The following is a 71,359-nucleotide window of genomic DNA, read 5'->3' on the forward strand; positions in this document are numbered from 1 at the left end:
ATAATTCAATAGATAAGGCAGTCAAAACGTGAGATAAAGTTAGTGGCAAAAACTGCCTCCTCTGTTTATTTGGTAAAACAGTCCTTGTGGTTCATGCAATATTTAACAATCCAAATGATCCTCAATTCATATAAGCTATATATCACTAAAAATATAATTCAAAGAGATTTCCAACAAGATATAATAGCACTCATAAATCCTTATATAAGACAGTCAAAACGTGAGATGAAAGCAGTGGCAAAACTGCCTCTTCTGTTTATTTGGTAAAGCAGTCCTTTTGGTTCATATAATATTTAACAATTCAAATGATCTCTAATTCATACAAGCGATATATCGTTGGAAAGAGGATTCAAAGAGCTTTTCAACAAGATATAATAGCACTCATAATTCATCAAATAAGGCAGCCAAAACATGGGACGAACTCAGTGGCAAAAATTGTAAATATTATGCAACTTTCTGCCATGAACAAAATCACATACATAGACATCTCAAATGGCAAAACAACATTCTTCGACATCAAAATCATCATTTATAACATAGATCCAAAGAACCAAAAGCCTAAAATATGCCATATATCCAGGATGATACCCTTTACCTTGTTTCAAGTCAAATCTTTGCAAGTTGGCTTCATTCTCTTTGTTTTGTTTTCTTTATCACCAAGATCACTTTAAATCAATACCAAAACACACTAACATATTCACATAACATGCATATAAACATAGATAAAAGGGAAATGAAGGAGATCTTTGGTTACCAAAGCTTCCAAGTGCTTCCTTTTCTTTTCTTTTTTTTCTTGTCTTTCAAACTCCTTCAAATTTTTCCTTTTTCTTCAAGAAAACAAAGAAAAAGCATGAAGAATGGTGGCTGCTGGAATATGGACGGAAATGATGGAAAAGTCTTCTCTTTCTCTTTATATATAAAGCCTTTATCTCTTTCTCTTTTTCTTTTTCCTTTTCTTTTCTTTTCTTTTTTTGTCTTTATATATATATATATATATATATATATATATATATATATATATATATATATATATATATATATATATATATATATAAACACACATATACATGTAAAACAAATATATGTACTTAAAATGGAAAATATCTCTAAATAGGATCAAAAGACATAAATACCTCTAGAATATACCTGAGGGTATTACACCAAAGATTTCAAATTACTCATAAAACCGATGATTCATGTTTTACACAAACCCAAAACATTATACAATTATACAACTTAAAAACCCTAATGCTCAATTCAACCTAAGAAGAAGAGATTCTACTTACTTTTGATGAGATTCTTGAAATTGATATGTGAAAATATTTGATCTAGTCTTCAGTATTACCCAATTATCACCCAATTACACCAATGCCAATGAGAAAGATAACACAAACACTAAGACCTAACTAAGCTTGGAGACCTATACAAAACTATCATCTTCTTCTCTTGAAGACTTATCAAAGTTTTTGTTATGCTAGAATTCAAAAGGGAAAATATACAAACTGAATACCCTACCTTCACACCTAAAGGTGCAAACCATCCATGGATGGAAGCTATACAAAACAACGCATCAATCAAGGCAGTGTACGTTGTCCCAATGAACAAAACTCATGAGCCCACATTTTATTTTACAGAACCAAACTCCTCTCCTTGTGTAATCATTAAAAGCCCTAATTATTAAAAACGTAAATTATTTACATTGGAAAAATATTGTGTCGAATTTTTAAATTCAAAATATATTAAATATATATTTTATATATTAAATGATTATTTTTGTTTTTTCATTTTTTTTATGAATTTTTTTAAAATATAAAAATATTTCTTATATTTTAAATTAATTATCATAATATCATAAATATATAAAATAAAAACTCAATTTTTTATCATCTAAATATTAACCTTTTTTGATAATTTTTTTTACTTATTAAATTTTGATGATATATTATATTCTATTAGGTTTAATAGTTAATTAGATATTTTATATTTAAATTATTATCCAGAGATTTATAAAAAGTGTTAAAATTATTATTGATATTATCGTTTTTTCAAAAATACATTATTGATGATATATTGTATTAAATTCGTATATACACGTTTCGTATTTTTTCTGTATTCGAATTTTATGATTTTTTTATAAACGTATTTTTATCATTTATCATATTATATTTATATAATTTTCATATTTTATTTTTTCTATTGCCGTATTTATTAATTAGGTTTAAAACTCAATTTTTTTAAAATTATCTGAACCCGAAGCAAGCCGGCATCAGTTACTGAACCGGTTTAAGCAAAGATTTTAGAGGCCTTCATTTGGTTGGCGAAGAAGATAAACTGGCAGTCTAGAAAAGGAACCCACCTTGCTTTGCTCTCTTTGGTTTTTGTCTCGCATAAAATGTCTTACGCCCTCCGACTCTCAATCCCTGCAAGAGCTTTGGAGTCTTCGAAAAATAGTAATAGAAAGAGAGCAAGAGCATGCCATCTTCAAATTCTTTCTTCTTTCTCTCAGCCCAATATTCCAGAACAAGAAGAGGCTGACTTGGGGAGGTATCACTTCCTTTTTAATCATCCTGTTTTCAGTTTCTGATGATTGAATTGTTGATAGTGATTTCATTTTTCTTAAAGCGTTGATTAATTACAGAATTCAAGACCAATCGCACATGATTTTGGTGGAGAGATATGGCAATGGGACTGCCAAAAGGTGGGTACTTTATTCAAACCTTACTTATTTGTACTTCCCCATCTTCATCAAAAATTGAAATACTCTTTGATATGTAACTTTCTACGTTGCTTTTAAATGTAGTGTTATAAGTGTATGATTTTATTTTATTTTTTAATTTACGCCGGGATTTCGGGCTAGAAGAATTTTCTAAATTTTATAGAGAGAGTTTATGGGAGTTTAAAAAATTTTAGTTTAGTGGATTCCTTCAGCGGGAGTTGGAGTTGGCTTTTTTAAAATAATTGCGGAATGCTGGATATAAAGAATCGTCAATAGGGTATGTTAATTGGCCAGATTTTAATTCATCTCCTGTAATAATCAAGGTAAGTTTAAACCTCAGTTTAGGAACCTCCCCTTTACTGGACCTCTAAGGGTGGGCAAAGTTAGAGAACTACATGAACCGGAAAAGAGTTTTTTTTTTTTAATTTATACCCTCACCCAACTAAATTCCTAACTGATGTGGGATTCCTAACAATTACTCAGGGAATTTGTGATTTATAGTTTGTAAACTTATTGAATGAACCAGGGATAGGATTTGAGACGTTTCTTGATCATTTATGAACAGGTTCATCTTAGACGATGAATGTAAAGTGCAAACCTTGCTTGTGAAACATGATTCTGTTGATAATCGATTGCAAGGCTCACATTTCTCTGACACAACTTTGTCCTTCCTTCCGAATGTTGTTAAGGATTTCATTTTACCTGCAGGCTTCCCAGGTGACTAACATCGATTTTCAATTTTTCTCTTCTGTTCTTGGCTTTGCACATTAATATTTTAAACCACTTTTTTCGTTTTTCAGATAATGATATTGTCTATAACTGCAAAATTGTGTATACTTTTTATAGGCTGGAACCAGGTCTAGGGTTCGGTTTGTAGTAATCAAGGTGCCAAATAATTTGATTATTTTATGAGAGCACAAAATAACAGTCTTGATAGTTGATATGGTTAGTTTAGCTCTATGCAGCTCTACTTTCTGACCTTCTTCCCTTCCAATGCAGAAACAGTTTCACATGATTACCTTCAGTACATGCTGCTACAGTTTCCTACCAATGTTACTGCTTGGATCTGTCAAGCATTAGTCACATCAAGTCTCCTAAAGGCATGTTGATTTAACCTCATGCCATTGACCTTGTTTCGGTATGCGCATTAGAAATCTAGATACTTTATACTGTTAATTTGGTCAATTCGTTGAGAAGTGAGAACTGTGGAAGATCTTCTTGCTCTTTTGTTTTGATGAAATTATTTTTATACAGCTCAGGATCAGGATATTATTTAGTACTGGTTATTGATTAGGTGTACATAATTGTAGGGAGGAGGTATTACTGTTACTGTTTTATGTAGGTCATGTTTTGCCTGCTTTATCTTGTTGACATAGTTGATTTATCTATCTGAGCTAGTGTAACACCCATCGCATTGCAAATTTCCCTTTTATGAGTTGTTCTGCGGGTCCTTCTAAATTTTTAGGTGCATTCCACTTAATGGTTCTGAAAAGAATTGTCGTGATGATAATTACTACTATGCTTCAGGCTGTAGGCATTGATTCTTTCTCTGGAACTACTACTGCGATTTCTGCTGCCACTATCAAGTAGCTTCCAATTTCTTTAATGTATAAAATCATGTTGGATATCTAGTTTTATATTGGATTAACCCGTAAGTTTTTAGTTTTATGATTGACTCTGTAGATGGGTCTCCAAGGATGGCATTGGAGCTGTTGGCCGCTTATTCATTGGTACGGTCATTGTGAAATGAGCTAAAAGAATGAGAAGTTGTGTTGAATCTTATTACTAATTGTTGCCATTTTTCAGGTGGGCGCTTTGGAAATCTTTTTGATGACGACCCAAAACAATGGCGTATGTATGCAGATTTCATTGGCAGTGCAGGAAGGTCTGTGTGACAAGCTTTCCTTATTCCAACCAAGAGAAGTTGCTTTAATTTGAAACAATCTGAAATGAAATTTTTATCCATCATGCAGCATATTTGATCTAACTACTCAAGTTTATCCTGCATATTTCCTGCCTTTGGCATCTCTTGGGAATCTTGCCAAGGTATTCTGCCAAGAATGGCTTTATTTGTACTGTTTATATTGATGTGTTAAAATTTACAACTATTGTCATGTGCCCTGTTATCTACATACTACATACGCTTTACTCCATCATGCACTAATAAATTATGAGGATCTTTCCCTCAAGAACATACGGTTCCACTACTGCAATATGCGTTGGGCAGAAATATACCATTCCTATATCCTCAACATTCTTATCAGGGACATGGAATAGTGTATGTGCCAACATTTTAGAATCTTCCTTTTTCTAGCTGTCTCCAGTTCTCATCTTTGGTTTTGTCCAAGACCAAATCAAGGTTTCAATTACCAATTTCTGAGATGTTTGCATATTCTATTACTTTGATCATGATTGAAAATTTAAACAGGCTGTAGCGAGAGGACTGAAAGATCCTTCATTCCGTGTGATTCAAAACCATTTTGCAATTGCAGGAAATCTGGGGGAGGTAGCAGCAAAGGTATTACTTTGTTATATGTATCTACTTCACACTTCTTGTGTTTCTTACTAATTAATCTAATTTAAATTTTTATTTAATGAACTATTTCTCATTCTCATATATTTTGGCATAAATATGTAGCAAAATTTCTTTTCAATTTTAATAAAATCTGGATGCATATTGGGCATGTTTCAGGAGGAAGTTTGGGAAGTATCTGCTCAGCTGCTTGGCCTTGCTTTGGGCATACTGATCCTGGTATGTCATATAGCCTCCCAGTCACAGAGATGGTTTTCCTGTATTTCTCATGCTCGATTTCATTTAATAGAGACTGTACTCTTGGTTTACATATGAAATTTTAAATGTAAAATCATCAATGCAGGATACACCCGAGCTTGTAAGATCATATCCAGTTTTGGCATTGACATGGTTGAGCATGCGACTTCTGCACCTTTGGTTACGTTATCAGTCACTTTCAGTTCTACAATTTAACTCTGTAAGAATGTTATATGTTAAGTTCCCTTTTCCTGAAATACGAATTGATGCTTAAGTTGGAGAACCACTCTGTCAAGACAGCTGACAGATTTTTTTTTCCCGTTTCCTACCTCAAAATATTGTTCTACAAATTGTTTTATTTTTTTATTGTTTTACAATCTGACAGATAAATCTTAAGCGCGCTCGTATACTGGTAAAATCGCATGTTTCATACTCGACTGTTCCAGGTGAAATTGATATTCTTGTTCATTTTGAAATTTGTTGTGACAGAGTGTGACAGATGTTGAATATTTCATTTCAGGTTTTGATGATTGTAACAAGGAAGAAAATATATTATTATGGGAAAAGTTCATGAAGCCACGAATTATTTTTGGTGTGCCCTTGGAGGAGATGATTAGTGGTGAGAAATCTGTTTTTAAGGTATTTTCTCAAAACTTCACTTAATCACATAATGATATATCAGTTTGTTTATATATATAGTATTGCTCTTAATTCTTGTACTCAATACCTGTAACATTCACAGAATCAAATCTTAATCTCTTGTTAACTTGAAGTAGTCACAATTGTTTGTTTCTTTTCTATGTAACAGTTGAAGACACTTTTGAGAATATATTCAAAGGAGAAATATATTTTAATTGTGAACCAACTGGCAAGAGATTTCGAGGTCTTTATATCATTCAAGGTACAAACATGCTTGAACTGGAACTTGTTGCTGCACTTAACACGGTTATTTATTCTTAAGTAAATTTAGAATTTTCCCTGCAGGTGGAGGCTACTAGCATGTCAGTTTTGCGAAGTGTGTGGCAGACATATTGGCTATATGAAAAGTTTGAAAGCTCAGATAATCTCTTTGACCAGCTTTCACAGAGCTTATCGGAGATGGAAGAAAGGTTTGACAATTTTATACATCGGTTGGAGAAAGCCGGATGGGATACTCGTCAAATAAATCTGAAAGTCCCCACAGAAATCTCCATTGATGAGTCAAGTTAATGATCGAAATAATCAGAGAATCGGATTTGTATTTATCCTGAGTGCATGCCTGCCTGCAGGTTTCCTGCTGCCAACCAAACTATACTTCCTAGTTTCGCCCCTATACAATGAAGCTAAGTCTTCTGACGAATGAAACGAAACTTCGACTGAAATTCCATCTCATTGTTTTGGATCGAGTAACACCTCTAATCGAGCTTCAGATGATGAGATTCAGTGAACATGAATGCATCAAAATTTCGGGTTGTTAAATTTGTTCTTTTTCATAGTATAGAAATCATATGCTTAAAAAGCCACCTGAAATGTAAGTTGAACTGGCGTTTCAACTTTCATTATTGAGTTTTGTGTCCAACTTACCAAAATTATGAACGATTTATGGAACAAGGCCGTTTAATGTTGAACACAACTGATGAAACGAGCGTTCTTTCTTGGCTAGTTATCAGTCTTTTATAATATATAATATGTATTTTATAATATGATATAATATAAGTGTAAAATGAAATGTACTATAAGGTGTATTTAACTACAATGAAACTATGTGTATCCACTTTGGATACATAAATGTGTACATATTTATATGTGTCATTATGTGATTGATGATTTTGAATTAAGAATAAAACAATAACCAATCATATAATGACACATATGAGTATATATACATTTGTGTACCCAAAATGGGTACATATAGTATTGCTCATTTAACTAATACGATAAAATGAATATATTTTAGGATATGATATATGTTATTGATATAAATCGATATATTTTTTAGATAAAATGAAGATGTGATAAAGTGTATGTGAAAAATTTTAAAATTTTAAGGGTATTTATAATAATTTTCAAATTGATAACGTTAATCCATATCAATATTGTAATGATATGATCATCATCGCTATCTATACTAATATCATTTTATAATATTCAATAAAAGTGTTTGATATGACTACTATATAATATAATTTTCTAAGTTAATGTCATCTTATAACATTTAATAGTATTTGTATGAATTAACAGTATAATATTATATGTATTCTATAGTACAATACGATACATATTTTATGATATAATACATATTATCGATACAAATTGATATATTCTTTAAATAAAATGATAATTTGATAGAGGTATGTATGAAAAATTTTAAATTTTTAAAGTCTATTTGATTGAGAGATTTAAAGATTATCGTATTAATCTATTTTTTATTACTTTCATTATGTTGTTTGGTTTATAAAGTAATGAAAAATTCTAGTAATTTTTCATTATCAATAATAATGTGACAGATAATATAAAACTTAATCTGATTATTACCTTCCTCTAAAATATTAAAATATTATTATAATAATTTTAATTATTATTACTTTTTTATCCTCACGTGTTAAATTATTATAACAAAATTATCTTTAATTTTTAATTAAAAAATTAAATAATATAAAAAATATCTTTTATTTCCAATAACCTTTTATATAATAAATATAATAATATATAATATTATCTCCTAATATCAAATATAATAATTATTAATATATATAAATTTTATTAAAATAATAAATTTATATCCAATCATTCTTATAAATAACCTATTTTCAAATTAATATTTTAATTTTTGATAATAAAATATTATTTAAATCAAATATCTTTTCACGAGTGTATATGATATTATTTAAATTGATAATATATTAACTAAATCTTTTTATTATTTTATATTTTAAAAATTATAATATGAATAATTGAATTTTTTATATATCATACCATACATAATTTCAACTAGCAAGAGTCAAGCAACATTTGAAAATGCAGTTAAGTAGAACTCTAACCATGGTTTTATGTTTTCTCCTCTCTGCATTTCTCGTCTTTCTCTCTTCCTCCACTCCGGCACCTGCAAAACCTAGAGATGAGATCGACTTCACAACAACAGCATCAATACTTACTCGTCCCCGAGGAAGAAGAAGTGAAATCTATTAATGAATATGAACCTCCGTTAAAGAATGATTTTGTTGCCTCCGGACCTACGGAGAGAATGTAGGCCGAGACACGTGGCAGTGATCATGGATGGAACCGACCCGCATGGGGAACCCACCTGTGGGGTCCCTTAAAACGCTTATTGAACTATGTTGCGAATGGGGAATTCGTGATCTTAATGTTTTTGCTTTCTCGACTGATAATTGGTTTCGTCCCAATGGCAGTTTTTTTTCTTAACACTTTTGACCCATTTGTTAATCTTTGTTTCTTTTTTCAATTTTAAATTAATATCTCTTTTGAAATAAAATTCATTTAATTTTATATTCTCTGCATCTTTTACAGGTGGAAGTTGAAGTTTTGATGAGCTTGAGGGGAAGTGAAGGACGAAATGGAGAGCTTTTTGAGGTAAACTTTATGAAATTAATGTCATGATTATTTATATTCAAATCCTTCGATATGAAATTAAATGCCAAGATCTGTCTGCTAGAAATATTGGGAATTTGGGTGGCATTAGGCTAGAATTTGTAATTAATTTGCTCCTTTCACAAGAAGCTTAAATTTATGCAAATGAAGATTCTGCCGGTAGATTTTACATTATAATTTGGCCATCTTCTTTGATTCATATCACTATATTAACTATGTTACTGAATCATCTGTCAGAAGTATGGTATGATTGATTTTTATTTGAAAATATGCTGCAGATTTGGCAAAGAGTCAACTGGATGTTGCAGACAATTTGGGAAAGGTTGGTGGTGTGGCGTTTTTGTTTTTTTTAGGGTTTTCGGGAATATGACTTTCCTGCCCTTCCATGTAATGGTTTACACTATCAGAATTGACGAACAAGTGGAGAAATGGACTTTTCAAACTTAAAGGGTGGGATATATCATTTGGTGGGACATAGTCATTCGGCCACGTGAGTATTGTTTTAAGATTTAAAAGTGAGTAAATGGTGTTTGTTATGGTGTTGCAATAAAGTTGGTTTAGATTATAATATGGGCCATCAGCTTTGATTCATATCATTATTTTAACCATGTTACTAAATCATCTGTCAATGTATGGTATACTTGGAATTCTTAGTGCAAACTATGTAAATCCTTAAATTTTATTGCTATTTTTTATTGGTCTTGAGTTGAAATATGGAATAGCTGTGAGCTTATTTTTTATCAAGAGGGAAAAGAAATCTCCTGGTGTGTTTCTCAGGCTTAGGCTTTCTCTTTAATGGGAGATCACTTGGTACTGTGCTCTGGGGCTGTCACTTTACTGGAGATGGGAGGCTTCTGCATGAATGTTTCAAAATTCATGATTGTTCCTTATGATTATTTTATAATTTTTGGCAGCAGCACCACCTTTCAATTATTTTGTCCTAAAAAAGGTGCTAGCGAAGGTATCTTCCATTATTGAGTTTTTGGCTGCCTTTAAGATAAGGGTTATAGGGAGAATACATGATTCTAAATGTTTTTGTTGGCTTCTGTGAAGGAGAACATTCAAATATCTTTGATTGGAGATATCTCTAAGCCCAAAAGTCCTTGGAAGAAATTAATAATCAATATGGATAAGAGTACTAAGAACAATACCCAATTCCAACTTATTGTTGCAGTTAGCTATAGTGGGCGGTTTGAACATTAATTGAACAATGATGTTATCATTGAACCTAATGATGTTAAATGAGTCATTAATTGAACAGGAACTGGAACTAGACTGTACTGAATTTCCCCATCCTGATCTACTTGTATGGACCAGTGGTGAGCCTGGAATTTGTAATTTCATGTTATGGCATTTAGCCTATATTGAATTAATCTTTGCAGAATCACTGTAGCCTGATTTTGGAGAAGCTGACTCTTTAGAGGCACTGCAATATTTCCAATGAAGGCAGAGACGCAATGGTGAATGAAACTTTGACAATATATATCTGTCAAAGTCTTTTATCATTTGATTGAAAAGAAGTCCAAGAACCTACCAACTTCAGGAAGCAACTTGGAAGGAAAACTTGCTAGGAGCTTATTGTTGAAGTGAATTTGATATCTGGAAGGGTTTAATTAGCATTTAGATTTCTGAAGGTTAATGTTGCAGTAGTCTTCAAGGAAGACACATCTGAGTTGTGGGTAGCAGTTTTAGACATTTACCTAAAGAATTTATCTACAGAACTTTATCAGCACCAAGACCATTTACAACAGAGTATAAAAAATCCAGGTAAAAGCAATGATGAATTTCTGGGAAAACAAGGAGTTATTGGAGATGCAGCTCTGTTATATACTTGGGAAAAATTTTCTTGTCATGATTTTCAAGGTCTCTTACTATACTTGTACATGGAACCAATTCACAAATCTGTTTCTACTGTTGGCATCAAATTCAACTGTGCAAGAAAGAAGATGAGGAAGGCTGAATCTCTAGTGGCAATGGGCACAATCAGGTATTAAATTGCAGTGTTGTGTTGTGTGTGGCTTTAGCTTTTATAAGTAGAAGTGAAATCCTGTAAGCAAATGGTTGCTTCTCCCACTACTAGTATTGTAGTTGGTTAGGAGGATACTTCATTTTCTGGAATCCTTAATTAGAGGTTCATATGTCATTGTCTAATCATTTTCAATTAGTATGAGTTTTACCTTCTCAACCTGACTTTCCAATTAATTATTTGTCTAAATATTTGTCACACTGTTGGAATTTCTTCGCCAAAGGTATTAAACTATGAGCAATACTATGTGTATTCAAGTTTTAAATACTTAATTAAGTATTTTGATTATGTGTTATCATATGATTAGATGTTAATTTATTTTTAATTTAAAATCATATAATCATATAATAATATATCATCTGAAATCCAATTAAGTTATGAAAATTGGATGTACATAGTTTCATTATTATACTATTGTCTTTTTTAATTGAAGAGATATAATTTTCAAATTTTTTAATGAATAATTAATTTTTATGATTTTCTATTTAAAGTAATGAACTATCATCTATCTCTTTATGACATTAACTAGAACTCATGTGATGGTTTTTTCGTTTGGATTTGCAAATAATGTTTTTTGTCTAGATTTTCAAACGATTTTTATTAATCCATGGTTGGAGAGGAAAGGGAGAGAGACTGAGAGAAAGAGATAAGACAAGAGGGAGGATGGCAAAGGCCGAAGACGGTTGATCGTCGTAGGAGAAAAAGGAAAAAAAAAAACCTTAGAGAAAAATTATCACTTTTTAAACTTTGAAGAAAATTTTAGAAAAAAAATTACGAGATTTTCAAATTGAGAGGGAAAATGTGATAAAAGTTTAGTTTTTAAATTTTTTGTTAAATAATAATTTTATCCTTAATCTTAACTAATATTTTTAACAAAAATTGTCTTTATGAATAAGTATTTAGATTTTTCAAATTTAAAAAATAAAACTTTGAGATTTTACTATACTTTATTTGAAACAAGTCTTTTTTTTTTTAATTGAAATTTGGTTTTTCTAATTATAATTAGATACTTAATTACAAGGTTCTGCTGTCTGAATTTATATAATGCCATCTGGCTCCCACTTGTGGGGTCCGATATTCCTACCAATTAAAACATGTCGCGCTCGAAGCTTCATAAACAATCTACAAGAATCGGACGGCCGACGTGAGATCAAAACCAGGCATGTGTGCCACGTGTCCTCATGATCAACAAATTTTAAATAATAATATCTATAATTTAATCTCATTGGCTGGGGCACCGAATCTCCGTACAACGAACCGGTGGGCCAATGAGCATGAAAGAAGGGCTTTCAAGTAATTGAATGCAAGAAAAGTTAGTTGCCATTGTTGTACTTGTAGGGTTCAAGTGGACGTTTTCTTTATCCAGAGAAGAGTAGATTGTATTTTCCACCCAAGGTTTGGCCTAAGAGCTGTCCACCCTTAGTTGACATAATAACCTTTTTTTTTTTTTAATTGATGACATAACTCGTAAGGGCAAAATAGTATTTTCGTCATCCATTATTTAAAAAAAAATAGCAACTTCCGTCATACCTAAACATTTTAAATATAATAATTTAACATTTAAAAATTTTAAAAACTCACAAATTAATTTCTGAAAGCTTTTCAAAACCCTATTATTTTGAAAATATTATAGGTTTGTAACATTCATTTGCACCTATAATTAATCATATTATGTTCGATTCTTTTAGGAGTGTAATTGCCATTTTTTAAACTACTAGGAGTAGGCATATTTCAAAAATTTCTAAAAGACCTCAAACTTTCTTTGAATTTTGAGTAACCTCTAAAATTTTAACAAGATGTTAATATTTTTAAAAATTATAATTTATACTTGATATACAATTAAATAACAAAAGCACTCTTATCTATAAAAAGAAAGAAAGAAGAGTTGAAGGTGAAGAGAAATAAAAATAAGGTGTATCTCATATATAATTTAGATATTTAAAATGTTATTTTTAATTTTTGTTAATATATAGTTATATGATAATTTTGAAAATAAAATAGTATGAATAAAATGATAAATTTAATTCCTAATATTTTTATTTTATTAACAAAATTTAATTTTAAGTGGAAAAATGTTATTTATGCTTAATTTTGGGTTGGAAAGTGTTATTATGCCAACTAGGAGTGTAAAAATGTTTTAAGGCCAAACTTTGGGTGAACAAATTATTTACGCTTGATTTTGGGTGGAAAAGTGTGATTATGTCAATTGGGGGTGTAAAAAGTTTTAAGGCCAAACCTTGGATGGGACAATGTTATTTACTGAACAGAGAAAGATACTACTAGACTAGTACTATACTACTATAACGTGTGCTCTAAGTGAAAACCCAAGAAGCTCTTCTTCATGTAACCACTTTTTTATTTTATTTTTATTTTTTCCGAAGTGGGAACAGAAAGTATTTCATAAGCATAAGATTCTGGCTTTGAGAGAATATGAATTGAAGAGTTGGGTTTTTTTTTTTTGTTTGTTTGAGGTGGAATTGTAATGGATTTTTATTGTTGAAATTGGTTTTTGGTTTGATGGGAATTTGTCAGGGGAAAGAGATGAGGAAGTCGTTTAAGGACTCACTCAAGGCTCTTGAAGCTGATATTCAATTTGCCAATACCCTGTAAAGATCTCTCTCTTTATTTTTGGAGTGATTTATTTTCGGCAGAATATGCTGGTATTACACAATTCTGTGTTTTTCTTCATCTGAAATTACCAGAATTCTACTGCGTTGTGAGGGAAATACTGATTTTGTTTCTAGATTAAAGTTTTTCCCGGGTGGGGTTTGATCGGATATGTGGGGTTTTTCTTTTCTTTTTTAATTTTTCCTTTTTTTTAGTTTCTTCATTATTTTGCTTTTTAAGCATCCGGGTATTCACCTGTGCTGTAGAATTATATTCACTGGCCAGTTCAATCATATTTTTAGCTGCTTTTGATTGATTTGTTTATTTTCCTCTTTTTTAGACTGTTTGCTTTTTCTTTTCATGCGCATTCACATCTACAGAACTGGCTCTGTTGGTTGTAGTGTGGAGTGGTAGAAGCTTGTTTTTGTTTCAGGGAATTGATCAGATCAACATATTCTATTTGGCTTAAATGTTACTTTGTGATTTCCATATTTTTTTTTTGACCCTGTAGCTGTACAAGTACTTTTTGAAGCTCGAATTTTATGATTTTGTTGACTATTCCTCGAAGCATCTATTTGAGAAAATGCATATTTTTTTTCAATATTTTTCAATCAGGTTGATGGTAATTGCTAAAAAGGATGTAGAGAAACCTTCCAACAACAAGATTACTGCAGTTTGTCTTGTGGTTATGTCTGTTAGTCTGTTAGTTCCTATTTTGGAAGTTAAAATTGATTTAAGGCTAGATAGACAGAAGAATGCTTGTCTACTTATGCTCATGTAGCTCCAGCTGCAGTTTGATTTTATGAGCCCGCCCTGTTCTGAGTGCCAATCAGTTGGCATTCATATTTGGCACATTTGGTATGTTGTAAGCTGCCCAACTTCCCTGATCCCAGGCAATAATATCAGGAATTGCTTTCCCCTTGCACCTGTTCAATATTTTTGAACGCCAGATACCATTTCAGTGCATTAATTTTCACTTTGTTCCAATTATTTGTTCATATCCCGAACGATAAGGGTGAGAGTTGCATTGACAAGATTCATCATAGATAAAATAGAGATTAATTTGGGTGATGAAAAGCTGAGAGTAACTAAATCTCTGATGAACCTGATTAACTAGTACAAAATTTGTCGTGATACAGGGCTTCTGACTACCCAAGAGAATATGATGGAGCCTGCCTTCAAATGAGATTATCCTACAGTTCGGCAGCTCATGCTTTTCTTTTTCTTGTCCAGTGGACTGATTGTCGCCTGGCTGGGGCACTTGGTTTGCTTAGAATACTTATATATAAGGTGATATCAGTATCTTCAATGTGAATGTAACATTCTAAAGTTCCCTGTCAGACCTCTAGGATATGTAATTGTTGAAGTTAACATTAATCCTTTTTCTCAAGGGAGTGATGAATAATGGTCTTATGCAGGCATATGTGGATGGGAAGACTACCATTTCTATTCATGAAAGGAAAGCTAGTATTAGAGAATTCTATGGTGAGTAAACTTCGGGGGATGTCAAATAACTATTTCAGCCAAATTCTTGCTTATGATTTTATCCGGACTCTCATTCTGGGGCAAAATTTCTTATTGTTTAGCAATCTGTTTGAATTTTATGGACAGGGGTGATATTTCCCTCTTTATTACAACTTCAAAGAGGAATTACTGATGTCGAAGACCAGAAACAGAAAGAGATTTGTGCAGCCAAGTACAGAAAGAAAGATGAGATGTATAAGGGAAAGTTCTCTGAAATTGATATAGAGAGAGAAGAAGAATGTGGTATTTGCATGGAGATACAAACTAAAATCGTTTTGCCCGCTTGCAATCATTCAATGTGTATGAAGTGTTACCGCAATTGGTAAGTCGTTTGATATCTATGCTTGCTTGCCGCTTTCCCTTGCGCGATACTGAAATTCACTATATTTTTCACTGGTTGTCTAGGCGGGCTCGGTCTCATTCATGCCCTTTCTGCCGCGACAGTCTCAGGAGAGTGGATTCAGGTGACCTGTGGATCTACACAAGCAAGAATGAGATTGTTGATTTGGCCTCCATCTCTAGGCAGAATTTGAAGCGACTTTTTATGTACATCGATAAGTTGCCGCTCATTACTCCGGATCCAATTCTTGTTTCTTATGATCCTTGCTACCGGTAAGGGCTTATTCTTCAAAGGAAAAATTGTATATAACATCTGGTTGGTTGTACGCAATTCATGATTCCATTTCCTTTTATCAGGTGATTTAGAAAGTGCCAACATTTGTTGATTGCTGTTGGCTTGCTTCAATTTGATGCCTCTGGATCATGCTTATTCATTGGATTTTTTATATAATAGTCAAATTTTAACGTGGGAGCATTTCTTGTCTCACCTAGATCTTCTCTTTTGGTATGCTTCAATTCTTTTCTGGTGCCATGTAATGGACATATGGGTGGACTGAGCCAGCTCTGGGTCGAAGTTTGGTTCAAACAAACCCAAATTCGAGTTAAGATAACCCTAACTTAAATTTGAATCAAACCATCTCGAATTGATCGAGCAATCAAAAAGTTGTCAATTGATCCATCTTTTTTTAGCAATTTTTTATCTTCTTTTGGTGTTTTTAATTTTTCTTCATATCCAACAACCTTATTCTTTCTATCTAACGATTATTCAACAATTCATTGCCAACTCAAACTGAACTTTTTAGATTCGAATTGAGTTCAAGTAGGTCCCTTTTCAAGCTTTGTTTGACTCAATGTACCCCTCCACCTAGGGTTGGATTCGAGCTGAGCCGAATTGAGTTCGAGCTCGGTTCGGTTCATATATAGCTAGCTCGAGTTCGGGCTCGAGCTCGGTTAAGGTCGGCTCGTTTTAAGCTCAAATTCAGTTTGGTTTGGCTCGTTTTTCATTATCAAAACGATATCGTTTTAATATATATTGGTCAAAACGACGTCGTTTTGTATCAAAAATTTTAATTTGAAAATCTGACGAGTAGCTCAAGCTCGGCTAAGGCCAGCTTGTTTCGGGCTCGACCTAGAGCTCGGTTCGAATCCAGCCCTACCTCCACCCCTAAATGGAGCTACTAGATCTCTTATTTAGGACATCTAATCCCACAACTAAATGGTATTGAACTCTATATAAGTAGATACGTAAATCAGGTCGAGCCTCCCTTTTCAAGCTTTGTTTGACTCAATGCACACCTTCACCCCTAAGTGGAGGTACTAGATCTCCTATTTACGACAGTTGAACCCACAACTAAATGTTATTAAATTTTATATAAGTAGACACGTTAATTGAGTCAGGCCAAATGGAGACCCAATCAGATATTATAGCATGTTGGGTTCAATTCATAGACTTTTCAAAGTGGGCTATAGCGGACCCATTACTATTGAATATATTAAAAAATAAAAAAAAATTATATGATAGTTGCTTCTGCTTATGGCTGAAGCTAGACCCAATTCTTTTTTTAAATTATTTTTTTCTATATAAACAATCTAAATCTTTTTAATTTTTCAATTTTATTTATAAATTTCTCAATCTCAATTTTTTTATTATATTCTTAATCTCATTTTCTTTCGTCAACTCACTTTTAGAAAATGTTTGAATTCGTAAATAATAATTCTTTGTATTTATAATTTTATTTTTATATTATTTTTATCATTACAAAATATTATAAATAGATCTAAGGTCAAATGAATTTAATCTATTTAAATATTATTTATGTAAATAATTGCTATAATATATATTTTTTATTTATATTTATAATTATATAGTATATAAATTAATTTTTTTTGTACTATATTATAATATTTTTATCATGTAATTATGGTATTTCTCTATCACAAACAAGAAAATATAAATAAAATATTTGAAGTACTGTCCTCAATTTTAATAATTAAAAAACAATTTTTATTGAAAATTTTGAATTAATTTTTTACTTTGTTTAAATAGGATGTCTGATTAACACTCAAGCCTCTATATATATAAAGTCAAGTTTTGAGCCTTAAAATTTTCATAAGCCAGCCCGCCCCGAAAAACCATTATTGTGCAAACGTAAGGCTCAATCCTGATTTGATCTGACCCATGGGCCCCATAGACTGAACCAAAGCCGGGCTGACCCAGCCCATAGACACCTCTAAATGTAAGTGATGATTTGAGATCGATTTTCCAATTTCTCCATGAGATACATAGTATAAAATGCAACGACACCTCGAAGGTGGACACTCTGCAAATGTTGAATCGAATATAAAAACGGGCAGGCAATCAAGAACTGATATGTATAAAAGCGGGTAACTTATGCTGAATTTTCATAAAAGTTACAAAAACCATATTGCAGCACCATAAAGCTAACGTTTTCCTCTATCTAAATAAAGCCAACAGGTCTAGCCTAAGAGAATGTTAACACGACAAAAAATTAACCATGATGTCCAAGTCATTATCATCCCATTTCAATCATCATCTTCCTCTTCCTCTTCCTCTTCCTCTTCTTCTTCCCCCTCTTCCTCTTCTTGCTCTTCCTGCATGAAAAACACAATGACAGCAATTTATAGAATGACAACTTCTACATTTTGATCTTACAATCATGAACATATAATTCGCCTAAAGATATTAGCCAAATCCAATGATTGAATCAATTTCCCAGAAGAAAGCAGCCACGCCTATCTTTCGAATTGATACTACCCATTCAACAACCTCAAGGACATAAAACAACATCTAAACCCAAAACTATGACAATGAAACAGTAAAATACAACTATTGTTAAATCAATCCATTGACCAGAACTTCAAAAAATGTGCTACCTCTCCATTGGCCTCATCCTCCTCTTCATCGTTCACTTCAGACTTTGACTTTTCAGATGCCTCATCACTATCATCAGTTATGTTTTCCTGTTAACATTAAAAACAAAGAAAAGTCAATCACATAATGACCGCCCAAAAGCAGCACAAAGTGGAAAAGGATCACTGCAAGTCATTCACCTGCTTCTTATTGTAAGCATTCATAAGCTTTCCATACTCTACCTTCCCTTTTGCTGCTTTGGCTTCATATGGAGCTTTTTCCTTCCAATTAGGTGAATATATACATCAGTTAAATGCAGTTCAAATACCTTTTCTTCACAGAGGCAAGTTAATTTCAAAGATCGAAATAAACTCTTCAATGTTTAAGAATCAAATTCAACCAAGCAATCCTTGTATTCATGTCATATGACAATGCTCAATGATAAATACTTACATCAGGAGACATTGATTTCCACTTCTCTCCTGCAGCTTTCCCAACCTTCAACCACATTATTCAAGCACATGAATCAACTCTTTAATCCATAAAGATTGCCTCACCACAAACTAAAATTTAATCTCATTTCGTTTTTATCAAATATAACTGAATGCTTACAGCTGACACAGCAGTTACATGAGGGTTGTCCTTCTTGAAAGTTTTCCTGAACTCCTCACTGTATCATCAGAATGGCATCAATTAAAAAATTTTTAAAATTACCACACATGCTATTTCTGCCTCTCAAAGCAGCAGCAAAATGAGAGACATACAGGAACAGAAAGAAAGCACTAGTGGGCCTCTTTGGTTTGTTTGGGTCCTTCTTCGCATTCTTTGCCTTCTTAGCTTTCCTTGTACTACTTTTATCAACCTTTGCAGCTGCCTTCCTCTTTCCAACCTTTCTGAAAACAATGGAAATATATTAGATCCATCACAATGGCATTTATGTAATTTCTATATCCACCATCAAGCATATGAAACCAGAAATCATCAGATATTTATGTACTCAGCACGAGACTACAACCAGAATGTGGGTTTTTGGTTGGCCATCTTAAAAGACCAAAAATCTTATGTAACCGTAAGAAACTAGGACAAAAAGTACATAAGAAGAACTTATTTCTCCTCCCTTGGAAAACCTAAGAATCCTCTAGGTTCTAACTAGACTTGCGAATTTGAGTTCAAACTTGGCCTCGGGCAGACCTATAATATTTGTACAACACAAAAGAAAAATGTAAATTAAAGTAAAGTCAACTAACCGGTCATCAACAGGCTTCAAAGCTTCCTTTGAGGTCGCACCCTTACCCTTGCCCTTGCCCCCCTTCATTGTTCTGTACAACCAAAAGCTTAAATCAAAATGAGTCACACAATACAGTCCATTGCTCACTTTGCCATATATCCACCCAACACCTTTAAGAGAAAAGATTAGCTAAAGCAGTTAAAGCTGTAAGTCCAACAATATTTTTTCACCAAAACGGCTGGCTGTGAGGACAGTCTAACTACACAAAAATTCACTTCACACACTATTATTCAAAAAAAAATTTTAAAAAATCAACTTTAACTATCCAAAATCAACAGCATAAACCTCCAAAATCATGCATAATAAAAAATTTCTAGCAATCTTTATCTAAAATTGATCAAAAACTAGTGATTATTATAATCAACTAATAAATAATAAAGTAACACAAAAATTCAGCATAATCCAAAATGAACTATAATATAACTATTAATTAACTGTATTAAATTGTATGTAAAAGTGAGAGTACGTGGTTTGTACTGCAGGCACAACTTGCTGTGGATATATGACCAACGAGTACACATATCAAGTATTTTTCAGTCAGGGTTTGTAAGTAAAAGTTGTATTGAAGTCTAAGCAAACGTGAGTGTGTACTGCAAAACAGAGCGAGCTAAGACTAAGAGCTCGGACAAAGAGGAAAAAATAAGTGAAAAATTTCTCCATCAACTGCCCATGGTTTTTCCCATATTGGGTTTTTCAAGTAAATATTTTGTTCTTGTGTTAAATGTTTGTGCATTTTGCTGTTTGTTTTCTCTGTGTTTCAGAAGAATAATCAACAACAAATAATAAACAAACACCAAAATTCCACAATGAACTATAATCCAATTAGAAAAATATCAGTAAACAAAGATAGTTCGGATGATAAAATCCAAACTTAATTACAATTCCACTAAAAAAAAAAACAGAGCATCGCAATTTCTATGCAGCAAAATTAAAAAAAAATGATAATAACAATTAAAAAAATAGAAAACAGAACGAAGAAACGATAGAAGTAGATCTAGAAAATAAATTGACCTCAGAACAAAGCAACCGAGCTGTGATCGTCTGGATAGAAACAGAGAACCAAAGCGAGTGAAAAATCAAGGTCAGAGGAAAAATAAAGAGCCAGAAAAATCACCGGATCAGCCAGTAAAAATAAGGTGTTTGCCGCCACAGGAGTCAATGCGGTTACCGGCTACCACAGGTCGCTGCATTGAATATGTAATAATAATAATAATAATAATTAATTACAATTTAATTGCATTTAATTAGGGTAAACAAAAAATTTAATGAGCCAACAGGGACTTGCTGATTGACCGAACCAACGGTGGCGATGATTTTACTGCTGAGTGAAAGAATTTTCTCACCGTAGATTTGGCAAGAAAAAAAAACCAGTTTTTGAAAGCTAAATCACATTTTGTTACCTGCAACTGAACTCTTTTTAAGGAAAAACAACTTTGACACAAATATCAAGACAATATTTTTTATATTACCCAAAATATCCCTCCTTGTCATTCACCACGTCATTTCTCTTTCCGTCCTCTCCTTTTCTTTTTTCTTGTTTTTTATTTATTCCTCCGCAATCACCTCACAAAATAAGTTAAATTTTTATAAATATAATAAAAATTCAAAATTTTTAATATTTTACTAATTTTATTAATCCTTATTTTTTTAATGGTACCTTCTTCCTCTTTTGTTTTAATAGACATACTTAGACATTTATTATTATTTTCTTCGTAAGACTATCAATTAAATCAGATAAGTTCCAGATCCAATCATTCGATCTAACAATTTTAGTTTCTAATAAAATAGAATTTGAGTTTTTGACAGGTTTGAATAAAAAAATTGTGGGTTGATAGGGTCAAAAATTTATTATAAACAGAAATGTATTTGTTAGAGTTTCAAACCCTATGAAGAATTTTAAAAGTGTTTTTATATGTTTTTAAACGTATAAAATGGGTTTGAAATAGGCCCAAAACAAACTCAAAGCAGTAAAAATTCTACTGAATTGGGCTTGAATAAAAAATCTTAGGCCCAAAACCAAGTTCAAAACACTTTTAAGGCCTACGCTGGACCAAACCAGCCTGATGACAATCCGATCTTCATTTTCATTTGTATACATAACACTGTTATTAGTATTTTACAAATTATGATACACATTATATCATATGATATAGATAAAAACGATATATATTCTAAAGGATATCAAAATTTGATAAAATACGGTGAATATATTATATAATACAATATATATTATTGATACAAATCAATATATTTTTTAAAGGAATGATGAAGTGTTAATAATGTATTTAAAAAAATTTAAAATTTAATAGTGTTGGAAATTTTATTTAAGATAATAATATAATAATTAAAATTTTTATTATTTTATTTTTTAAGATATATCTTATATCACAATACAATATTTAATATTTAATAAAATCGTCATTTAATCAGTAATATATTAAAAATAATAAAACTTTATCTTATTTTTTCTTTGGTTTAGAAAACTAATACTTTCACCTCATGATCAAAATTTGAAACGTTATATTTTCTCTTTACTTGGTTTTCATTTGTCCAACAAAATTCCTTAGGCATTCTCTCTCTTCAACGACGAAATCTCCCTTCTTTGGACAAAGACGACCTCTTTTTTTGCTAGCGTCTTCGTCTTCTATATGTGAGAATTTGGGTTTTTAATATTTAATAAATAGTAATTTAAGGATTCAACAAACCTTCGGTCGGAATAAGTGCCTCAACTATTGTGGCTCAGTCATTACTAATAAAATTTCTTAGCATGGGAATGTTAAATGAATCAAATTTTAAGTATCTAATTGATTTTTCATATGATATATCATTATGTGATTATATAATTTATACACGACAAATGAATGAAAAAGTATCTTACCAAACCTCGACGGAAGAGGCAACTTACCCTTTACACAATGCAACAATAAGATAGATATTTGTGCCATGTTTTAAAAGAAGATTTGTCAATTCGTTTTTAGCGATGAACTGTTGAAACTCGACCGAGTCTTCTATCTACCCTTAGGGTGGCCCATTGGGCTTGAGTATCTGTTAGGCCCATTTCGGTCTGGCTTTTGGGCCTTCAGTTCAGATTTTTTTTGTAACTTGAAAAAATCTTCCGTTACAAAGATTTTCTTCCCCTGGCAACAACAGCCACAACCTTGCAGCCGGACAAATCCTCTTCAAAACTACAAACAGATAAGGAAAGATAAGGCAGATTCTTTACAAGCCGTCAGATGGATACGCACTTCAATCCAACGGCCACCAACTCACCAACAAGGATAAAGTATCAAAACTTTATAACTCAAACAATCATCCCAGCCTACCCTTATAAGCCTCAAATCTTGTTGTCTGAACTCTAGGTGTACGTTTGCGACGAGCCATGGCCACCACCACAGCAGCAGCAGCAGCTACATATTTTATTGGAACCCGCCTCCCTGACGTGTCCTCTAATTCGGGCCGGGTCCTAGCCCGGTTTGGGTTTGGCACCAAGAAGGCCAGCCCGAAGAAGATTCCGAAACGCAATTCTGATCGTCCACTGTGGTACCCTGGAGCCAAGGCCCCGGCATGGCTAGACGGGAGCTTGGTTGGTGACTATGGGTTTGACCCCTTCGGGCTCGGGAAGCCAGCGGAGTACTTGCAGTTTGATTTGGATTCATTGGACCAGAACTTGGCGAAGAATATGGCTGGTGATATTATTGGGACCCGGTTTGAGACCTCTGATGTGAGTTCAACTCCGTTTCAGCCGTACAGTGAAGTGTTTGGGCTTCAGAGGTTCCGTGAGTGCGAGCTCATTCATGGCCGATGGGCTATGCTGGCCACTCTTGGTGCCCTCGCCGTCGAGTGGCTCACAGGGGTCACCTGGCAAGACGCCGGCAAGGTAAGTAACTTGTTTAAAAGATTTTCTATGGGCTAATTGACAGAGACTTCCAGGGTAAGTAATTGGGTTTTTCAAACTGATGATTTTTTCAGGTGGAATTAGTTGAAGGGTCATCTTATCTTGGCCAACCATTGCCATTCTCCATGACAACATTGATATGGATCGAGGTTTTGGTAATTGGGTACATTGAGTTTCAGAGGAACGCGGAGCTTGATCCTGAGAAGAGGCTTTACCCTGGAGGAAAGTTTTTTGACCCTCTGGGATTGGCCGCAGATCCTGAAAAGAAAGCCACACTTCAATTGGCAGAGATTAAGCATGCCCGCCTTGCCATGGTTGCTTTCCTTGGCTTTGCTGTTCAAGCTGCTGTTACTGGAAAAGGCCCTCTCAACAACTGGGCTACTCACTTGAGTGACCCTCTTCACACAACCATTATTGATAACCTTACTTCTTAAAAGCTTTATGTAGTCTTTGCCTGAGAAGTATATGTTAATCGGATCGATGAATTTCGATTTCAGCCTTCTGGTGTGTAAAAATTTGTAACATTTGACAGTAAGAGGGGAATGTTATTGCTGCATATTGTGATCATTTAAGTCCAAAAGAAAAAGCACCCATAAAAAAAAAAACTAGAAAAAGCACCACTCTCTCTGTATACGACTTTAAAAACAATCAGAAAATTTGCTGGTTTCTATGGCCAAACTGAGCTACTAAGTGTCAACGTGAATCTCAGCCAAACAAATAACAGAGATGAGCTCTAATTTGTACATTACTGATAAGAAAGATCGGGAAAGAATAACCACCCATGAAAACAATCGGCAAACGCCATTCAGAAAATCCTAAACTACCCAGTTACCCTTTTTGTTTAGGAGAAGAGGAGTGAATTGCTTCAGCACTGTAAAGCCTTCTCAGCTCCAAGATTAATTCACTTATCTTGAGAGAAAGCTGCATCTGTTCCTCCCACGAGTTGATCAATTTGTCCTCAAACTCCTTCAACTTGGAGCTTTCGATCGCATTAGGAACGGATTCTTTCACAAACCCTATAAGCTTCAATGTCTCTCTCAAGAATGGATACGCTGTTAAATCAAGAAATGGCTGTTCGACTTGTGCTCCAGGGACAGTCCTTTTAACCTTCTTCTTTTTGCCTCGGCTACCATCATCATCTCCAAAGAACATCAACCGCCTTTTAGCTCTCTTTGCCATCGCGTCGTTATTTCTTGGAAATGGATTGTGTTCTTGATGATCTGGAGGAGTATCAATCTGATTTTCTTCTTGTTCTTGTGCATTTTCCTTCTTTTCCTCGGGGGAAATGCCAAGATCAAACGCCTTGAAGATTTCACTCTTTGCTTGTTCCAGAATCTCGGTTATTAGGGAACGAGTCTCTTGTCTTTGTTGCGCAGAGAGGCAAGAAGGTGTGGAAGGTGGCGGTTTGTTGTTAACGGAGGAGTTTCTTGCCGGGGAAGAAGCAACCGGCTCCATCAGGAGTGTTGACGGCGTTTCTGTTTCTGTTGAATCTTGTTCTTGCATTGTTGGAGTTGACAGCCCCCTGCTTCCAGACATTTTCTTTCTTTCAAGAGGAAAATTCGGATGAAAGGAAATGGTTTAACGTCTAAGAGGCCGCTTAGAAGCCACCTTCCGTAGGTGATGAATTATGTGTTATCAGCACCGTCCATTTTACGACGGTGGGACTAAAAACTTGTGGGCCCCCTGGATCGGATGGTCATACGTATGCCAGTTGGTAGATTTTTCAACCAAAGGTCGTCGATTCATTCATTTTCCCTTTTAAGTTGCCAAATACCTATTTCCGACCCAAGGTTTGATAAAATTATTTCCCCCCCTATAAATCGGAAAGAAGTTTTTTTTCACCCGTTTGTTAAATATTTTAAAATATTCTATTTGAATTTTACTATAAAATTGTTTAAAAGACCCAAAAAAAAAACTTCAAATTAAAAAATTTTATCCCAAACATTTTATTAAATAATTTTTTAACATAATTTAGATTAATTTTAATTAAAATTATTAAAAAAATTATAAATATAAATATAAAGAAAGATGTCAAAACCGTATAATCATAATATTTTAAAAAATATTTTGAAATTTATAAATATTAGTAAGTGTTTTAAAAAATAACAGATTACAGGTATTAATATTATATTGCAAATAATTAAAACTAAAATGTAAAAATGATATTTATCATATATAAAACTATTAATAGTTCAATCTAACAAAATCGTTAATATAATATTTTAAACCTTAAGAATAATATATCATTAATTACATATTTTTTATAATATTTAAATAAGATAATAAAATATTTTTTAATTATTAAAATTAATTACTAACTTTCATATACAAGTGAAAAATATATTTTTAAATACAAAAATTTATTGTTTGATGAAACCTTAAGTGAAAAATAATTATTTGGTTATCTGGCATTTGCAACTGTCGCTGTTAAAGCTCCTGTATCAAAAGAATGGGCCCTTTTCTCAGTTTCAAACGTTATTTTAAAAGCCAGACTGATGTCAGAGATTCAAAATCATTTTAACTTCTCAACCGTTGGATAAACAAACCCATTTTGCCATAACGCTAACATCATGAAGTTGTATGACCAAAAACGATTTTAAATTATTAATTAGGCCAAATGACTATTTGTTATTTGATATTAATCCAATTTTTTATCCCTTAATTACTGAATGTTTAAATATTTATTTATTTATTAAATTTTATTGATATTATAAATAAAATTATTATTTAATAAAAACATTTACAAAAAACATAAATTCATCATCTTTTTCTCAAATTTAAAAATTAACCATTTTTTTTGTACTTAAAGTTAAAAAAATAATTATTTCCCTTTTAAGGTTTATATTTTCTCCTTTGTCACTTCTTTAATGACCAGAGCCAACTAACCAAAGGTCGACCAATGATTCATAAGCACGACATTAACCGATAATTCATCCTTATCCAAAAGATGGATGAAAAAAAGTTAATCGATTTCAATCGCCAAAGAAACAACAAAAGAAAAAATACAAACCCTAAAAAAAAAAAATCATTTTTTAAACTTTAAATAGAAAAAAATTATTAATTTTTAGATCTTAAAAGAAAAATACGATAAATTTATAATTTTTCTTAAATATTTATATTAAATAACAATTTTATCGTTAATAATAATAATAATAAAATTTAATAAATAGATAAATATTTAGATTTTCGATAATTAATGACTAAAAAATTAGGTTTACATCAACCCCTTGAGTGAAAAATAATTATTTAACATATTAATTATGACATATTAATATCATCGATTCAACCATCTCCGTTGCCATGGGAATAATTAAACTCTACTAATTTTACCAACTCCAAAATCTGCTCGGGTTAATATTCAATTTTAAGTCTGAAATCTTTCGATGGAGCGCGATGAATCACACATAAATAGAAGCTTCCGAAAATCCCTTGCTCCGTAGGGCCCTTCATTTCTCACAAAAATTGAGCAATCACCCCTCTTCCTCGCCGTCTCATTCTCCACTATAGTTTATCTCGTATACACAAGCAGCTTTATCCCTAATGGCAGCTCATTTGTAATCTTTGTGTGCGGTGTGTAGAAATATTAGTATTACAACAAAACCCAATTTGAGCTACAATACCACCATGCTACCTCTTAAAGAAAGAGACGAATGAAGCAAAAAAAAAAAGATGATAGTGAAACTCCGGATCCTCCGATCCCTCCACCAATTTGGCAATACCAGAAAAAAAAAAAAAGATTGGTTCGAGCGGCAGTTCCGGAAATTTATCAGACAACACTAATATTGATCATCTCCAACCAAAAACTGCCTCCTATCAATCCACGCGCATGATTTCAACATAGGGAGATACAGAGTAAGACAAGACCATAAAATTTAGTCTGAATAACTACAATGTATCAACCAGCCAGCCTCTCTCCCCGTTCAACTCTTATGAGGAAGAGAAAAAAAATATCACAAGATACTAAACTACAGGGTATTCGGTTTTACCATTAAATACCACATCTTCTCTACCAGCTCATTAACTGCTATATTTTTCATAATCTATGCAGACATCCTAATCTCCAATCTTTCCGTCTACCCTGCAGATATTAAGCCTTCCAAAATTGAAGGCATGTAGAGTCGATCTCCAATACCGCTTCAGTACTTACCACACATGCAAAATTGAATAATATACAGGCTGTTGCCTTCCACACTAGAAAAGATTCAAGAAAACAGCAGGTCTTGTTTACCGCACAAGATTGAACAATATAGCAGGCCACTGCTTCCTGTACAAACTATATGAAAGAAGAACAGTGAAACTCCTGGTCCGGTTCCTCCCAGGAATCTCACAGAAGATTTAAGAATCAGAAGGCTGTACAAAAACTGCCTCAAATTGAAATTCTCCAATCAATTGACTTGAGTAGAAATTTTATGACCGACTTATAGAATTCCTCAAAAAACAGTGTATAATTCAGTCTTCATGGCTTGGTTTTCACCATCAGGGGACATTTGGCATAAGTGAATTCTTGGGTGCAGAAAATCTGTTGAAAAACCAACTCTGAAGCATGTTTGATAATTATATCAAGATCTCTGGACAATAGCCAAGCCTACATGACCACCAAACCGCTACTTGATTGTGGGCTTAAAGTTCTTGCAATCACACCTGATTACCCTATTTAATAAAGTACACACTAGCTGAAGCTTGGCTTGAAGAGATAACATTCTTTTGAAGTAACATTTTGGCAGCCTCTAGTCCAGCACCAGTAGCCAGTGACTAGTTTCACTATGAAGCTGTGTGGACATCACCAGAGAAGAAGACTAGCGTAGACATTTTTACAGTCTTAGATCTACCTCATACTTCCAAGTTTTAATGTTAAGCAACACAGGAGGGTTCTTCATTAATCTCTTAAGACTCTAATAGACAATTGTGGTTTTCAAAGATTTTCAGTATAAGTGGTTAACATGACAATTAGATAGGATGAGAAACGCTACACATCTTAAATAGTATCCCAAAATTTTCATCCCAGTGATGATGTCCTATATGGTAATGCTATATCGCTTACCATACTAGCCCATTATTCAATGTCATATCAAACGGATATCCTATATGGTAATACTATATCACTTACTACAATCAAAGCTAGATTGAATCTGTGCCAACTTGCCCAACTAGATGTTCGGCTCGATTCGAACTAAATTCAAGCTGGAGTTTCAACTTGATAGCTTAGTTCGAAGTCCCCTATGGTGTTACTGTTCATCACGATGATAAAACTATTTATCCCAGCAACAATCCTTTGACGATATTTTCGATCAGCTCGAATTTGAGGTGGTCATTATGGATTCAAGCTTTGAGCTCAAGCTAGCCCATGTTCAGGCTCAGCTCAATTCAAATCCAAGTCTACCTGCTTTAGCTCAGAATTGAATATCATATAAAATTATACATCACTTGAGATGATAAATTTGGGACATTATTGAGACATGTAGTATTAATCCCCGCCAGAATAGCTTTTTTTAAGGCCTAAGCAATAATAATGGAAGATGAGCCATAAACCTGTTTGTTTTTCTATATAGTTGGTTTCCTGATAAAAAGAAGAGAATTAGATGCACTGGCTTATCCTAACGACAAGTTAAAAACAAGAACAAATTGTAAATTGACAATGACGACATAACATCTCAAGATTCAATACAAATACAGCAATTAGAAGAAACACAGGATATCTGAATTAACCAGAGAATAAAGATTCATCGATTTCGATATCTATTTTCTCATCATCATCATACTTATCTTTCCTTGGTGGAGCAGGAGGTGCGTATACCCTCGGCGGTCCTCTCCCTTTCTTCTTGTTTCGCGGCCTCGCCTAATAAATAAACCAAAACAAACTATATTCATCATGTAAAAATAACAAAATTCACCAATTCATCGGACGGTCACAAACACTTCTTACATTGCCAAAGGAGTGATTGAAACGCTTTCCTTTGGCCGTCTTCTTATCGCCACGACCACTGTACACTGAATCATTTGACAAATTTTTAGGGCAAAGTTATCAGTCATTACACTTAAAAGAGGTAAAGAGAATTGGCGGTTAATAGTTACTGACCGATGGGGATTGAAGGAGAAGGAGTGAAACAGAGCGAAACTGAGCGAGCTGAGGAGCTGAGAGGAGTGCCGAGAGCTTGAGATTGAGAAGAGGAAATGCGAGATTTAGGTGTCAGAGGTAGAGCTCCAAGTATGAGTGTCGCCATGGGTTCGCTTTAATTTTTTAAAGATAAGATGAGGTTGGTTGGCTCCAACACTTATACTACGGATTTTTTGGTCAAGCCCAAATATTTAGGCCAATATTAGGCTTAAATATCCCAATAAAGCACATGATTTAGGAATTTTAAAGATTGTACCTAAAAATAATGTAAGGTATATCCCGTAAAAAGCTCTTTATTATTGGGCTTGACCCAAAAAGTATTCATCAAACCCACAATCAGACCCAAACATACAACCAATTAATTTTAGATGGGTTTGTTCAATGTTTTTAGAACCAGATCAGACACTGACTCGGTGAGAGATTGATCTAACAATCCATTTGACTAAAAATTATATGCATTTCGCGTATTGGTATGTTAAAGGTAAATTACTACCCCTTTTACACATAAAACTCTTACATTTATGCCAGTGTATTCACTCTGTCTTTGTATGAAATTTTTACACTTATTTACCCTATTTAAAGGCTATGCCAAATCAATTTTATACTCAAAATTTTATACTATTCACAAATAAATACTCCAAGTGCTCCAAGTATGAGTGTCGTCATGGGTCGACTTTAATTCGACCTCAAAAACTTTTTGAAGATAAGATGAGGTTGGTTGGCTCCAACACTGGTATCTGCTTTTATACTACTTATTTTTCAATCCGACCCAAATATAAAGGCCGACATTTGGCCCAAAATCCCAATAAGAGATATAACCTAGGAATTTTGAAGATTGTACTTATAAATAATGTAAGGCACATCCAGTAAGAAACTCTTGATTGTTGGGCTTGGCTCAAAAAGTATCCATCAAATCCACAATCAGAGCCTAACGTATAAACCAATTGATTTTAGATGGGTTTATTCAATATTTTCAAAATCAGATCAGACACTGACTTGGTGAGGGTTGATCTAACAATCTATTTGACTAAAGATTTTATGCATTTCGCGTATTGGTAGGTCAAAGGTAAATTACTACCTCTTTTACGTATAAAATTCTTACATTTATGCGAGTGTATTCACTCTGTCTTAGTATGAAATTTTTACACTTATTTGCCTTATTTAAAGGCTATGCCAAATCAATTCTATACTTAAGATTTTATACTATTCACATATAAATACTCTAAGTGCTTCAAGTATGAATGTTGCCATAGGTCGGCTTCAATTTGGCCTCAGAAACTTTTTAGAGATAAGATGAGGTTGTCTGGCTCCAACACTAGTATCTGCTTTTATATTACGGATTTTTTGGCCCAACCCAAATATATAGGTCGATATTTTGGACCAAATATCCCAATAAGAGATATGACCTAGGAATTTTAAAGATTGTACTTATAAATAATGTAAGGTGCATCTAGTAAGAAGCTCTTGATTGTTGGGCTTGACTCAAAATGTATCCATCAAACCCACAATCAGACCCCAACATATAAACCAATTGATTTTAGATGGGTTTGTTCAATCTTTTTAGAACCAGATTGGATACTGACTCGGTGAGGGGTTGATCTAACAATCTATTTGACTAAAGATTTTATGCATTTCGCGTATTGGTAGATTAAAGGTAAATTACTACCTCTTTTACGCATAAAATTCTTACATTTATGCGAGTGTATTCACTCTGTCTTAGTATGAAATTTTTACACTTATTTGCCTCGTTTAAAGGTTATGCCAAATCAATTCTATACTCAAGATTTTACACTATTCACATATAAATACTCTAAGTGCTCCAAGTATAAGTGTCGCCATGGGTCGGCTTCAATTCGGCCTTAAAAACTTTTTGAAGATAAGATGAGGTTAGTTGGCTCCAACACTAGTATCTGTTTTTACTCTACGAATTTTTTGGCCAAACCCAAATATTTAGGTCGATATTTTGGCCCAAATATCGCAATAACAGATATGGCCTAGGAATTTTGAAGATTGTACTTATAAATAATGTAAGGTGCATCTAGTAAGAAACTCTTGATTGTTGGGCTTGGCTCAAAATGTATCCATCAAACCCACAATTAGACCTCAACATATAAACCAATTGATTTTAGATAGGTTTGTTCAATGTTTTCAGAACGAGATTGGACATTGACTTGGTGAGGGGTTGATCTAACAATCTATTTGACTAAAAATTTTATGCATTTCGCGTATTGGTAGGTTAAAGGTAAATTACTACCTTTTTTACGCATAAAATTCTTACATTTATGCGAGTGTATTCACTCTGTCTTAGTATGAAAATTTTACACTTATTTGCCCTATTTAAAAGCTATGCCAAGTCAATTTTATACTCAAGATTTTATACTATTCACATATAAATACTCTAAGTGCTGCAAGTATGAATATTGCCATGGGTCGGCTTCAATTCGGCCTCAGAAACTTTTTGAAGATAAGATGAGGTTGGTTGGCTCTAACACTAGTATCTGCTTTTATATTACGGATTTTTCGGCCCAACCCAAATATATAAGTCGATATTTTGGACCAAATATCCCAATAAGAGATATGACCTAGGAATTTTGAAGATTGTACTTACAAATAATGTAAGGTGCATCTAGTAAGAACTCTTGATTGTTGGGCTTGACTCAAAATGTATCCATCAAACCCACAATTAGACCCCAACATATAAACCAATTGATTTTAGATGGGTTTGTTCAACATTTTTAGACCTAGATCGGACACTGACTCGGTGAGGGGTTGATCTAACAATCTATTTGGCTAAAGATTTGATGCATTTCGCGTATTGGTAGATTAAAGGTAAATTACTACCTCTTTTACGTATAAAATTCTTACATTTATGCGAGTGTATTCACTCTGTCTTAGTATGAAATTTTTACACTTATTTGCCCTATTTAAAGGCTATGCCAAATGAATTCTATACTCAAGATTTTACACTATTCACATACAAATACTCCAAGTGCTCCAAGTACAAGTGTCGCCATGGGTCGGCTTCAATTCGACCTTAGAAACTTTTTGAAGATAAGATGAGGTTGGTTGGCTCCAACACTAGTATCTGCTTTTATATTACGGATTTTTTAGCCCAACCCAAATATATAGATCGATATTTTGGACCAAATATCCCAATAAGAGATATGACCTAGGAATTTTGAAGATTGTACTTACAAATAATGTAAGGTGCATCTAGTAAGAAGCTCTTGATTGTTGGGCTTGGCTCAAAATGTATCCATCAAACCCACAATTAGACCCCAACATATAAATCAATTGATTTTAGATGGGTTTGTTCAATATTTTCATAATCAGATTACACACTAACTCGATGAAGGGTTGATCTAATAATCCATTTGACTAAAGATTTTACGTATTTCACGTATTGGTAGGTTAAAGGTAAATTACTACCCCATTTACACATAAAATGTTTACATTTATGCAAGTGTATTCACTCTGTCTTAGTAGGAAATATTTACACTTATTTGCCCTATTTAAAGGCTATGCTAAATCAATTATATACTCAAGATTTTACACTATTCATATATAAATACTCTAAGTGCTCCAAGTATGAGTGTCGCCATGGGTCGGCTTTAATTCGGCCTCAAAAACTTTTTGAAGATAAGATGAGGTTGGTTGGCTCCAACACTGGTATCTACTTTTATACTACTGATTTTTCAACCCAACCCAAATATTTAGGCCGATATTTGGCCCAAATATCCCAATAAGAGATATGACCTAGGAATTTTGAAGACTGTACTTAGAAATAATGTAAAGTGCATCTAGTAAGAAACTCTTGATTGTTGGGCTTGGCTCAAAAAGTATCCATCAAACGCACAATCAGACCCCATCATATAAACCAATTGATTTTAGATGGGTTTGTTCAATATTTTCATAACCAAATCAGACATTGACTCAATGAGGGGTTGATCTAACAATACATTTGACTAAAGATTATACGCATCTTGTGTATTGGTATGTTAAAGGTAAATTACTACCTCTTTTACGCATAAAATTCTTATATTTATGCGAGTGTATTCACTCTATCTTAGTGTGAAATTTTTACACTTATTTGCCCTATTTAAACGCTATGCCAAATCAATTTTATACTCAAGATTTTATACTATTCACATATAAATACTCCTAGTGCTCCAAGTATGAGTGTCGCCATGGGTCGACTTCAATTCGGCCTCAGAAACTTTTTGAAGATAAGATGAGGTTGGTTGGCTCGAACACTGGTATTTGTTTTTATACTACAGATTTTTCGGCCCAACCCAAATATTTAGGCTGATATTTTGCCCAAATATCCTAATAACATATGAGCTAGGAATTTTGAAGACTGTTCTTAGAAATAATGTAAGGTGCATCTAGTAAGAAGCTCTTGATTGTTGGGCTTGGCTAAAAAGTTAACTATCAAACCTACAATCAGACCCCAACATATAAACCAATTGATTTTAGATGGATTTGTTCAATATTTTCAAAACCAAATCAGACAATGACTCGATTAGAAGTTGATGTAACAATCCATTTGACTAAAGATTTTACGCATTTCGCGTATTGGTATGGTAAAGGTAAATTACTACCCCATTTACTCATAAAATGTTTACATTTATGTAAGTGTATTCACTATGTCTTAGTATAAAATTTTTACACTTATTTGCACTATTTAAAGGCTATGCCAAATCAATTCTATACTCAAGATTTTATACTATTCACATATAAATACTACAAGTGCTCCAAAGTATGAGTGTCGCCATAGGTCGGCTTCAATTCGGCCTTAGAAACTTTTTGAAGATAAGATGAGGTTGGTTGCCTTTAATACTGGTATCTGCTTTTACACTAATGATTTTTCGGCCCGACCCAAATATTTAGGCCGATATTTAACCCAAATATCCCAATAAGAGATATGACTTAGTAATTTTGAAGACTGTTCTTAGAAATAATATAAGGTGCATCTAGTAAGACGCTCTTGATTATTGGGCTTGGCTCAAAAAGTATCCATCAAACCCATAATCAAACTCCAACATATAAACCAATTGATTTTAAATGGGTTTGTTCAATATTTTCATAACCAAATCAAACATTGACTCGATTAAGGGTTGATCTAACAATCCATTTGACTAAAGATTATACACATTTCGCGTATTGGTATGTTAAAGGTAAATTACTACCCCATTTACACATAAAACTCTTATATTTATGCGAGTGTATTCACTCTATCTTAGTATGAAATTTTTACACTTATTTGTCATATTTAAAGGTTATGTCAAATCAATTCTATACTCAAGATTTTATACTATTCACATATAAATACTCCAAGTGCTCCATGTATGAGTGTCACCATGGGTCGGTTTCAATTCGGCCTCAGAAACTTTTTATAGATAAGATGAGGTTGGTTGGCTCCAACACTGGTATCTACTATTATACTACTGATTTTTCAACCCGACCCAAATATTTAGGCCGACATTTCACCCAAAATCCCAATAAGAGATATGACCTAGGAATTTTGAAGATTATACTTATAAATAATATAAGGTGCATCTAGTAAGAAACTCTTGATTATTGGGCTTGGCTCAAAATGCATCCATCAAACCCACAATCAGACCCCAACATATAAATCAATTCATTTTAAATGGGTTTGTTCAATATTTTCAGAACCAGATTAAACACTAACTCGATGAGGGGTTGATCTAATAATCCATTTGACTAAAGATTTTACGTATTTAGCGTATTGGTAGGTTAAAGGTAAATTACTACCCCATTTACACATAAAATGTTTACATTTATGCAAGTGTATTCACTCTGTCTTAGTATGAAATTTTTACACTTATTTGTCATATTTAAAGGTTATGTCAAATCAATTCTATACTCAAGATTTTATACTATTCACATATAAATACTCCAAGTGCTCCATGTATGAGTGTCACCATGGGTCGGTTTCAATTCGGCCTCAGAAACTTTTTATAGATAAGATGAGGTTGGTTGGCTCCAACACTGGTATCTACTATTATACTACTGATTTTTCAACCCGACCCAAATATTTAGGCCGACATTTCACCCAAAATCCCAATAAGAGATATGACCTAGGAATTTTGAAGATTATACTTATAAATAATATAAGGTGCATCTAGTAAGAAACTCTTGATTGTTGGGCTTGGCTCAAAATGCATCCATCAAACCCACAATCAGACCCCAACATATAAATCAATTCATTTTAAATGGGTTTGTTCAATATTTTCAGAACCAGATTAAACACTAACTCGATGAGGGGTTGATCTAATAATCCATTTGACTAAAGATTTTACGCATTTAGCGTATTGGTAGGTTAAAGGTAAATTACTACCCCATTTACACATAAAATGTTTACATTTATGCAAGTGTATTCACTCTGTCTTAGTATGAAATTTTTACACTTATTTGTCATATTTAAAGGTTATGTCAAATCAATTCTATACTCAAGATTTTATACTATTCACATATAAATACTCCAAGTGCTCCAAGTATGAGTGTCGCCATGGATCGGCTTCAATTCGACCTCACAAACTTTTTGAAGATAAGATGAGGTTGGTTGGCTCCAAGACTGATATATGCTTTTATAGTACGAATTTTTCAACCTGACCCAAATATTTAGGCTGATATTTGACCCAAATATCCCAATAAGAGATATGACCTAGGAATTTTGAAGGATGTACTTAGCATTAATGTAAGGTGCATCTAGTAAGAAATTTTTGATTGTTGGGTTTGACTCAAAAAGTATCCATCCAACCCACAATCAGAGCCCAACGTATAAACCAATCGATTTTAGATAGGTTTGTTCAATATTTTCAGAACTAGATTGGACATTGACGCAGTGAGGGGTTGATCTAACAATCCATTTAACTAAAAATTATACGCATTTCGCGTACTGGTATGTTAAAGGTAAATTACTGCCTCATTTACACATAAAACTCTTACATTTATACAAGTGTATTCACTCTATCTTAGTATGAAATTTTTACACTTATTTGCCCTATTTAAAGGCTATGCCAAATTAATTCTATACTTAAGATTTTACACTATTCACATATAAATACTCCAAGTGCTCCAACTATGAGTGTCGCCATAGGTCGGCTTCAATTCGACCTCAGAAACTTTTTGAAGATAAGATGAGGTTGGTTGGCTCCAACACTGGTATCTGCTTTTATACTCCAAAATTTTCAACCTGACCCAAATATTTAGGCCGATATTTGGCCCAAATATCCCAATAAGAGATATGACCTAGAAGTTTTGAAGGTTGTACTTAGAAATAATGTAAGGTGCATCTAGTAAGAAACTCTTAATTGTTGGGCTTGGCCCAAAAAGTATCCATTAAACCCACAATCAGAGCCCAACATATAAACCAATTGATTTTAAATGGGTTTGTTCAATATTTTCAGAACCAGATCGGACACTGACTCGGTGAGGGGTTGATCTAACAATCTATTTGACTAAAGATTTTATGCATTTCGCGTATTGGTAGGTTAAAGGTAAATTACTACCCCTTTACACATAAAATTCTTACATTTATGTGAGTGTATGCACTCTGTCTTAGTAGAAAATTTTTACACTTATTTACCTTATTTAAAGGCTATGTCAAATCAATTCTACACTCAAGATTTTATACTATTCACATATAAATACTCCAAGTGCTCCAAGTATGAGTGTCGCCATGGGTCGGCTTCAATTCGACCTTAGAAACTTTTTGAAGATAAGATGAGGTTGGTTGGCTCCAACATTGGTATATGGTTTTACACTACGGATTTTTCAACCCGACCCAAATATTTAAGCCAATATTTGACCCAAAAATCCCAATAAGAGATATGACCTAGGAATTTTGAAGGTTGTACTTAGAAATAATGTAAGGTGCATCTAGTAAGAAACTTTTGATTGTTGGGTTTGACTAAAAAAGTATCCATCAAACCTATAATCAAAGCCCAACGTATAAGCCAATTGATTTTAGATGGGTTTATTCAATATTTTCAGAACCAGATCAGACACTAATTCGGTGAGGGGTTGATCTAATAATCTATTTGACTAAAAATTTTATGCGTTTCGCGTATTGGTAGATTAAAGGTAAATTACTACCTTTTTTCGCATAAAATTCTTACATTTATGCGAGTGTATTCACTCTGTCTTAGTATGAAATTTTTACACTTATTTGCCCTATTTAAAAGCTATGTCAAATCAATTTTATACCCAAGATTTTACACTATTCACATATAATTACTCTAAGTGCTCCAAGTATGAATGTTGCCATGGGTCGGCTTCAATTCAGCCTCAGAAACTTTTTGAAGATAAGATGAGGTTGATTGGCTCCAATACTAGTATCTGCTTTTATACTACGGATATTTCAATCCGACCCAAATATTTAGGTCGATATTTTGGCCCAAATATCCCAATAAAAGATATGACCTAGGAATTTTGAAGATTGTGCTTATAAATAACGTAAGGTGCATCTAGTAAGAAGCTCTTGATTGTTAGGCTTGGCTCAAAATGTATCCATCAAACCCAGAATCAGACCCCAACATATAAACCAATTGATTTTAGGTGGGTTTGTTCAATGTTTTCAGAACCAGATCGGACATTGACTCGGTGAGGGGTTGATCTAACAACCTATTTGACTAAAAATTTTATGCATTTCGTGTATTGGTAGGTTAAAGGTAAATTACTACCCTTTTACACATAAAATTCTTACATTTATGTGAGTGTACGCACTCTGTCTTAGTAGAAAATTTTTACACTTATTTACCTTATTTAAAGGCTATGTCAAATCAATTCTACACTCAAGATTTTATACTATTCACATATAAATACTCCAAGTGCTCCAAGTATGAGTGTCGCCATGGGTCGGCTTCAATTCGACCTTAGAAACTTTTTGAAGATAAGATGAGGTTGGTTGGCTCCAACACTGGTATATGGTTTTACACTACGAATTTTTCAACCCGACCCAAATATTTAAGCCAATATTTGACCCAAAAATCCCAATAAGAGATATGACCTAGGAATTTTGAAGGTTGTACTTAGAAATAATGTAAGGTGCATCTAGTAAGAAACTTTTGATTGTTGGATTTGACTAAAAAAGTATCCATCAAACCTATAATCAAAGCCCAACGTATAAGCCAATTGATTTTAGCTAGGTTTATTCAATATTTTCAGAACCAGATCGGACACTAATTCGGTGAGGGGTTGATCTAATAATCTATTTGACTAAAAATTTTATGCGTTTCGCATATTGGTAGATTAAAGGTAAATTACTACCTTTTTTCGCATAAAATTCTTCCATTTATGGGAGTGTATTCACTCTGTCTTAGTATAAAATTTTTACACTTATTTGCCCTATTTAAAAACTATGTCAAATCAATTTTATACCCAAGATTTTACACTATTCACATATAATTACTCTAAGTGCTCCAAGTATGAATGTTGCCATGGGTCGGCTTCAATTCAGCCTCAGAAACTTTTTGAAGATAAGATGAGGTTGATTGGCTCCAATACTAGTATCTGCTTTTATACTACGGATTTTTCGGCCCAAGCCAAATACTTAGGCCGATATTTTGGCCCAAATATACCAATAATAAATATGACCTAGGAATTTTGAAGATTGTACTTATAAATAATATAATGTGCATCTAGTAAGAAACTCTTGATTGTTGGGCTTGGCTCAAAATGTATCCATCAAACCCACAATTAGACCTCAACATATAAACCAATTGATTTTAGATAGGTTTGTTCAATGTTTTCAGAACGAGATCGGACATTGACTCGGTGAAGGGTTGATCTAACAATCTATTTGACTAAAAATTTTATGCATTTCGCGTATTGGTAGGTTAAAGGTAAATTACTACCTTTTTTACGCATAAAATTCTTACATTTATGCGAGTGTATTCACTCTGTCTTAGTATGAAAATTTTACACTTATTTGCCCTATTTAAAAGCTATGTCAAGTCAATTTTATACTCAAGATTTTATTCTATTCACATATAAATACTCTAAGTGCTGCAAGAATGAATGTTGCCATGGGTCGGCTTCAATTCGGCCTCAGAAACTTTTTGAAGATAAGATGAGGTTGGTTGGCTCCAACACTAGTATCTGCTTTTATATTACGGATTTTTCGGCCCAACCCAAATATATAGGTCGATATTTTGGACCAAATATCCCAATAAGAGATATGACCTAGGAATTTTGAAGATTGTACTTACAAATAATGTAAGGTGCATCTAGTAAGAACTCTTGATTGTTGGGCTTGACTCAAAATGTATCCATCAAACCCACAATTAGACCCCAACATATAAACCAATTGATTTTAGATGGGTTTGTTCAACATTTTTAGACCTAGATCGGACACTGACTCGGTGAGGGGTTGATCTAACAATCTATTTGGCTAAAGATTTGATGCATTTCGCGTATTGGTAGATTAAAGGTAAATTACTACCTCTTTTACGTATAAAATTCTTATATTTATGCGAGTGTATTCACTCTGTCTTAGTATGAAATTTTTACACTTATTTGCCCTATTTAAAGGCTATGCCAAATCAATTTATTCCCAAGATTTTACACTATTCACATATAATTACTCTAAGTGCTCCAAGTATGAATGTTGCCATGGGTCGACTTCAATTCGGCCTCAAAAACTTTTTGAAGATAAGCTGAGGTTGGTTGGCTCCAACACTAGTATCTGCTGTTATACTACGGATTTTTCGGGCCAAGCCAAATATTTAGACCGATATTTTGGCCCAAATATACCAATAATAAATATGACCTAGGAATTTCGAAGATTGTACTTATAAATAATGTAAGGTGCATCTAGTAAGAAGCTCTTGATTGTTGGGCTTGGCTCAAAATGTATCCATCAAACCCAGAATCAGACCCCAACATATAAACCAATTGATTTTAGGTGGGTTTGTTCAATGTTTTCAGAACCAGATCGGACATTGACTCGGTGAGGGGTTGATCTAACAATCTATTTGACTAAAAATTTTATGCATTTCGCGCATTGGTAGGTTAAAGGTAAATTACAACCTTTTTTACGCATAAAATTCTTACATTTATGCAAGTGTATCCACTCTGTCTTAGTATGAAAATTTTACACTTATTTGCCTTATTTAAAAGCTATGCCAAGTCAATTCTATACTCAAGATTTTATACTATTCACATATAAATACTCTAGGTGCTCCAAGTATGAATGTTGCCATGGGTCGGCTACATTTCGGCCTCAGAAACTTTTTGAAGGTAAGATGAGGTTTGTTGGCTCCAACACTAGTATCTGTTTTTATACTACGGATTTTTCGGCCCAAGCCAAATATTTAGGCCGATATTTTGGCCCAAATATACCAATAATAAATATGACCTAGGAATTTTGAAGATTGTACTTATAAATAATGTAATGTGCATCTAGTAAGAAGCTCTTGATTGTTTGGCTTGGCTCAAAATGTATCCATCAAACCCATAATCAGACCCCAATGTATAAACCAATTGATTTTAGGTGGGTTTGTTCAATGTTTTCAGAACCAGATCGGACATTGACTCGGTGAGGGGTTGATCTAACAATCTATTTGACTAAAAATTTTATGCATTTCGCGTATTGGTAGGTTAAAGGTAAATTACAACCTTTTTTACGCATAAAATTCTTACATTTATGCGAGTGTATCCACTCTGTCTTAGTATGAAAATTTTACACTTATTTGCCCTATTTAAAAGCTATGCCAAGTCAATTCTATACTCAAGATTTTATACTATTCACATATAAATACTCTAATTGCTCCAAGTATAAATGTTGCCATGGGTCGGCTTCAATTCGGCCTCAAAAACTTTTTAAAGATAAGATGAGGTTGGTTGGCTCCAACACTATTATCTGCTTTTATACTACGGATTTTTCAGCCCAAGCCAAATATTTAGGCCGATATTTTGGCCCAAATATACCAATAATAAATATGACCTAGGAATTTTAAAGATTGTACTTATAAATAATGTAAGGTGCATCTAGTAAGAAGCTCTTGATTGTTGGGCTTGGCTCAAAATGTATCCATCAAACCCAGAATTAGACCCCAACATATAAACCAATTGATTTTAGGTGGGTTTGTTCAATGTTTTCAGAACCAGATCGGACATTGACTTAGTGAAGGGTTGATCTAACAATCTATTTGACTAAAAATTTTATGCATTTCGCGTATTGGTAGATTAAAGGTAAATTACTACCTTTTTTACGCATAAAATTCTTACATTTATGCGAGTGTATTCACTTTGTCTTAGTATGAAAATTTTACACTTATTTGCCCTATGTAAAAGCTATGCCAAGTCAATTTTATACTCAAGATTTTATACTATTCATATATAAATACTCTAAGTGCTTCAAGTATGAATGTTGCCATGGGTCGGCTTCAATTCGGCCTCAGAAACTTTTTGCAGATAAGATGAGGTTTGTTGGCTCCAACACTAGTATCTGCTTTTATACTACGGATTTTTCGGCCCAAGCCAAATATTTAGGCCGATATTTTGGCCCAAATATACCAATAATAAATATGACCTAGGAATTTTGAAGATTGTACTTATAAATAATGTAATGTGCATCTAGTAAGAAACTCTTGATTGTTTCACTTGGCTCAAAATGTATCCATCAAACCCACAATCAGAGCCCAATGTATAAACCAATTGATTTTAGATGGGTTTTTTCAATGTTTTTAGAACCAGATCGGACATTGACTCAGTGAGGGGTTGATCTAACAATCTATTTGACTAAAAAGTTTATGCATTTCGCGTATTGGTAGGTTAAAGGTAAATTACTACCTTTTTTACGCATAAAATTCTTACATTTATGCGAGTGTATTCACTTTGTCTTAGTATGAAAATTTTACACTTATTTCCCTTATTTAAAAGCTATGCCAAGTCAATTCTATACTCAAGATTTTATACTATTCATATATAAATACTCTAAGTGCTCCAAGTATGAATGTTGCCATGGGTCGGCTTCAATTCGACCTCAGAAACTTTTTGAAGATAAGATGAGGTTTGTTGGCTCCAACACTAGTATCTGCTTTTATACTACGGATTTTTCGGCCCAAGCCAAATATTTAGGCCGATATTTTGGCCCAAATATACCAATAATTAATATGACCTAGGAATTTTGAAGATTGTACTTATAAATAATGTAATGTGCATCCAGTAAGAAGCTCTTGATTGTTTGGCTTGGCTCAAAATGTATCCATCAAACCCACAATCAGAGCCCAACGTATAAACCAAATGATTTTAGATGGGTTTTTTCAATGTTTTTAGAACCAGATCGGACATTGACTCGGTGAGGGATTGATCTAACAATCTATTTGACTAAAAATTTTATGCATTTCGCGTATTGGTAGGTTAAAGGTAAATTACTACCTTTTTTACGCATAAAATTCTTACATTTATGCGAGTGTATTCACTTTGTCTTAGTATGAAAATTTTACACTTATTTGCCCTATTTAAAAGCTATGCCAAGTCAATTCTATACTCAAGATTTTATACTATTCATATATAAATACTCTAAGTGCTCCAAGTATGAATGTTGCCATGGGTCGGCTTCAATTCGGCCTCAGAAACTTTTTAAAGGTAAGATGAGGTTTGTTGGCTCCAACACTAGTATCTGCTTTTATACTACGGATTTTTCGGCCCAAGCCAAATATTTAGGCCGATATTTTGGCCCAAATATACCAATAATAAATATGACCTAGGAATTTTGAAGATTGTACTTATAAATAATGTAATGTGCATCTAGTAAGAAACTCTTGATTGTTTGGCTTGGCTCAAAATGTATCCATCAAACCCACAATCAGAGCCCAACGTATAAACCAATTGATTTTAGATGGGTTTTTTCAATGTTTTTAGAACCAGATCGGACATTGACTCGGTGAGGGGTTGATCTAACAATCTATTTGACTAAAAATTTTATGCATTTCGCGTATTGGTAGGTTAAAGGTAAATTACTACCTTTTTTACGCATAAAATTCTTACATTTATGCGAGTGTATTCACTTTGTCTTAATATGAAAATTTTACACTTATTTCCCTTATTTAAAAGCTATGCCAAGTCAATTCTATACTCAAGATTTTATACTATTCATATATAAATACTCTAAGTGCTCCAAGTATGAATGTTGCCATGGGTCGGCTTCAATTCGGCCTCAGAAACTTTTTGAAGGTAAGATGAGGTTTATTGGCTCCAACACTAGTATCTGCTTTTATACTACGAATTTTTCGGCCCAAGCCAAATATTTAGGCCGATATTTTGGCCCAAATATACCAATAATAAATATGACCTAGGAATTTTGAAGATTGTACTTATAAATAATGTAATGTGCATCTAGTAAGAAGCTCTTGATTGTTTGGCTTGGCTCAAAATGTATCCATCAAACCCATAATCAGACCCCAACGTATAAACCAATTGATTTTAGGTGGGTTTGTTCAATGTTTTCAGAACCAGATCGGACATTGACTCGGTGAGGGGTTGATCTAACAATCTATTTGACTAAAAATTTTATGCATTTCGCGTATTGGTAGGTTAAAGGTAAATTACAGCTTTTTTTACGCATAAAATTCTTACATTTATGCTAGTGTATCCACTCTGTCTTAGTATAAAAATTTTACACTTATTTGCCCTATTTAAAAGCTATGCCAAGTCAATTCTATACTCAAGATTTTATACTATTCACATATAAATACTCTAAGTGCTCCAAGTATGAATGTTGCCATGGGTCGGCTTCAACTCGGCCTCAGAAACTTTTTTAAGATAAGCTGAGGTTGGTTGACTCCAACACTAGTATCTGCTTTTATACTACGGATTTTTCGACCCAAGCCAAATATTTAGGCCGATATTTTGGCCCAAATATACCAATAATAGATATGACCTAGGAATTTTGAAGATTGTACTTGTAAATAATGTAAGGTGCATCTAGTAAGAAGCTCTTGATTGTTTGGCTTGGCTCAAAATGTATCCATCAAACCCACAATCAGAGCCCAACGTATAAACCAATTGATTTTAGATGGGTTTGTTCAATATTTTCAGAACCAGATCGGACACTAACTCGGTGAGGGGTTGATCTAATAATCTATTTGACTAAAAATTTTATGCGTTTCGCGTATTGGTAGATTAAAGGTAAATTACTACCTTTTTTCGCATAAAATTCTTACATTTATGCGAGTGTATTCACTTTGTCTTAGTATGAAATTTTTACACTTATTTGCCCTATTTAAAAGCTATGCCAAATCAATTTTATACCCAAGATTTTACACTATTCACATATAATTACTCTAAGTGCTCCAAGTATGAATGTTGCCATGGGTCGGCTTCAATTCGGCCTTAGAAACTTTTTGAAGATAAGATGAGGTTGATTGGCTCCAATACTAGTATCTGCTTTTATACTACGGATATTTCAATCCGACCCAAATATTTAGGTCTATATTTTGGCCCAAATATCCCAATAAAAGATATGACCTAGAATTTTGAAGATTGTACTTATAAATAATGTAAGGTGCATCTAGTAAGAAGCTCTTGATTGTTGGGCTTGGCTCAAAATGTATCCATCAAACGCAGAATCAGACCCCAACATATAAACCAATTGATTTTAGGTGGGTTTGTTTAATGTTTTCAGAACCAGATCAGACATTGACTCGGTGAGGGGTTGATCTAACAATATATTTGATTAAAAATTTTATGCATTTCGCGTATTGGTAGGTTAAAGGTAAATTACTACCTTTTTTATGCATAAAATTCTTACATTTATGCGAGTGTATTCACTTTGTCTTAGTATGAAAATTTTACACTTATTTGCCCTATTTAAAAGCTATGTCAAGTCAATTCTATACTCAAGATTTTATACTATTCATATATAAATACTCTAAGTGCTCCAAGTATGAATGTTGCCATAGGTCGGCTTCAATTCGACCTCAGAAACTTTTTGAAGATAAGATGAGGTTTGTTGGCTCTAACACTAGTATCTGCTTTTATACTACGGATTTTTTGGGCCCAAGCCAAATATTTAGGCCGATATTTTGGCCCAAATATACCAATAATAAATATGACCTAGGAATTTTGAAGATTGTACTTATAAATAATGTAATGTGCATCTAGTAAGAAGCTCTTGATTGTTTGGCTTGGCTCAAAATGTATCCATCAAACCCACAATCAGAGCCCAACGTATAAACCAATTGATTTTAGATGGGTTTGTTCAATATTTTCAGAACCAGATCGGACACTAACTCGGTGAGGGTTGATCTAACAATCTATTTGACTAAAGATTTTATACATTTCGTGTATTGGTGGGTTAAAGGTAAATTGCTATCTCTTTTACGCATAAAATTCTTACATTTATGCTAGTGTATTCACTCTATCTTAGTATGAAATTTTTACACTTATTTGCCCTATTTCAAGGCTGTGCCAAATCAATTATATACTCAAGATTTTACACTATTCACATATAAATACTCCAAGTGCTCCAAGTATGAGTGTCGCCATAGGTCGGTTTTAATTCAGCCTCAGAAACTTTTTGAAGATAAGATGAGGTTGGTTGGCTCCAACACTTGTCTCTGCTTTTATACTATGGATTTTTCGGCCCAACCCAAATATTTAAACCGATATTTGGCTCAAATATCCCAATAAAAGATATGACATAGGAATTTTGAATACTGTACTTAGAAATAATGTAAGGTGCATCTAGTAAGAAGCTCTTGATTATTAGGCTTGGCTCAAAAAGTATCCATCAAACCCACAATTAGACCCCAACATATAAACCAATTGATTTTAGATGGGTTTGTTCAATATTTTCAGAACCAGATTAAACACTAACTCGATGAGGGGTTGATCTAATAATCCATTTGACTAAAGATTTTATGCATTTCGTGTATTGGTAGGTTAAAGGTAAATTACTACCCCATTTACACATAAAATGTTTACATTTATGCAAGTGTATTCACTCTATCTTAGTATGAAATTTTTACATTTATTTGCCATATTTAAAGGCTATGCCAAATCAATTCTATACTCAAGATTTTATACTATTCACATATAAATACTCCAAGTGCTCCAAGTATGAGTGTCGCCATGGGTCGGCTTCAATTCGGCCTCAGAAACTTTTTGAGGATAAGATAAGGTTGGTTGGCTCCAACACTGATATATGCTTTTATACTACGGATTTTTCAACCCGACCCAAATATTTAGGCCGATATTTGGCCCAAATATCCCAATAAGAGATATGACCTAGGAATTTTGAAGTTTGTACTTAGAACTAATGTAAGGTGCATCTGGTAAGAAACTTTTGATTGTTGGGTTTGACTCAAAAAGTATCCATCCAATCCACAATCATAGCCTAACGTATAAACCAATTGATTTTAGATGGGTTTGTTCAATATTTTCAGAACCAGATCGGACACTGACTCGGTGAGGGGTTCATCTAACAATCCATTTGACTAAAGATTATACGCATTTTGCATACTGGTATGTTAAAGGTAAATTGCTACCCCCTTTACACATAAAACTCTTACATTTATGCGAGTGTATTCACTTTATCTTAGTATGAAATTTTTACACTTATTTGCCCTATTTAAAGGCTATGTCAAATCAATTCTATACTCAAGATTTTATACTATTCACATATAAATACTCCAAGTGCTCCAAGTATGAGTGTCGCCATAGGTCGGCTTTAATTCAACCTTAGAAACTTTTTGAAGATAAGATGAGGTTGGTTGGCTCCAACACTAGTATCTGCTTTTATACTACGGATTTTTCGGCCCAACCCAAATATTTAAGCTGATATTTGGCTCAAATATGCCAATAAAAGATATGACCTAAGAATTTTGAAGACTGTACTTAGAAATAATGTAAGGTGCATCTAGTAAGAAACTCTTGATTGTTAGGCTTGGCTCAAAAAGTATCCATCAAACCCACAATCAGAGCCCAACATATAAACCAATTGATTTTAGATGGGTTTGTTCAATATTTTCAGAACCAAATCGGACACTGACTCGGTGAGGGGTTGATTTAACAATCTATTTGACTAAAGATTTTATGCATTTCACATATTGGTAGGTTAAAGGTAAATTACTACCCCTTTTACACATAAAATTCTTACATTTATGTGAGTGTATGCACTCTGTCTTAGTAGAAAATTTTTACACTTATTTACCTTATTTAAAGGCTATGTCAAATCAAGTCTACACTCAAGATTTTATACTATTCACATATAAATATGCCAAGTGCTAATCCATGGATAATTCTCCAATGTTTTCTAGATTGACTAAAAATAGATTCCTTCTATTTTTAATTTCAACCGCATTCACAACTTGAACAGTGGTTAAGGATGGCAAAAAGAACAAAATAAAAAAAGAATGGCATCAAATAAGATTGACGAGAGGTGGCTAATTTGCTAGATGTGATAATAAGTAATATTATATGTATCTATTTTGAGTATTTATTTGCATACATAATTATATGATTGAATATTATTTTATATTTAATTAAATATCATTGAATTATATAATGATACATATCAAGTATGTACTTATTTGTGTTTTTAAAATGGGTACGAATGAATTTATTGTATTTTGAATAAAACTATCTTTGTATTTTTCAGTATACAATTGGATAATTATATACGAACAAATATGTGCATATAAGATTACTCAATTATTTTTATAAACCCTTTAAAAAAATAATTATTTTAATTAATATCCAAAACAATATACTTTTTGTTGTCAAAATTGGAATCCAAAATGATTTATTAGAATAAGAACATATTCAAAGGATAACCCAATAGTGGTTAAACTAGCACTTTGATGATTCCTTCGGATAAGTAATAGGCCAAAAGACTTATTCCCACCAAAGATTTAGTGCATACTTAAACTTCTACATGCTAATTTTTTAAAACTTAAATACGCACTCATCTATTACATTTCATTGTTACTGTCAAGAGTAAAATTGTTATTTAATAAAAAATTTATCATATTTTTTTTCCAAGTTTAAAATTCTTTAGAAGACAACAATTTAAACTTTGGATAGAGAGAATTTGTTAGAAAACTAAACATAGGAAGGGGGAAAATGTGATAAATTTTTAGTTTTTTATATATTTTTATTAAATAATAATTTTACGTATGACAATAATAACAAATTTTAACAAACGGATAGATATTGAAGTTTGAGTTTATAATAAACTTTAGGTGGGAATATGTCTTTTGGCCTAAGTAATAAAAGTTGTTTATGTTAGGTTTATGTCACTTTTGGAAACAGATTCTTGTGCCAATATTCAAACAAAATTGGATTGGGATGGCTGAAGTTCCAAGTAATTGGTTACTTCTTAGATTAGATTTAGATCTTAAAAGTATTATTACTTGTAACATGTCATCGGGGACTTTTCACGTGGAAATGCATGTTCTTCTGACCAAAGGCCTTGCTTAATCTTAATTATGTAAGCATATTATATCATAATCTAAGCTTTTTATTATCCTTATTCTTCAAGCTTGCTCGCAGAAAGGAGAAAGAAGACTTCTTGGTGTGGATAATGGCACTGAATCTTAGGTGAAACTTTCTTGTCATATGTCTTAGATTTAATTACACCAACAAGTTTTATTAATGATTTTAGAATCAAATTGAATATTAATCTTACAAAAAGGTGATTTGGTCTTATCGATATTTGATCGGTGGTTAGATCAGTTAATTGTTTAAAAATAATATTAAAATTAATTTTATATAATTTATAATTTAACATATAATTTGAGATATTTAACATTAAAATAAACTTAGTTTGATAGTAGATATATTAAAAAATGATAAATAACATCTTGATTTAAGTTTTTATAATGAATTTTTGAAAAAAAAAATTGTTTAAATTAATCAAGTCAAACTTGGTATTATACGTAATTCAATTAATTTAATTAGCAGTTGATGTTTCAACTGATCAAAATGGCAGATATTATGTATTGAAAACCAAATTTTTTGTATTGTATATCGAATATTGTATTATATCGTATGATACATCTTCTATAAAATAGTATAATAAAATAATTAAAAAAAAACTTTAATCGACACATTATCATTTTAAAAAATATTACAAACATCCTTAAAAATTTAAATTTTTTCGTATACATCCTAACTATATTTTCATTTTCTCTAAAAAAGTATATTAATATGTATTGATAATATGTATCATATCATACGATATATCCACTATATCGTATTATATCATAGGATGCGTATTATGCATCGTAGAATATTGATAGTCATGCTAATAGAGTAATACTATATAAATTTATGCAGGTGCAAATGAGCTAATTATATATCTATAGTGGTGCTTGGATTGAATCGGATTCAATTACATATTTATAGAGCTTAAGCTCATTGAGCCGATAGGATCTCAGTTTGAGTTGGAGCTCGAGACAAAAACAGTTTGTTTGAATTTGATTCGAAATTTATTCATCATCCCTTAATTTAAAAAAAATATATATTTAAACCATATTATTATATATTTATCAGAAATCTCTTATATCAAAAGTTAATGACTAATATTTTAAGGGTATAAGTACAAAATTTTAAAATTTTTGAAAACATATTAATATTTGACTTGGATCAAGTTATGAGTTTATGAGTTCACCGTGTCAACCAATACAAAACTCAAGCTTGACTCGATCAAAAGCTGCTTGTATTAATAATATATTCAAATACATTTATAAATTTTGATATGTCAATATATAATTGAATGTTATTTTATTTATAATTTAAAATCTCATTAATATTTTAAAATATCAATATTTATGTTCGTATTTATATCCGTTCTGATCTTTTGCTTAGAGTTTGAAGTGACAGCTTCCACCAGTCAAAATAATTTTCCCTTTTTTGATGGTATATTCTTTAATCTAATCAAGCTTAGGGTTCTCAGTCAATGGGGACATCAACACAATTAAACTTTATAATATGAAAAGAAACAGCAAGAGGACACCTTATTATGGGGTGGCATGTGCAATAAAATTAAATTATAAAATTGAAAAACCCCAATTAAAAAATGGGGTCAAATGAAAAGTTTGAAAAATTAATGATGGGATAATGAAATTTAAACAAGAAAGGAAAAAGGGTTCATGTGTGTATTGGGTTGTTGTCATGTGAAATTACGGAAAACAGAATATTTAGGAGTAAAGAGAGGCACGTGACAATCAGATATAGTAACGTGCAACCCATGTGAAAGTGGGGCGGGTCCACGGCCCACTCCGAAAACGGAATCTAAGGTCAAAAGGGCCATTAAAACATGTCCACATAGAAACTTTTGAAGAGCAAGCCATGTTTGCTTTAAAAAATATTATTTTGACCCATAACGGTACCGATTTGAGTAATATCATACGTAATAATTTTAAATATATAAATAAATATATATTTATATATATTATCATATAATTGAATATTATCTTGTTTTTAATCTAAAATTACTCAATTATATAATAACATACATAGTAGATACGTATAATTTTATTATACTGACTTTATAAGTTATACTTTGCAAAACATGTTATAGTAATAATAAAATTGCAATGAATTTCAGTCGCTCTGAATTGATTCAAATTTATCGTTCATTTTGAATAAGTCAAATTCGAACTAAATTTTGAGTTCAATATCTCAATTCAAATTCGAGTTATTTGTTTTGAACAACATTATTTATTTATTAGTAAGGTTAAATTTAAATTGAATTTATTGAAGTTCAAAAACAAGCTCAACTCTCCTCGAATAAGCAGAAAACAAGCTTGGCTCTCAAACTTGACTCTAAGAATTAATATTTTTTAGTTTGAACTAGAGAGATGTTCAGTTTAATAAGCTCATAACCTTAAAAAAATTTGATACAAATCAACAGAAACAATATTATTTTGAACAATACACATTAAAATGATATTGTTTTCATCATTTTTTGTTTGACCAAAATACCCAATTAAGCTCAAAGTTTGACTCAACTCAAACTTGAGTTGAATTCAAACTCGACTCATTTTAAAGGAGACAAGTTTGAACAACTTTGAGAGACACTTAACGAACTCGAACTCGAACTCGACTAAATTCAAATTGAACTCTACCAACTGGCAACACTATTTACCTCTCCAACAATACTATTAATCTTATCCATAACCCTTCAACATTACTATACATAAATTTAAATTGGGTATTATGAATTCAAAACGACCCTAAACTTGACCTAACTCGAATACATTCCTAATAACGATAAGCACCATATTTCATAATATCCCTAGTGAAAAGGAAGTTAAAGATAAAAGAAGGAAAGATATTTATATATATAAAACTAAACATCATATATCTGATTTTAATTAGCCTGTGCTTTGATAGCAAAGGAATCATCACAATTCAACACACTATTTTACCCACTAATTTAAGGGGGAGAGAATGAAAAAATAAAATAGAAAAAAGAAAAATCCAGCACACATCACATATAAGGGAGCTATTGCTATCCCCCCTTGTATGATACAAAATAAGGAGCAGAAACAAAGAGAAAATTGAAGAGAAAAGGCTTTTGTTTTTGTTTCTGATGTCACTTTGTTTAAGTTCAGTGATGTTGGGCGGCTCCCGGGGCGGCTGTTGACGGTGGAGGTTTGCACTGATAACACTTAGCAAAAAGCCCAAATGTGTCGACTTGCTGGACAAAGTTGGTCATACTGGCCCAGCCACCGAACCCAAAACCAACCACCAGAACCCACACTGCTATAAATGTGTTAAATGCATACATTGCAGCCCAGCTTGGCATAAAAAATGGAGGCTTCTCTGCGGCATTCTGCAAACAAATATATATATTTGATCAGTACTGTTGATGATGACGAAGATGATTACATAATAATATTAGGAGTTTCATGTACATTAAAATATAAATTTAAATATTTTTTTATAATATTTTAAGATTAAATTTTTAAATATTCAATATTTTGATTTGATTCCAAAAAAGCAGTCAGACTCAGAGCCCGGTTGGGTGGAGTCAGGGAGCCACAGCCAGTTCATCCCAGACAAAGGTATAACAATACAACTGTAGTATTATAACTAAGTGAAAACGACAAGCCACCTATCTCATATTTCCAAATCCAAGCCTTAAATGCTTTTGTACACTTGTTCTTCTTCTTTTCTTCTATCTTTTCCTCTCTCTCTCTCTGTCTGTGTCACTGTAGATATGTGGGAATCCCCATCAAATCCGGTGTGACCACTAAAAATATGATGCCCAAATCCCCCTTCACAAATCAAGATAATTACAACTTTCTGTTGTGACATGTGGGTGTGGGACTGAAGTCCTAGGCAAGCGAAAGAGTGAAAGAGGAGTGTTAAGTTTAAGCCTTTTTACCTGTCGAGCAGAGGCTTTTCTGTAGGTGAGCATATGGGCTAAAGATGGGATGATGTAGACGGTGAAGCTGACCAAGAGAGCCCCAACTGCAGAGTTAATTGGACCAAAGAATGGGAATATAATGGCCAAAAACCAAATTGGTATCACCACTGGTAATCTTGCAAGTGCCCTTAAGCATATGCTCTTGGTGTCATGCATTCCAATAACTTTCTCCCACACAAAGTACAATGGCGTACAAGCGAATCCAAATGTTATAAACTGCAAAAATGTAAAACAATTCAATCCAATCTCAGTCAGATTTCAGTAAAAAAAATGTTTGTGCAGAGAGCTGCTAGTTGGGCTGAACCTGGTGAATGAGCATTAAGATGACGGCAGTGTCACGCCAGCCAGTCCTGGGGAGAAGTGAGAAGGCGTTGGAATGATTGAGGAGTTGATCGCCGAATGCCCAGTAGACGGCGGTGGCTGAGGGAATTGTTAATGTGAAAACGTACAAAGTAGCAAACAGATATATGTACTTGAACTTTTGAGGTTTCCACATGGCGTGCATAATTTCCCTGCAATATTTTTCACAAATAAAGGCAACCCAAATTCAGATTTTGAGTATTAAATTTTGTTTGATCAGAACTTAACCATGTTAATGACACTTCCAGCTTGGAAGAAGATGAGGAAAATGACCTCAAGCTATTGAGTCCATGATAGAGAAATCATGCTACGAGTAAAGACAAAGAAACACGGTAGACTAGATTTCAGGTCAGATTTGGGCTGTGACAGAGAAAAATAAACATTTCCTGGGAAAATGTTATGGAAAATGTTGTTTTCCAACAAACAAAAGTGAAAAAAATTATGCATGATTTTGTCTTGATCCCGAGCCCCAAGATGGCCGCCAAAAGCTGCAAAGAGAACCCATGTAGAAACAAGTGCAAGAAGAGGAGCCAGTTGCAGGAGAAAGTAGGAAAAAAAAAAATCGACTCAGGTAAAAAATGGAAAAAAAAGCTTACACAGTAACAGCGTGGCCACCAAAGGTGTACAGAATATTGGTAGCGCCAGTGAAGTACAGCACTAGCTTTGTCGGAGCCGAGTGTGACACACCTTCAACCTGCAAAATCAAAACAAGTTCAAAGTTTAAATATCCACTGTAAATTGTTAATTAATCACTAAACATGAATATTTACCTGGCCATGTACAAGGGCGGCAATGGCCATATACCAGGCGGTGTAAGTGGTCATGCCGAGGCCGAGAAAAGACCAGATTCGGTAGTTATGAAAGGAAGGGATGAACACAGTGGTGGCACAGCAAGCACCAAAAATATAAGTCCATGTTCGCTTATCCAATCGGTCGTTGATGTAGTAAATGTTACTGTTCTCATCAGGAAGAATAAAATAATAGATTTTGAGATCAAACAGACAGAACCCAATTGCTAATTTTTTTTATGTCTTCAGTTGGGAGTCAAGAAAAGATTTAGATTTTACCTTGCACAGGCTATCAGTTGTATTACAGATCCAAACAGGAGGAAGGTACAGTTGAATGCAAGGCCAACAGCTTTCCAATATGGACCCAGTAACCCATCAAGCACTTCGAACCACTGAATCCAAAACAGTGTTTAACTTTTGGTTACAGTAATCAAAGACAGATATTTGAAGATTAGAAGTAAGAAGTGGTGGCGGCGGCGGCGGCAGTTACCTGAATTACATGGTTCTTGAAGCTGACGTTCTCTTTCTCCTTCCGGCTTCGGTACTCTATATAGAGTACACTTATAAGATAGGCAGTCCAGCTTCCGATGAGGCCATAGAATATCTGCAACAAAATGCCTGAGAGGATACCCAGTTGGGAGAATGAGTATGGCAGAGTTAAAAGCACTTGAGCGACCTGGAAGATTAGTAAAAAGGAAGTGAAAATGGTCATTTTGAAATTCATCAAGCAATTGGAAGGAAGGAAGTGAGGGGTTTTTTTAATGTACTTGATTGGATGCACAGCTGAACCAGGCGTCCCAAACAGAGCCACCGTGCCAAAGCAAGCTTTTGACGCTAAACAAGGACTGTTGTTCTTCCTCCTTCTCTTCTTCTTTTCCTTCATGCTCTGTCTCGTTGAAGTTGGAGACTATTGCTTCTTCTGCTTGCTTCTGAGGCAACATTGTCTTCGTTTTTCTGTGAAGCCAAATGGTAGATCTGAAACACATAAAAGACAATTGATGAGACAAAAAACATAAAAATCAAACACACTCCCAGAAAACGAAAGCCAATAAGACCCCAGATCCAAATAATACCAGAAATTCATCACACTAAAAATAAAACAAATAAGAAAGAAATAAGCAGCCAAGACACAAAAAGAGAGAAGTGTTCAACATGATGTGAACGAAGCAGAGAAAAGGGAAAGAGCCCAAATAGCTCTTTAGACCAACCTTGCTTGAGATGTCTCTTTCGGGTAAAGAATTGAAGCAAATACAGACCCCAAGTGAGTGTTGTTTTTTTATATTATGTCGTATGTAAAAGGGTGAAGATTAAAGAAAGAGAAAGAGCACAAGCAAGGTAAGGTACAGTTGAAAGCAGAGAGTTTTAAGAAATCTCCATTCCAAGAATTTTTTGTTCCAGAGAAAGCCTTAAATGCCTGAAATAATTGCAAATCTCTAGCCTACGAATCTCTTTTGCTGCTAGACCCAGTAAAAACTCAGTTAAAGACGGCGAGCGACCTTAAAAGCAGGAAAATCTGCCCACTGCCTACTGCCCACTTCTATATGGGCTTTCCTTGCAGAGGTTGAAGAAAAGACCCTTTTAGCTCCTGTTCAACCAAACATTAACATGTATGTGTATATATATATATATATACATATGTATATATATTTATATATACACTCACAAACAAAGCACCATTTATATTATACTATAACAAACTGTTTTTGCTTTTTCTTTGAGCTTTGAAATCCCCTCCTTCTCACTCTATTTTTAAACAGAAAAAAAAGCTAAGAGTTGATTGAAAGAGTGATAGTGACCAAACCCCAATTCACTGTATTCCACTTCTGATTCGATTCTTGGGGCCTCTGTTTGGTGGGTGAGAAAATAAGAATTTTTAGAGATCAGCAAAGAGTAAGGACTCAACCCAGGCAAACCATGAACGAAGCTTCTCTTTTTATAGCACAAATTTTATGCTTAATCTTATCATTACCCACCTAATACTCAATTAATCATAATTTCATTTCACTGACTCTTTTCTTAATCATCTTTTTTAATATTTTTCCTTCCTGCCAAGTAAATTTATATAATTTTCTACGTATTTATTATGTCACATGATCACTGTCACAGGTTCCTTAATTTCTACATTAGAACCTGTTTCCCATCTCATCCCAGTCCCACTAAGGGTGGACCGATCCACTGTTTAGTTCAAATAAATTAACTTCAAAACTGAATTTTTAGTTTTATAGTTTGATTTAAGATTAATTCGTTTATTTGTTATTTATTTTTACAATAATACTATTTATTCTCAAATTTTAAGTAATATTTTTGAATCAGTTATTATAATTCGATCTGAATTTGAGTCTGTCTTATAATAGCTTAAGATTGAAATTGAATTCGAAAGTCAATTCAGTTCGATTCAAATTCATTTAGTTCGAAGTCAAATTAAGTTCAAGTTAGGAGGTTCAATTTGTTTTGAAATCAAGCTAGAAAGAGTTTTGCTCAGGACGACTCGTCGATTAGATAGATAACTTGATTCGATTTAAATATAACTTATGACTTAATTTAAATTATTTTAAATAATTTTTAAAATGATGTCATTTTATCCATTAGTCACAAATTCAAATCATGAATCTGAGCCACAAATCCGAGCTATAGATTTGAATCATAAAATCAAGTCAAACTTGAATTGAATAGTTTTCATTTTAATTGAACTCAAACTATAAATAATTTTGACTCAATAAATTCAAATTCAGTTATTTTTAATTCAAACCCAATTTGAATTAAAAGATATTCAAACATAGGTTGGTTCATATCCTCGGCTTGGTCGAATCTTACTTTGTATCCCATCCCCACCTCTAGGGGTGGATTCGAACTGAGTCAAACCTTAACACCCTTTGGCTTTAGTTCGACTCACATTAAAAAATGAGCTAAATCTCTCGGTTCGAGTTTGATTTGAATTTTAATCAAACGAATTTGAGCCAAGCTTAATCGAGTCGAATCAATTCTTGAGACCAAGCCGATTTGAATTATATCTAGACTATATTGAAAATTGGAGATTGTCTCATCTCTACGTCCAGTTGAAATATTTCAAAAATGATCTCCTTATTTAGAGGATGGTAAGACAAAAATAAAATTTAAAAAATATGAAAATATGAAAAATAGATTTGAAAATAATTTGATGAAGTTCTTACTGTGGTGACAATTGAGTTTCTTGTAACTAGAGCAAGAGTATTTACACAAGAAACTACATTAGGATATTCTTCAATCTAGCTGAATTCAAATTAAACTGAGCGAAACATCTTTTAGCTCAAGTTTGATTCTAATTAAAAACTAAGGCAAATCTTTTAGTTTAAGTTCGGTTTGAATTTTAATCAAACAAATTTGAGTCAAATTAAATCGAACTGAATTAATTTTTGAGATTGAATCGGCTCAGATCACATCCAGGCCTACCCACCTCTCCAATTTTCATCATTCATTCATTGTTTTAAGTGTTTTAGAAGATGCTTAAGCTTTAGATCCAAATCCCAGTCAATAATTTCATGAATTTGATTTTCCACCTTTTTCTTTTTTTAATTTAAGTTTTAATAATCGGGGTTGCATTAATCTTCTTCCCTCGCTGTCTGCCCCCTAATCACAAAATCCCCCACTGTTTTTGCCTCGCGTGTATAACACTCTTCACATAACTAAAACGAAGTCTTTCTATTAAGCGCGTGAAGGTAGCATTGCCCAATGAAAGATACGATTGGATTTTTAAAATCATGGGCCGACCAACCCGATCAAAATTGAGGCCCATTAATTTTTTTACCGGCGCAGCTCTGCAGTATTTTTCAGAAGCTGGCTCAAGCCAAGCCGTTATGGTCCTGCCACCGCCACCAGTTTCAGCATGCTTTTAAAGAAAACACGCGCGCAATAAACCCTTTAATTACCCCACTTCACGCCGGCTCATCATAGGGAACATGCCCTTTTATCGGACGGCTCTCTGTGCCTACATTATTGGCCAGCAGACCCACCATATCACAGCGCATTAAATTACAATTATACCCTTTTCAAAATTAAATTCTCTAGTGGAGACATGAAGGGGAGTCCCTCCACGACTCCATGTTAAATGGAGAATGGAAAAAGTGCTTTACAAAACCCCCACGTTGCCCCGTTCAAACGGGATTTGTCTGCTGGGTGGTACTTCACGGCTCCGCACTTGAGACGCGAAATTCCGAAATTGTCCTTGACTTTTCCCTTTTAAGTGAGTTTTGGCCAATGAGGAAGAGCCGTTTGCGCTTATCGAAGCATAAAAAATAGAGATTTTCAACTTAGTGGCAGATGTAATGATTAGTGAACAGATTTAGACGCTGCTCTTTTTTCCCAAGACGATTAAAATTCGGACCCTGTTCCGTTTATGCCCCTCACATGGGCCCCTCCTTTTCCGGCCCTACCCCAAGTTCCCAGTTTCATTTTACGCACTAAAAGGTAAAAATTTACTATTTAAACTGAGGTTAAAATAAAGTTACATCCTAATTGGATCGGTTAAATTTAGATCCACCTTCACTTTGATTCAAACCAGATTAAAGATAAAGTTTCAATTCAACAGTTTTATCCGTGTGTAGCTCAAATCCTTTCTCTTTCTTCAGTCACGATATTATTTTTTTTATTGATAATATTTTTTATTTTATTAATAATATTATTAATTTTTTTGATAATATTTTTAATCAATTTAAACAAATTTAAATTGATCACTACAAATTTAATAATAAAATTATACCTCCTAAATTTAAATATAAATTAGTATATATTTAATATATATCATTATATAATAGGTCGATTTTAAATTAAAAATAAGTAATATTTAATCATATAATAATATATATAAGTATATATATATTTATAATAATACTATGTATACTTATTTTTTATATATAATTTATATACACAGATAATATATTATTATATGATCGAATATTATTTTATCTTTAATTTAAAATCATCCAATTATATAATAATATATAATCTGTTTATATAAATTATATATAAAAATAAATATACATAATTTTATTGATTTATTTATATATTTAAAATAAATATATATAATATTATTTTGATTTAAACGGATATTAAATTAACTTATTTTTTGGGTTTGACTTAGGTTGACTTTAACTGAAAGGTAAAAGTTCGATCGGATTTGGTTGGATGAATGGCATTTTTGTAGAACAAAGGAATCTTGAAAATATAATTATAAAGATGGCATTGAAAGATTGAGGAGTGAGTGGGGGCCAATGCCTCCACCCAAAGACGGAAATTGGCTTTTCTGAGTTTAGGGAAATTAGTGCACTTGATGCCTCCACTCGCACACTTCACACACTTAACACTTAACCTTTTCACTTTAATCTATGGACTTCAAAATCTCTTCTATTTCATGATATCATTGCACTGGCTTTTTTGAAGTGAAACGTTCGGTTTCTTTTATTTTATTTAAGTTTAAGAAAATACTTTTTACTATTTACTAAATAAATAAATTTAAGATCAGATGAAAATAAAAAGATTAATAAAACTGATAAAATATTAAAATTTTTTAAAAAAAAATTTGGATTTAAGTCTCTGTTATATTTGTGAATCTTTTTTATGTCGAATAATCTCTTTGAGATAAAATTAACAACACCGAACAAGTCAAACCCTCTACAACCATTAAACTAACATCGAACAAGTCAAATTCTACATCTAATGATTGATGTTTACAGCCACTGAACTAACACCGAATAAATCAAATTTCAGATCAATGAGTGATTATTACAATCACTGAGTCATATAAGTTAAAAATTTAATTTTATATGTCAATAAATGATACTTAAATTTATATTTTCTTCAATATAAAGCCTTATTTTTTATCGTTATTTCAAAATTATTTAATTATATAAAAATATATTATTATTAATATTTAAATTAATACTTATTATATGTATATATATCATTACTTTTACGAAATTAATGGATTCTCGAAACAAAAAAGGTAAATACAGGAAGTTATAAGAATAAAAAATTCTCAGGTGGCTCTAATTTGAATTGGGACCAAGCTAATGATTTAAGAAGTGTATATTTTATAATCAAACTTTCCAAACCCTAACAAACTCATATAATATTCTAAAGGCCAAATGACCATTTTCCACCCCACGTTTAATAAAGTGAAATTCGTATTTGTCATTTATTTTGTTATTTTATTAAAATTATTAAAATATTTTTAATATTTAAAATAAATATCAAATTATTTATATATTTTAATTAGTTTAAAAATTTATCATTTAAACTTTAAAAATATATCAAAATTCTAACAACTTTTAAAATGTTATATTTTTATTAGTTTGTAGGTATAATGATAATTTTTAAAACTTTTGAGTGATCGATTAAAAAAAACTATAAAATTTTCAAAATTTTAAACGACTCTTAAAAATTTTATTAACACTCTAAATATTCTAAAAAATTATAATTCGCCCCTAAAATTTAATAAAAGAAAATAGAAAAATAAGGAAAAATAAGAAAAATAAAAGAAATAAGGGGGAAAGGGAAAATCAAAAGAACAAGAGAAAAAATAAGAAATAAATAAAATAACTTTTTTTACTCTTTCACGTAATAAAATTCATTAACGAAAGTAAATCATATGTAAGAATCTGATTTTTTAAAATTTAATAAATGGATATTTATAATTTAAGTTAGGTAGGAAATAATCTTTTCACCTTTTTTTTTTTTTTTAACTTTAAAAAGATGGCTTATAACAGGACCACAAACACATAAATATATATTGGCACAAGTAATTAATTAATTAATTAAGTTGAAATAATAATTAAATCAAAGTGACATAAAATGTCATATGAAAGGGCAATGCTGCAAAAGGACCACCTGAGATGGAAGAAAGCTATAAGTGCCAAAATAAGTTAACTTGGTTTAAACTAATCAATTTTGAATTGAAATTAGTTAGATATTTTAATTTGAGATTAGTTTGTTTGTTTTTTCGATAATAATATTTATTTTGTGCATTAATAATATTGTATATTAAATCGAAGAAACTCAAATTTGATATTATAAATTCAAGCACAATTCAAACTAAACTCAATTTAAATCATAGTAATTGAATCGCATATTGTATCGTATATTGGAAAACATAATATTTCATATCGTATATTATATCTATGATACATTTTTAAAAAATAAAATAATAAAAAATTATAGTTGACACATCATCATTTTAAAAAATATTATAAAAATCTCTAAAATTTTTTAAATTTTCTTATAAAAACTTATTATATCCTCATTTTCTTTAAAAAATATATTATATGATAAGATATATATTATATTATATAATATATTCACTATATCATATTAATTCGATATATCTTATGATATATATCGTTTTTTATCGTTATTATATCGTATCATAAAATAAATATCATATATTACTGATAATTATAATTCGAATCAAATCTAGGGTGGATGCAAGTTGGCCACCACAATTGTGGTCACTGTTGCAAAATTAATGCACAACACCTGACCTCAACTCCATTTCTTAATTTGCAATCATTCTCAACAACTTGCTAATTAACTTAATTAATTCTGCATTAATTACTATGGGATCAAGTGTGAGGACCAGATTCTGATTGACTCTTAATTTCAACTCTTGCATGGATTGCAAATAAATAAATATATATATATATTATATTATAGAAAGTAAAATCAGTATAATGATATATGAATCATTAAATAAGGTGGGTTATTAAGATATTCCAAAGTTTTCAGTCTTCAAATGAGTTTTGACTCCATGCATGATCTTCCAAATACATATGGGATGTTTTAGGTTGGCAAATAATTGCATGAACAATTTATTGCCATTCATATTCTTCATACATGAAGAAAAAATGAGATGGGGCATGCATGCATGCATGCTTACCATATATATGTTTAAGCATTATCACATTTTATGGATCTCTTCTCTGTCCCCCAATAATTCCCAATTATGTCAACATTTTTTTAATTAATTCTTTGGGAAATTTAAAAAAAAAAAAAAAGAAGAAAAGTAGTGAATTTTGCTTCTATTTAGAGAGAGCAAATGATTTGAATAATACACGCCCCAACATATTATTGCTTTAAGTCGAGCTAAGCTAAAATAAGAGTTGGTTTGAATAAAAAAAATATGATTATCAGTATCTTATGATATATACTATATAATATGATATAAGTAAAAAATAATATATATTCTACGATATATTAAATAAATACGATACAATAAACGTATTATATGATATGTATTCTATAATATAATGTATGTTATTGATATGAATTGATACACATTTTTTAAAAAAATGATAATGTAGTTAGGGTATATATAAGAAATGTTAAAATTTCAGGGGTGTTTGTAATATTTTTAAAATGATAATGTATCTATTAAAATTTTTTGTTATTTTATTTTTTAAAAAGCATATCATATGATACAATATAATATACGATATAAAAAAATAAAATTTTGATATACCTTACGATACACGATTTAACTGCTGTGTCTAAAAACCTAATTCAAATTAGCGATGAGAATGTTAGAGAGATTATCAAAAAAGTCTAAAAATAAGAAAAATGATAGTTGAAAACAAAGAATGATTCGAAAAAGGAGAAAAAATTATTAGTAAAAAATAAAAACCGTCAAAAAAGAAGAAAAATTCTTAAAAAAAATGAATCTGTTGACGACTTATTGAATAGGGGTTGCTTTTAGTCTATTTTCCAATTTAAAGAAGATAAAATTTACATTGGATTAGAGTGGCATCCTTTCAAAAAAGAATTAATTCTTTGAAAAACAAATCCTCAATTGGAGTCACATCTAGATGTTATCTTTTGGAGTCAACATTGAACAAATTTGAAAGAAATAATTAAGCTTGGGGCCCTGGACTAAATCATTATCAAGTTCTCACTGAGGGCACTTTACATATAAACTTACTCCTGGTGCATTAGATAATTAAGAATCAAGTTTATGCAGAATAAGCAATAAGTTAAGGATCCAAAGCATTGCTTTGTAGCTTAAAGAAGAAAGAATAATATTATACACTTTAATAATTGGTGAAAAATGACCAGACGGATAAAGAAAAGAGTTCAGATAAGAGAGGAACCAGTGCTATGAACAGTAGTAGTGCCAATGGCCATTGATGGTAATGGACCCAAAAAAAAAAAATTGATGTCTCATTTGGCCTACATAATATATATTATTTGTACCAAACTGTCTCGTCTTTGTCCCTACACTGAGAAGACTCTTAACATCATCCCATAAATGGCTACTTACTACTGTGCTATCTGTATGCATTAAATCTCTCTCTCTCTATGTGAAACCAGAACCTGTTGTTATAGATTAGGGTTTTATAGGTTTCAATTCACCTTGCTTTCATGGTTTAATGTGCAGATTTTGATATTTATGCAAACCCTATTTTCTGTTTTCTCTAGTGGACGAATTATTTGCTTTGCCTAACCTTGATTTGAAATATTCAGGATATTTCACATCTGATAAGCAATATTTCTACCGTCGGTTCGGCTGTTTTTGTTTTGTATATGGTTTCTGTCAATTACCATGTTTAACATATCAAGTCATCTTCCACTAACAACGACAAAATATCCATGGAATATAACACAATCCACAGTAACCATTTTTGAAGACCAGGTTCCAATTTATATATATATATATATATACACACATATTTGACATTTCTGTCATATGCGGCTTCCTTGATGTTGGTGGAAAATATACATATGAATGTACAACATGTGAAAGTAGAAAATTTTAATAATCCACTATATATTAGTTAGGGCTCATTTACAAAACTTATGAAACATAGTTTTACTAATTGAAAACTTTAATTTAAAGAAGTTTTCAAGAGTGGAAGACTTATCACTTCAATGGAAGTAACTTTGAAACTTTACAGTGAATTCAGAATACATGACGTTTTAAGTATTTTTATAGCCCTAAAGAATTTTAATTTAATATTTTATAATCTTTGTCTAGATCCTATAAATTATGATTAAATAATTTTATATTTGTTCATGTAAATAAAATCTTTCATTAGCTTTTCATATGCGGACGTATAAATTCTCGGTAATCAAAGGATAATAATCACATGAAAATAACATATAAATGTATTCAAACTAACACAAAAATTAATGTTGATATAGTTAGGATGTTTAAATTATGAGAATTGATGTCGTTTTAAAGGAAGAAAGAAAGAAAATTTTATGTATGGAAAGCATGCATGGTTGGTGAGTGAGAATTCAATCATTTCACACACATAGAAGAAGGTGAAAAAAGAAATTAAAATTCCAAAGGGGCAGCTTCAAAATATATAAGTGAAAGCATCAAAGAGGGTCCCAAATTCACGTAACCACCATGTGAATGCTCCACTTCGCCGCTAGCTATAAACTACTCATGAAAATTCCATATTCTGTCTAAATATGGATTAGCATGACGATCAGCTTAAAGATGACTGATCAGTTTCAAACGTTTATTATTATTAATATTATCAAAGAAATGATAATGATGATGAAGATTAAAGAGAATTTATTGATGTAAGAACAAGATATCTAAGTGGGAAATGAAAAAGGTGTCACTCGATAAGTAAAGTTGAAAGTGTTTCTCCTCCAAAGAATCTCTTTTGATTGGTGGGGTGTAAGTAAGAAAGAACCCTAGGACATTATTTCTCCTAAGTCTTCCATCTAAAAGACTACACCTAATTTCAATAATTAATGTTCTTAATCATGATTAATTTTATGTAAACAATATCCACCTAATCTGATCGCCTGGTGGAAACATTGCGTGGCTTATGCAAATCATAGTAATTTTTTTTTTTTGTTTAACTTTGAATAATCATGACTGCCCAAAGATTATCAATTTGGGCGGTTGGCTGTCCTTATTTGATAGCATTCCTATAAATAAATAAATAAATTAAAATAAATAAATAAATAAATATATATATATATATATATATATATATATATATATATATATATATATATATATATATATATATATATATATATATATATATATATATATATATAATAATAACTATGACTGGATTCGAGTAAAACATATTTGAAAATAAGTTCAATTCTAACAAGGTTGATATGAGTTTGATTTAAGTAAATTCGAGTTCAAACATGAGCCTATAAGTTAAGTATTTTCGAGGTTGATTCGAGTTTGAACTCAAGTTTTAGGGTGTTCAACTCACCAAGCTCATAAGTCTAAAAATTTTTGATATAAATTAATTAAAACGACATTGTTATGATTAATATATATTAAAACGATACAATTTTATTCTTTTTTCACTTGGTTACAATACTGAATTGAGCTCAAACTCAAACCAAACGTAATCTCAACTTCCTTTAAATGATCCAAACTTGAACAACATTGAGACGAGTTTGAACTTAGCTCAACTTGAGTGATACTGAATTCGAACTTGACTTGGTTGAAATCTAGCCATAATAATAACATTCAAACTTGTTGATCACGTGAGAAAAGCATGATATCAGGAAGGATGATTACCTTAAAATGAAATTGAGTGATTTGGTAAAAGGGGTTTTAAGATGATTAAAAAATTTGTTGTAAAAAATTTGTTGTCTCCACCGAGAATGGTGTGATTCAAACCCGGCGGCAGCTCCTCGGTTGCGTCGCCACCACTTGATGTCCCCCTTGCTAAGATTTTGCCGACAATTTGAAGCAATCTTGGTATGCTTATCACGTTAATAAATCCCACAAAGTTACAATATCGAGTACAATCATACTAAATTAACTTTGACTTCAATCCAATTCTCGATCTTGATTTCTACTAATTAATTTAATTACTTACTTGCCAATATCATCCATGCTTGCTTTATAAGCATTTTGAGTCTCTATCAAGTATAGAAAATAATTAAAATTATGATACGCAATTCGTCAAAATTGTGCTGCTAGCCGAGATAGTGGAAACAAAGATTATGCTTTCTTGAGTATTTTTATGAAACTTTGTAATTAACAGAGATTGACTTTTTTAGTTTTTAAGATTTTTAAATTTCCTTTTCCATGATAACATAGAATTTTTCTTGTTAACAGGCAATTGTACATAATCTTAACAAATTTACGTCTAGGGCTCCACTTAGCAATGCAAAGTGATGGCACATATAAAGCAGATAATGATAGACTTTTGAATTCTATTGATCTACCAGCACCACCATGCATAACGTGTAATTCTTTAAGTCTTTGCTTCCAATTCGTCAACAGCTAAAATTTTTTCAAATTTTGTTAAAAAGTTACATAGAAAGAGAGAATATATGTAATCTTAGAAATTATGATACACAGTAATCTCAACCAATAGAATTATGGTAAATTTTTTGTAGATGTTAAAAGATATGGTGACTCTCTTTTTCTATTTGGTTTCGTGTAAAATTGTTCACTTTTGAAAGCTATTTAAAGAGGAATACAATTGTAAATAGGAATAGAATTATGAGACATTCTTCTAAAAGAAATGGAATATCTCATGTATCAACTGTAAATATAGAGGTAAAAATCTATTCAAGATTATGAGAGAAGACGAGAACATTGGGCATGTTATGTAATGATATTGATAGGTTAAAGATCCTTTGTTAATTAAATATTGGATTTATGGTGTGAATATTCTTGCATATTTGTCATTATATCCATGTTGACATTACTATTGTAGAATTCATTCTCATTCGTAGATATAGGCAAGTTGTGACAAACCTACATAGATATTGTGTCTTTTTGTGTGGTGTGATTTATATTCCGATTAATGTTATTTATCTCAATGTTTATTTTTCGTCACTTGATAGTCTAAAAAGAATGGAATATATTCTCTTGTGGTAAAACACACCTCAATTGGAGTGTTTTAAGTTTGAACAAATAGAGGTCAAAACAATTTTCTTGCAAGAAAGTCTACATGGCACAACCTAAAGGTTTTAAAGTTGAGGCAAGCAAAGTCATGTATGCTGATTAAGCATGTCATTGTGTGACTTGAAGCAATCACCAAGCAATTCATGTACACACTCGTATGGTGGCATTCTTAGAATGATGTCTATCTAGTAGTCTATGTATATTGTGTGTATAAAAAAAGGAGTACACTAGTTTATTCCTCACATGGCCAATAAAATGCTTCATATACACGTTTATGGTAATAACCACTTTCGAGTGATTTTAGCAATTCATGTACATTATGTGCATGGAAAGGGATACGGTAAAAGTTGATTTTCTCATGTGGCTAGGGTATTTATACATTTGTAGCCTATTACGATCAACAAAATTAAGTGTGATGTGAAGTGCTTGTGATATATTGAGTAGCCATGCTTTCATGAAGAGTTAGTGATGAGTTGTAGTGCATTTGTCACTATGAAAACGGATGAAAGAAAGGAGTCTTGATGACTTGAGCTCTATGTAATAATACGTTAGATAGTGTAAAAAGAAATGATAATATATTTATTGATGAGTTGTGTGAAAGTTGTACTATCGTATAACTCACCTACCTACGAGGTGTTTAACACTGATGTGCTCATTATAATTATTTTATAGGTAGGAGATTATTCATGTGAGGGCTATAGGGAGGAGTGAGGGATGATGTATGAGGAAGAAATCAACCTGATATTATTATATATTTTGAGTTTATTTATTATGTACATTTGATATGTTTGGATTTTGAGACTTGATTATGATTTTATGTATTGACACGACTTTTACACGCTTATAGTTATGAAGATTTTATGCAAAGTTTATTCAAATATATATATTATTAATTATTTATGTGGTATTGAGACTTTCAATTGTATGGTTTTTTAAATAAAGTAAGAAAATACATCTCTTTGGATGTTCATTCTTCTTGAAGGGTATTAGTCCAAAAAAGTGTTAAAGAGCATTTTAAATCCTAAAACATGATAACAAGATGCAATATCATCATGCTTCTTGATGCACAATTCATGAACTCAAAGTGACCTTAGTAACTATTCAATAATCACGATCTTTAAGTCTTTCAACTCTTCAATTGTAGTGATTAGATGCTCAAAATTTGAAGTGAAATAACATAATATCTTCTTACTCACACATACTTCTTTAAGTCTCTTTTCATTCCTATGAATTGACAATACCAGTTAGTCTTGGATAGTGTCTCTATCCTTCATGCGGGCTACCTCAAATTCTCCTCATAACATCTGTAGACACACCTTCTTGACTCGTTCTACTCTTCTACAAATAATGGCCAACTTATGCGACAATTTCTTGCTTGTGGTGGCCTCTAAAATCTTCTCAAAGGTATCATCGTCCAATCCTTGATAAAGGAAGAAAAGAGTCTTTTTGTCTTTTTTGCAATGGTCCTTAAAACTATTTTTCTGTTCTAAGGTGTACACCTCTTCTTCTTCTAGAGTAGGGTACACATAGCTAGTGCTACCAATATCCCACATGCCCCGTGAGCTAAATAGGGCCTTGAATGGAATGCATCATTTCTCATAGTTGTGTTTAGTCAGCAATGGTACATAGAGTTGCACAAGGTTAGAAGCCATGGCTTCAAGATCGTAAAGTGAAGCCTTGTATTTTTTTTCTTTGGCGTTAAAAGGAAAATTATGTTTGAAACAAACTAAGATACTCTTAGCTAGACAAGATCATACAAGAATTACATTCTTATCATAATTCTACTGATCTGCATAACCCTTTTATAAGGGAATCACAAGCATATTATTCTGATAAAATGAAACAAACTGACAATAAAAGCTAGCTAAAATAAAATAGAGCAGAGTGGGCCAAATCTAGAATTGTCATACTTGCTAAAGACTGGTTTACAAACTAGTCTGGCTTGTTATTTCTAACAATTAAAACTCAAACAAGTCTTTACACTATATATAGGGTATCTTATAGAGTTATATAACTATGGGGAAAGTGCACAAAGTAGTAAGAAGTAAGTGAATAATTTAGGACCCTAAATAACAATGAGAAGGGAGGCAATCTCACGGTAGTGGGCTAAGCTCGAGTGCCTAGATGAGGGTGGCTAGTTGATCTATTTTTTTATTTTTTGTGTAAACTTGTAATTTCTCATCGTTTCTTCACTAGTAGTAGACATAGGCACATGTTATTGTGAGTTGAACCTCTAAAATTCTCGTGTTCTTGTTTATTGCTTTTATTGGTTTTGTTGTAATTATTAGCTTGGCTTAAAAAGAATCCAAATTTGTCCACAAAGCTAAGGTTAGCATAAAAATAAATTCCACAAGATTAATTACAGGTGTTTTTTTAATAGACTAACGATGGCAAGATTTTCGGTGGTGGTGGGTATTGTAAGTTTGAGAAATCTCATAACTAATCCAATCTCCCCACCAAACTCAATGCTGATTTGAATTGAAATCTGTGACCTGATGGCCCCCTTATTATTATACGGCTAATACTATTCGCAGAACTACTTCGTGCTTATTGAAAGATAAGATCAGGTCTTAAAGTCTAAAAGAGAAGGTGGGTTAGTTGGGGAGAGAAGAAAGAGGGAGTAAAATCTTTGAATCTTGGGGAGATTTTGATACATGTGCTGTAAATTGAAAACTAAAGCAATCAAATCTGATAACGTGCATGGAAAAAGGTTGACTTTTTTACTTACTGCGTGTTTAGGTTGGCGGTTTGAAGAAAGGGAAATCAAGAGGTTTTTTGAGATTGAGTACAAGAGAGGCAAAGAAGTGAATTACAGAAGAAATAAAAGATTTCTTTTTTGGAAGATATTATGATTACAAGAGTTGTCAGATGCCTAGCTTTATGGTTACACAGCCATGTGAGAGTTGTTTGAAAAGGCCGGGGCATCGGCATTACATTGCCGAATTCGACATATGAATATGCATTTTTTCTGCATGAGAGATATGAGTTTAGCCCTCATTGCACGCCGAAAAAGGGGCTGCCACATCTCGGCAGGCTTCCATTATGTTCTCGTTATATTCATGTGAACAAAATCACAGCACAAATTTTTTGATTTCTTGATAGTAAGATGTTAGGTCAGATACCATGTGGGTCTCTAGCAAACGTGCTTTTTTTATCTTTCTTAACATTGAACTCTTCTTTATAATTGCTAGCTTTCCTTTAAAACCTACTGCAGTTTCTACTACATTTAGGGTGGATTCAATTAGAGCTGGCTCGGCTTAAATTTACCACTTTAGCTTGACTAAATTGAACTTGAGTTAAAGTTCTATCTTTGCAGTTAGATCTGACTTTGATTCATTTGTCTTTTTAGTGATAATACTAACCCATCTGATGATGACCTATCAACAACCTTCAGAGAATATTGTATATCAACTCAAATTGAATATTATGAGTTCAAGTTAGGGTTGGATTTAAATTAAGTCTAAGCTTAAGCTTGACTCGGTTTGAATGGAGCCACGCTTAAACTCACTTTAAAGTTATTTGAGCTCGATTTACTTGAAAGAAGTTGAGCTTGAGTTCAACTATAGTATTGAGCTGAGTTGAGCTTTGTTTAGTACTGTAACCAAGAAAAAAAAGATTAAAATGACACCTCATTTATGTGTATTAGTTTAAATAATATTATTTTAGTCAATTCGTATCAAATTTTTTTTAAACTCGTAAGCTTAGTAAGTTGAACAACCCTCAAACTTTAGTTTAAAAATATTTAACTTTTAAACTTAAGCTTGAGTTTAAGTTCGCTTAACCTAAACCTGTTTCAAGTTCGTTTGAGCTAAACTCATTTTTTAGTTAAAATAAGCTTGACTCAAACATAAATTTAGTTCAAGCTAATCTTGAATAGACTTGATTCGTTTGGATTTAATCCCACCCTAACTACATTTATACATACATTTTTTTAAGTTACATTTAATATTCACCTTACCCAATAGATATATTCTCTCAAATCTCTAAGCAGTTGCCTGGTTCTTACTTAAACAGTTGATTAATGAATCTGCTACCTGTGAATGCAGAATATAATTAAGTTTAAATAGATCAATATATCAGATTGAGAAAAGTAAGGAATTTTTTTGTGTTTATAGTCTTAATACGTTGCAACCCACCATTAATTTAGCTAGACAAAGTTCTATACTTAATTAACCACCTTTCCCATG

The 71,359-nt window shown here is 32.3% G+C and overlaps 6 protein-coding genes and 1 long non-coding RNA gene across 19 annotated transcripts; 4 read left to right on the plus strand and 3 right to left on the minus strand.

Moving 5' to 3' along the window:
• The first annotated feature begins 2,326 nt into the window (after positions 1-2,326).
• LOC123206257 (protein root UVB sensitive 5-like) lies at positions 2,327-7,098 on the plus strand. 3 transcript variants are annotated; one of them, XM_044623417.1, is made up of 15 exons: positions 2,327-2,544; positions 2,639-2,698; positions 3,282-3,433; positions 3,716-3,816; positions 4,244-4,302; positions 4,400-4,446; positions 4,523-4,601; positions 4,690-4,762; positions 5,145-5,234; positions 5,409-5,468; positions 5,593-5,706; positions 5,872-5,932; positions 6,007-6,125; positions 6,295-6,387; positions 6,471-7,098. In XM_044623417.1, exons 1-15 carry the CDS (start codon positions 2,393-2,395, stop codon positions 6,693-6,695), a joined length of 1,485 nt encoding a protein of 494 aa, XP_044479352.1. In that variant the 5' UTR covers positions 2,327-2,392; the 3' UTR covers positions 6,696-7,098. The 3 variants fall into 3 exon arrangements, with proteins under 3 accessions (XP_044479352.1, XP_044479353.1, XP_044479354.1); XM_044623418.1 differs by having other exon boundaries at positions 3,722-3,816; XM_044623419.1 differs by having other exon boundaries at positions 6,007-6,105; positions 6,471-6,627.
• Positions 7,099-8,461: 1,363 nt separating this feature from the next.
• LOC123206281 lies at positions 8,462-11,259 on the plus strand. 2 transcript variants are annotated; one of them, XR_006499981.1, is made up of 3 exons: positions 8,462-8,488; positions 8,994-9,056; positions 9,353-11,259. It is a non-coding gene; the product is annotated as an uncharacterized LOC123206281 (long non-coding RNA). The 2 variants fall into 2 exon arrangements; XR_006499980.1 differs by lacking the exon at positions 8,462-8,488 and having other exon boundaries at positions 8,912-9,056.
• A 2,137-nt stretch (positions 11,260-13,396) lies between these two features.
• On the plus strand, positions 13,397-16,061 carry LOC123206256 (E3 ubiquitin-protein ligase AIRP2-like). Of its 6 annotated transcripts, none has more exons than XM_044623412.1 (6): positions 13,397-13,443; positions 13,633-13,706; positions 14,847-14,997; positions 15,099-15,192; positions 15,319-15,553; positions 15,637-16,061. In XM_044623412.1, exons 2-6 carry the CDS (start codon positions 13,642-13,644, stop codon positions 15,845-15,847), a joined length of 756 nt encoding a protein of 251 aa, XP_044479347.1. In that variant the 5' UTR covers positions 13,397-13,443; positions 13,633-13,641; the 3' UTR covers positions 15,848-16,061. The 6 variants fall into 6 exon arrangements, with proteins under 6 accessions (XP_044479347.1, XP_044479346.1, XP_044479345.1 ...); XM_044623411.1 differs by lacking the exon at positions 13,397-13,443 and adding an exon at positions 13,444-13,542; XM_044623410.1 differs by lacking the exon at positions 13,397-13,443 and having other exon boundaries at positions 13,450-13,706; positions 15,637-15,843; positions 15,928-16,061.
• Positions 16,062-17,920: 1,859 nt separating this feature from the next.
• On the minus strand, positions 17,921-20,893 carry LOC123206260 (high mobility group B protein 1-like). Its single transcript, XM_044623422.1, has 8 exons — positions 20,742-20,893; positions 19,690-19,761; positions 19,207-19,335; positions 19,055-19,112; positions 18,896-18,940; positions 18,643-18,723; positions 18,466-18,552; positions 17,921-18,183 (listed from the first exon to the last, which is right to left on the minus strand). Exons 2-8 carry the CDS (start codon positions 19,755-19,757, stop codon positions 18,115-18,117), a joined length of 537 nt encoding a protein of 178 aa, XP_044479357.1. The 5' UTR covers positions 19,758-19,761; positions 20,742-20,893; the 3' UTR covers positions 17,921-18,114.
• A 2,162-nt stretch (positions 20,894-23,055) lies between these two features.
• LOC123206284 (chlorophyll a-b binding protein CP29.2, chloroplastic-like) lies at positions 23,056-24,192 on the plus strand. Its single transcript, XM_044623443.1, has 2 exons — positions 23,056-23,607; positions 23,700-24,192. Exons 1-2 carry the CDS (start codon positions 23,110-23,112, stop codon positions 24,057-24,059), a joined length of 858 nt encoding a protein of 285 aa, XP_044479378.1. The 5' UTR covers positions 23,056-23,109; the 3' UTR covers positions 24,060-24,192.
• Positions 24,193-29,230: 5,038 nt separating this feature from the next.
• On the minus strand, positions 29,231-29,887 carry LOC123206263 (30S ribosomal protein S31, chloroplastic-like). The gene is made up of 3 exons (XM_044623426.1): positions 29,702-29,887; positions 29,549-29,613; positions 29,231-29,461 (listed from the first exon to the last, which is right to left on the minus strand). The coding sequence occupies exons 1-3, from the start codon at positions 29,844-29,846 to the stop codon at positions 29,327-29,329; spliced, it is 345 nt and encodes a 114-aa protein (XP_044479361.1). The 5' UTR covers positions 29,847-29,887; the 3' UTR covers positions 29,231-29,326.
• A 22,148-nt stretch (positions 29,888-52,035) lies between these two features.
• Positions 52,036-56,247, minus strand: LOC123206285 (auxin transporter-like protein 2). 5 transcript variants are annotated; one of them, XM_044623445.1, is made up of 9 exons: positions 56,100-56,247; positions 55,066-55,273; positions 54,789-54,974; positions 54,578-54,690; positions 54,281-54,464; positions 54,107-54,204; positions 53,455-53,662; positions 53,109-53,366; positions 52,036-52,553 (listed from the first exon to the last, which is right to left on the minus strand). In XM_044623445.1, the coding sequence occupies exons 2-9, from the start codon at positions 55,237-55,239 to the stop codon at positions 52,329-52,331; spliced, it is 1,446 nt and encodes a 481-aa protein (XP_044479380.1). In that variant the 5' UTR covers positions 55,240-55,273; positions 56,100-56,247; the 3' UTR covers positions 52,036-52,328. The 5 variants fall into 5 exon arrangements, with proteins under 5 accessions (XP_044479380.1, XP_044479383.1, XP_044479381.1 ...); XM_044623448.1 differs by having other exon boundaries at positions 56,095-56,209; XM_044623446.1 differs by lacking the exon at positions 56,100-56,247 and adding an exon at positions 55,795-56,062.
• Between the last annotated feature and the right edge of the window lie 15,112 nt (positions 56,248-71,359).

This window comes from Mangifera indica, unplaced genomic scaffold (assembly GCF_011075055.1).
Source record: "Mangifera indica cultivar Alphonso unplaced genomic scaffold, CATAS_Mindica_2.1 Un_0030, whole genome shotgun sequence".
Taxonomy (NCBI): Eukaryota; Viridiplantae; Streptophyta; class Magnoliopsida; order Sapindales; family Anacardiaceae; genus Mangifera; species Mangifera indica.

What these genes read in the sequence shown, in the direction of transcription:
- LOC123206284 (XM_044623443.1), top strand. Translation starts at nt 23,110, where the DNA reads ATGGCCACCACCACAGCAGCAGCAGCAGCTACATATTTTATTGGAACC. An exon ending in CCTGGCAAGACGCCGGCAAG is followed by an intron (nt 23,608 to 23,699) that starts GTAAGTAACTTG and finishes TGATTTTTTCAG; the next exon opens with GTGGAATTAGTTGAAGGGTC.
- LOC123206257 (XM_044623417.1), top strand. Translation starts at nt 2,393, where the DNA reads ATGTCTTACGCCCTCCGACTCTCAATCCCTGCAAGAGCTTTGGAGTCT. An exon ending in TTCATTGGCAGTGCAGGAAG is followed by an intron (nt 4,602 to 4,689) that starts GTCTGTGTGACA and finishes TCCATCATGCAG; the next exon opens with CATATTTGATCTAACTACTC. An exon ending in CTCTTGGGAATCTTGCCAAG is followed by an intron (nt 4,763 to 5,144) that starts GTATTCTGCCAA and finishes AAATTTAAACAG; the next exon opens with GCTGTAGCGAGAGGACTGAA.
- LOC123206285 (XM_044623445.1), bottom strand. Translation starts at nt 55,239, where the DNA reads ATGTTGCCTCAGAAGCAAGCAGAAGAAGCAATAGTCTCCAACTTCAAC. An exon ending in TCAAGAACCATGTAATTCAG is followed by an intron (nt 54,691 to 54,788) that starts GTAACTGCCGCC and finishes TTTTGGATTCAG; the next exon opens with TGGTTCGAAGTGCTTGATGG. An exon ending in GGTGGCCACGCTGTTACTGT is followed by an intron (nt 53,663 to 54,106) that starts GTAAGCTTTTTT and finishes AAAATATTGCAG; the next exon opens with GGAAATTATGCACGCCATGT.
- LOC123206263 (XM_044623426.1), bottom strand. Translation starts at nt 29,846, where the DNA reads ATGGCGACACTCATACTTGGAGCTCTACCTCTGACACCTAAATCTCGC. An exon ending in TTCTCCTTCAATCCCCATCG is followed by an intron (nt 29,614 to 29,701) that starts GTCAGTAACTAT and finishes CAAATGATTCAG; the next exon opens with TGTACAGTGGTCGTGGCGAT. An exon ending in TCAATCACTCCTTTGGCAAT is followed by an intron (nt 29,462 to 29,548) that starts GTAAGAAGTGTT and finishes TTTATTTATTAG; the next exon opens with GCGAGGCCGCGAAACAAGAA.
- LOC123206256 (XM_044623410.1), top strand. Translation starts at nt 13,618, where the DNA reads ATGGGAATTTGTCAGGGGAAAGAGATGAGGAAGTCGTTTAAGGACTCA. An exon ending in ATTCAATTTGCCAATACCCT is followed by an intron (nt 13,707 to 14,846) that starts GTAAAGATCTCT and finishes GTCGTGATACAG; the next exon opens with GGCTTCTGACTACCCAAGAG. An exon ending in TAGTATTAGAGAATTCTATG is followed by an intron (nt 15,193 to 15,318) that starts GTGAGTAAACTT and finishes TTTTATGGACAG; the next exon opens with GGGTGATATTTCCCTCTTTA.
- LOC123206260 (XM_044623422.1), bottom strand. Translation starts at nt 19,757, where the DNA reads ATGAAGGGGGGCAAGGGCAAGGGTAAGGGTGCGACCTCAAAGGAAGCT. An exon ending in GGAAATCAATGTCTCCTGAT is followed by an intron (nt 18,724 to 18,895) that starts GTAAGTATTTAT and finishes CCTAATTGGAAG; the next exon opens with GAAAAAGCTCCATATGAAGC. An exon ending in AGGATGAGGCCAATGGAGAG is followed by an intron (nt 18,184 to 18,465) that starts GTAGCACATTTT and finishes TTTTTCATGCAG; the next exon opens with GAAGAGCAAGAAGAGGAAGA.